The sequence below is a fragment of the Lepisma saccharinum genome, chromosome 26 (genome assembly GCF_977018435.1).
Source record: "Lepisma saccharinum chromosome 26, izLepSacc3.1, whole genome shotgun sequence".
Classification (NCBI taxonomy): domain Eukaryota; kingdom Metazoa; phylum Arthropoda; class Insecta; order Zygentoma; family Lepismatidae; genus Lepisma; species Lepisma saccharinum.
Window position 1 is genome coordinate 56,506,460 of NC_139254.1, and position 72,089 is coordinate 56,578,548.

Sequence of the window (72,089 nt, forward strand, 5' to 3'; positions counted from 1 at the left end):
TCTAACATCCCCTTTTGGAAAATCTCCTATGAGGGTTAGATACCTTTTCACGGTATTGACTGTTCTCTCAGCCAACCCGTTTCGCGAAGGTTTATATGGGCAGGAATGCTTTAGTTCAATGCCCAACCGTTGGCAGAACATCTTAAATTGTTCACTTGCAAAGGGTTGTCCATTATCTGAGACTAACTCTTTTGGAGAACCAAGTATGCAAAATTGGCTTTTTAAATGTCTAATTGCTTCCTGAGCCGTTAAATTAGAACATTGCCAAACATTCAAAAATTTCGTGTGAGCATCAACACACAACAGGAATAAATAACCTTTGAAATAGAAATGATCGACATGTACACGTTCCATAGGTTGTGATGTCGGTGTCCATGATATAAATTGTCCTTTTGCTGGAGCTCTTGCATTCATCTGACAAGCATCACATTTTGCAACAAAACTTTCAATGTCAGAAGTCATTTTAGGCCACCAAACTAAATCTCTGCAAATCTGTTTTAATCTCACTACGCCACTGTGCAGACCATGAATTTGAGTGAGAAACTTGCATCGCAGTGTCTCTGGCAATACAATTCTATTTCCCCACATCAACAATCCATCTTCTGTTGACAGTTCCAGACGTTTCTTCCATAAAGCTACTGCTTCCTCATTGATTTGTGGATCAATTCCTCTTGGCCAACCATTCTTAACGTAAATTGTTATTTTAGACAACAAACTATCGCTTTTTGTATGCTCCTTGATCTCAGATATGCGTAACGGTTGTAACTTTTGTTCTAGATCTTCATACGCTGTTAAAACCAAATCTGATTGCAATTCTTCAGGTAGTGGTAATCTTGACAAAGCGTATGCTATTGGAACCTTCTTAGAATACACTATTTCGTAATTCAGAGATGCCATGAATATTTTCCATCTCTGCCAACGTGCATTGTGTTGCATTGGCACTGGTGTATTCGAATCAAGCAATGATTTCGCAGACGTTGAATCAGTGTATATTGTAAATTTTTGACCTACCAGATATAAGTAAAAATGTTTCACAGACGAAACAATGGCTAATGCCTCTCTTTCTCCCTGACAGTAATTCTTCTGAGCAGGTGAAAGTGTAGCTGAAAAACACGCCACTGTTCGATGTTCGCCATTTATCTTGTGCCCTAATCGTCCTCCAACACCGTAGCAAGAACTATCCGTTTCTAGGATTATTTCTTTTGAAGGATCGAAAGGAATTATAGCAGGTGTCTGAACCATCTTATCTTTAACAGCCTTAAATTCCGACACACATTGATTAGACCACAACCATTTTTCGCCTTTCCTCAGAAGTCGATATAGGTGTGGTATTGTAGATGACAAGTTGTGTAGAAAACGGCTTTGAAATGCAACCATCCCTAAAAAACTTTGTAGTTGAACCTTATCCTTTGGCTCTGGACTTTCTAAAATAGCACGCACATGCTTTTCAGCTAGTGTGATTCCATTTGCCGTAAAACGTCTTCCTAAGTAAATCACTTCTTGCACTAGGAATTCAGATTTACTTAAATTGACCTTAAAATTATAATCTTTAAAGCGTTCCAGAACTTGTTTTGTTCTTAGGAAACATTCTTGTAGACTATCTCCGGAAATGATAACATCATCAATAAATGCTGCAACTCTTTCCAATCCTGTTAAAATTGAATCAATTACCTGTTGGAAAAGCTGAGACGAAACATTTGTACCAAATGGCAAACGTTGCATTCTGTACAAGTGAGAATCATAATTTAAACATAATATGTTTTGTGAGTCTGGATTCAAACTAACTTGTAAAAATGCTGAACGTAAATCAAGCCTGGTGTAGTACTTTCCTATCTTAACTTTTTGTAAAATATCAGGAAAATCTGGTAGAGGATACACCAAACCATCGGTTTGAAAATTGACCGTTTTCGAGTAATCTACACAGATACGTATAGAATTATTTGATTTCTTAACTGGCACAATAGGACTTGCCCATTCTGAATGTTCTGTAGGAGCTATAATATTCTGCTTACACATATTATCTATTTCTTCCTTTATTTGATCTCGTAATGAATATGCTATTCTGTACGCTTTCCTGAACATAGGCCTAGCATTCTTCTGTAAAGGTATTGATACCTTGAAATCTTTAATGGGTGTACTAATATCCTCATTAAACAATTCTGTAAAAGATGTCAGTAATTGTGAACGACAGTCTTCAATGTTCATTTGTTTTATATTACTTGAATTATCTACGTCGGCCTTATGTTTGTTCAGAATCATGACTTTGCTATTTTGCCCTTGCACATTTGATGTTCGTGAACATTCACCCACTTCATTAATCTTCTGTTCATGTACCTTAGGAGTATCCATTATGCCTGAACGCTGAATTTTCGAACAAGCATCTGGTAGCGAATCTTTTGATTCCAGACCTAAGCAAGCATGTGTAGAATCTTCCTTTTGAACATAATCAGTTTCAGGAAACTCATTTAGAAGTTTGCTGCGCCAATCACCAATTAATATGTTCATTCCAACTCTACCAATTAATATATTTGTATTGATATTATCGCCAACAACAAAAGGCATCATGTACATTTTTCCATGATAGTAAAGTTTTAAGCTTAATTGGCCTGACAAACACAATCTTTCACCTGATATCGAAGTATATGAATTTAATAACGGACTCAGTGTGAAGTTGCCAATAAGATTAGTTAACAAATCTTTTGAAATGAAATTAGCAAAACTACCAGAATCGACAATAGCTTCTAACGATTGGTCTTGTATTATAATATCAATGTACAAAGGTAAACGTTCATTTCTCAATGAAATCTGATCAGATGCGTGTTGCAAATTAGAAATAGATTCGTTTGCTTTCTTATTGTACATTTGTTGCGTGTTTGTAGTTAAGAAGGTATACGTACTATCTTCTTGCATAGAGAATAAGGTATGTTAAGAATTGCATTCTCCATAAACATTACCTTTGGTATCTAAATTACTGTTCCTCATTTCACAATTTCCTTTATAAATACTAGATAAATTGACTGCAGGTTCCTTCCATTGTTTATTTCTTTCGAAACATGCAGCCAAGAAATGTCCTTTCTTCTTACAGAAACTGCAAATAGCATTTAATGCAGGACAGTTTTCTTTGAATGTACAACCTAACCTTGCACAGCGCTTACATTTTATATCATTTGCTTGATTTTGCCGTGATACAAAGTTTTGGCTAAATGCAGTATGGGGTTTAGATTGTGACATGCCTTTGTATTCATTATTTGTTCCGAATCTTGATTCTCTTGTATCTTGTTGGTTCTTTGAAAAATGAGCTTTAGCAAACGAATTGTTTGTACCGAATCTACGTGAGCCTTGTATTTGTTTATTTTCACCTACCAAAAATGCATTTTGATTGACTTTATTTTTATTTGTGCGTATTATCTCATGTTGGAGTACTACATCACAAACCTTTTCGAATGTGCTTGGCATGTCTGACAGTAATCTATCTTTTAATATACTATCGAGTAGTCCGAACACGAGTTTTTCTCTGAGACGAGTGTCTAATTCATCTGTTGTAAACTCACAAGTTATTGCAGCAACTTTTAAACGATTTATGTACGATGTAGCTGTCTCACCTTGCTCTTGCTTTATTTGCATAAAAGCGAATCGTTGAATCCATTTATTTACCTGCTGTGCATATATTTTTCGCAATGTATCAAAGAGTTCCTCCAAGGTGCAATCTTGTGGATCCTTTGGACTTAATCTGTGTTCCAGCTCTTGATATGGTAAACTACCGATTACAGAAATAAGAGTAAACACTCGTTTCCTTTCTTGTATATCGTTAGCCTCAACAAAAGCCTTGAATCTTTTAATATACGAATTTATATCCTGGCTTGGGTCATAAGCCTCAAATGCAGGTATAAAACTTATGTGTTTTTCCATACTGGCTCACTTGGACTTAATTACTATAATTCTACTTACAGTAGTAATTATTTATCTTCTTTAATCCTCGTCGCCATTTTGTTATGTCCTAATATTTATGACATAAACAGAAATAATTATTTCAAGATTGGAACTTCATAATTAATATATTAAAACTTGCAACAAGGTGGATTACATGATTAAAACTTAAATCATCCATAAGACACATAAACAAGATGCATAATCGTTGCTATGCACAGACTATGTACATTGGCCATAACTGCTAGTTCACCACATACAATAATGTATTTTATAATATATATCAAGACTATCGTTGTTTACGCGTAGACGCACATCACTGTTTATCAGCTGTTAAAATGTGTACACATTTTTTTGAAATCGAGCCCGCGAATGCTTGTACGTTTTTCAGCTTAGGTGATTAGTACCTCAAAATGAATGCACCTTTCTCATATTTCATACTCTAAGCACGGCACCATGCAAAAACTACCCTGGTTCAATGCTTCCATAAAACCTAAAAGAACAATATGTTAATGACCTTAGAAATGTGTGACGTAATTTCCGTTTTTGTCTCTTCTTTTTCACCTGAGAAGCTTGAACGTCAGCCCAAAAGTGGGAAGTCGGTGTCACTTTTCCTGGGATAGTAGAAAAAAGAGGAAAAACCTCGAGGAAGAAGAAAAAGTAGCTGACACAGGCTGTGTCTGTGGGCAAGGAATGCTGCCTCAGCAAGCGTTTTCAACGTTCCAACCACGGACAGCGACGATGTTGCGAATGGCGTCTGCATCTTTGATGACTCTCCCTTGACACGATCGTTACTGGCAGGCGAAAGAATTCCCCCTCCTCTTATTTTCATTTCAAATTTCCCCATCCCAATGTCACAAAAATCGATTTTCAATTGTTTCTCGCGTTTCCATTTTAAGGTAAAACATCCATGCTATTTTACTAAACTAGTTTCGTTAAAGAATAGAGACGTTTCGCAGACACAAATGGTTAATGGAATCAAAAAGTGATTTTGGTGACCAAATATGTTCTCAAATAGACACCACACAAGTAATTGTTGACCACGGTACTTTTTAAGCTTAAGAGCTCATTCAGTGCTTGGTAAATGACATCATTAATGACATGCCCAAGGTGGGGATGATTGGGATTATAACCCCTCCTTGGCCCAGTATTTCTAAAAAGAAATTAGTAAAAAATAAGAAAATATTGCAAAATGACGACTGAGAATTAAGACAAGTGGGAGTCGGAGATTTTGGACCCAGGACATTTTGGTGCTGGGACTTTTTGGTGCCAGGAATTGTGGTGCTAAGACTTTTTGGTGCTTGGACTTTTTCGTGCCATGAATTTTTGGTTCGAGGACTTTTTGGTGGTAGGAACTTTTGGTAATAAGCACCACGCTTCTGCTGTCGTTGTCAAATAGAACTCCTGCCTTCACATGTAAGGGACACAAACCAAGAAGGAGCCGCGGTGGTGTAATCGGTAGGGCGTCTCACTACCATACGAGAGACTCACGCTCGATTAACGGTGTGAGTGATCTAAGGCCGGACTTTTTCCGACCTTTTCCTTGCATAAAGCGGCTCCGGTGTTCACCCAGACTTAATAAATAGGTACCAGGGAGATAAGTGTGGCCGGAGCGTGGTGCTGATCACATCACTTCCAAAATGGCCTAGATCGAGAATGTGTGGGGTCCTATATCCCTACATGCCCTAAATGAGTCTTCATGGCACGGTGCTGTATGCACTTAGAGCTTTGCCTTACCTTTGCCACTCACCAAGAGCATCTATGCCCAGGCCGGGATTCGAACCACAGGACCTTTGGCGTCGTAGCGAAACACTCTCCCACGGAGATCGGCAAAGGTATATGTGTTAAAGTAACAATAACGGTAATTCTAAGTTAGCTCTTTTTCTACACTATCTTACTTGAGTTACTCTTCCAAATTAAGCGAGTTAAACTCACTCATTGAAAAATAACATCCCTGTAAAAACCTGAATTATTCTATAGCTCCGAAGCAGAGCTCAGGAGATAAATGATAGCTTTTTCATGCTGTCAGAGAAATGCCTGTGATATACATCCCCCAGGATCACAAAAGCAAGTACCTCTTCACCCTGTTAACTAACACAGAAACTTCGCCGATACTTGGTTCAAGTAATTGATTAGTTGAAGCATTCTTCCCGAGAGGGCATTGTTTACACACAAACAACGCCCTCTTAAGAACTTCATTCATTAGCGGTTCTTCAGCTCATTTTCTTCCTCCGGCAGAACTGGGCGGGGCTGAGGGAGGGGGAGGGGGGCAGAGTACTGACACCATCATTAAGAACCGCCCAGCAGCACAGAGACTGAATCATTAAGGATATAAGAAGAGAATTTATTATGGCCACTAGAGGCTCTTGTTCTGACGCTCAGAGCACATAGAAGATGAGTTAAGCTTTGAAGATGGTATCTCATAAAGCGCTGTGCATACTTTTTGATTCCCGCCCCCTTCTCTCTTGTGCAGTTTGTCTTGTCGTTAAACACTGCACTTTATTCTCCGGGTGTGATGCTTTTCTGTTGCTAACGATTTGTTTTTTTCTGTTAATGCAATGATAATAAGTGGCAGATTCATTCTTGTGACTGAGTTCATGAGTAATATCTAAGAGAAATGCGTTGTCCTGGTAAGGCAGCTTACTGTAAGAACAAGTCATATGAAAGTGAGTCAAAACGATGTTTAGAAGAAATACATGTGTCAGAAATATACAGGGTGCTTCACTCGTTTTCTGCCCTTGATTTTCGCTTATAGATATCAAACAATGGGTCAAAATGTAATGAAATTTGCAACGGTGTATGAGACGCATGGTGACAATAATGCGGCGCCTTGATTAAGCGCACCACACTTCAATTTTTACGACATGAAGAGGTGTGTCGTACACAGTGTAAGGATTCTTAGTAACCCAAAACCGGGTATTCTGGGAATTCACGTCCCCACTTACATGGAACCACTTGCAGTCAACGATTCCCGGATGTGTATTGACACACTGCTGGAACCAATAACAACAATTGCTCTCTTCGCTTCGTGGGGAGGTTGCAATTGTTGCACAGCAGTAACACGATATGCCATACAGCTTTTCTTTCTCGGCAGCTCGTTGACATGTGCTCAACCGAACCCGAACTAACACGAATCACTGTCAGGTGCGTCACAACAGCAGGGCCAAGAACACAGACTTAAAGCACACGTCCGTACATTTGGCATTTAACGGCAGAATCACCCAGACGCACTCCGATGAAAATAAAGGGTTTTCCAATAAGAATGATATGATTTTGAAATGAACTGGCAACTATGCTTCAAATGTTATAACTGTCACTAGTTGTCATTTGTGCTTAGCATACTGTGACAATTCATTACGGCTAAATACACGCTTCAAGAACATTTCGTTACTATCCAAAACTTTTATGAAAATATACGTTCTATTGAACTTCGAACGGATCATAATTTTGGGCAAAAAATTATCTTCTCAGATGAAGCTCATTTCGTTTTAAGTGGATATTAACAAACAAAATTGTCCTTTTTCGTGTGAAAAGAATCCATATGAGATGCACGAGAAGCCCTTGCATCCGCAAAAGGTCACTGTGTGGTGTGGTTTATGGCATGGTGGCATCATCGGACCATTTTTTTTTCCAAAACGATGTAGAAGATGCAGTTACAGTAACTGGTGAGCGGTACCGATTGATGTCAAAAGATATTTTTTGTGTCCAAATTTAGATGAAATTGATTTGGAGAATATGTGGTTCCAACAATACGGTGCCATATGTCACACTGCTAATACCACTATCGACGTATTTCAAGAACACTTTGGTGAAAGGATAATTTCAATAAATGCAACTGTTAGTTGTAATTTTACTCCTTCAGATTGTATTTGATGGGATTATTTGAAATCTATTGTTATGCAAAGAGACCACGAACCCTTGATGCATTAAGATTGAACATCGGACCCTGCATTCGTGACACTATGTCCTAGTTATTACAGGAAGTCATCGAAAATTGGGTAATAGAATTCACTCGTGTGCACGAAGTCGAGGTGGACACATAAATGATGTGCTATTCAAAAGATAATGTAATAAACTATGCTTCAAAATAATACAAAATGTTTGGTTGTATCTAAAATAGTTTCTATTTTATTTAATTGAAAAATCATATCGTTCTTATTGGAAAACCCAATTCATCAAGTACATCTTGGCAGATATTCTCGATGACTCGCTTAATGACTAACTTACACGTCTTAAGACTGGGTGCTCTTAAACTCAGTTCATTAATGCTACGTGTTTTCCTTACTAGCCCAAGGCTTTTGGAATACAATTCTATAAAATTTATAAACTAAAAACTGTAGCACTCTTACCTCTAAAGATTACTTTCCTTAAACTGAGAAGAATGATAAATTTTTCAAGTGAAAGGAATAAATCAAACAAAAGGACAGGACAGAATCGTTTGACAAAATTTATGACCCGTTCATGTGATTCTTTAAGGAACCATTCTCATTGGCATCAAAGGAGATATATTTTGCACCCTGAATGAATAACTTTGGAACCAAATCCAATTCTCGTCTCGTTCGGTTATCGTATCTCGTTCGTAGTCTTCCAGTTCGAATTCAAATTTGCTCTTTTGAAATTCACCTCTCAATGCGATTAAAATGCAAATCGCCACCATATATACACCACCCGCCTCTCTTTCTTTCTCGCTCTCTGTATGCCTTTTAATGTAGCTTCCTATCATATTTTATGGTACATTTTAAATGTCTTTCTTCCTGATATTAACATACTGTTTCATGGAGAAAAGGTTCAGAGAGTTCCGTGGGTTCAGACGAGACAGTATTGGAAACGAATCAGGAAGATCTTTTGGTTAGTGTAATTGCCACCAGATGTCTCATCTACTGGGCACATGTAATAAAAGATTGTATTCTCGACTGTTTCCTTCCCTTTACACGATGTCCCATGTATCCTTTTGAAAGCTATGAAACGGTTTATATCCCCTACTTCCATAACGCTGCTGTAAACACTCGCTACGTCATCGACAACGTTGTGATAAATCTCAAGGCTATTCTGTCATTGCTCTCAATATTTAATGCTCTTACCAGGAGCTTGTTCGTGAGTACAATAACTTTCGATGTTTAACAACATGCTATGTTCTTCCTCTACGACCTGTTCTCGTGATTTTATGGTTACCTTACTTCAGAAAACCCTAGACATGTATGAACATTTATTGTTTTTACGGAAAATGGGTCATTTCTTGCATTTGCGGTAGACTTTGACATCCACACGCTCTGCACAAATATATAAGTACTACTTTCCGGAGAAAAGTAATGCCAAATATCATTCTTCTTGTTTTATTATTACTCATAAAAATGTCGTATGTTTCCTTTCCCTCTTTGAACGAGTGTTCTTCTAGTATTTTTATAATGAACAATAAAGAAAGATATAGGGTCTCATGTTGATATATCTCGTCACCATAGTCACCCGCTCTGTTCTATATATTAGCAGATTGGGAAACTACTATGTATCGCTTGCAGTAAAGGATTGATTCACTTAATTTCACGTGTCTGCAAATTTTGGTTAATTGCGAAGATGAGGATGAAATATGATTAGATGAAGTAAATAAAGGGACAATCACAAACATATGTGGACAGCACACAAGATAAGTCCCATAGAGGATTGTACTGGGCGTAGGTCCAGACACCAGAGCCTCGTTAGTCTTAAAAATACAGTTCCGGGTGTACTAAGTGGAAGTGAGGTTGACATTTGAGTGTACTACATGGAAGTGAGGTTGACATTTGACTGTAGCTACTACATGCAAGTGAGGTTGACATTTGAGTGTACTACATGTAAGTCAGATTGACACTTGCGTGTACTATATGGAAGTGAGGTTGACATTTGAGTGTACTACATGGAAGTAAGGTTGACATTTGAGTGTAGCTACTACATGGAACTGTGATTGACATTTGAGTGTACTACATGGAAGTGAGGTTGTCATTTGAGTGTACATGCAAGTGAGATTGACATTTAGTGTACTAGATGGAAGTGATGTTGACATTTGAGTGTACTATATGGAAGTGAGGTTGACATTTGAGTGTACTAAATGGAAGTTAGGCTGACATTTGAGTACTACATGGAAGTGAGGTTGAAATTTGAGTGTACTACATGGAAGTGAGTTTAACATTTGGGTATGTGGAAGGGTCACCCCTTACACCCCTGCAATAAAGGAGTCTTATCTTTTTATTTCGGGGTTTTGTTATATTCAAGTGATTCGAATCTATTATAATAAAAAAGGAATGAAATTGAGAAATAAAAAAAAATATTTGATTGAAGCTAATGCCTAATGTCAAGAAATGTAAAAGTAAGACAATATTTTGACCTATAATATTCATACGATTGACCTCAAAGTCTGCTTCTTTAAAAGTGCGACATGAAATGAGAGGTTCTTTAACAAATTCTCAGAAATTCCACTAACGCAGATACACATCCACCTGGGATAAGGCTTCGTTACTGCGGGATTTTAAAGTGAAGAAGCTCAAGCTTTTTATTAAAATCTCATTTCAGTTTCATTAATCAATACGATTTGCGCCAATTGGATGCCAAAACTTGGGTGGAAGGACAGTTTACTTTATCTTGGTAGACAAGGCTTAGCATTAAGAGGCCATAATGAGGGTCAAAAAGTGGATAAAATGTGCACGCAACTGCCAGCTCCTAAATTGCAGCCACTGATTAATACTCTGTGCTTGAATTGCGTTGTGATAAAATATTCTTGAAGCTTTTGACAATGAAAATAAAAGTTTAAAGGAACAAACCATTCATAATAATAATATCATAAATTGCAGTAAATGTCCTAATTGCGTCAGGTAATGTTGATTCTAAAAGATGGCGTCGTAGACATCATTCTTTGTTCATATTCTGTTGCTTTAACCTTATAACATAAATCCAAAATTACAATGGACTCGATATTTCGATAAATCACATCTCAATCCTCAATAAAAAGGCATTGCGTTTGCTAGGTCTACAGATTCACCGAAATCGTTAAATCCAAAAGCACTTTCCGTATGCTTCAAAACATCTCCAGAGTACTGTTCATTCATCTGGAACATGGCTGCCCATTCGCATACCTCCAATATCGACAGTGTTCTCAGCATTTTCCTCTCCATCGTTCGATATAGAGTTCTGGCCCTGATACAATTGCCCATGAGAGATTTTTTATAAACTTACAATTTAATACTCAAAAACTCAATATGCTGACCAAGGCAGAAATTTGTTTTCAGCCTTCTAGCAAGGTCTTCTTCAGACTCTGTACTCTGTTTATCTCAATCGCCTCTCAGGTGAAACACCAGTTGACAGGAGAAGGCCACCTGCTGGAACACCTGGAAAGGAAAGTTTCAGATAAACAACTTTCTAATTATCATGGAAACAAGGCTTAATGGTGTTAACTTTAATACTCCAGAACCTCATGGATACATTGGAGATGTGAAATTAGTATGCAAGATCATTAACGGAAACTTAAAATGTTGCATTCTACTCCACGAACTCTTCCTCAGAGTGCTTGAACATAAAACAGAGAACAAGGAAACTTTCCACACTGCAACCCCCATACTCTCAATCATACAACGTTCATTATTCTAAAATGTACCTAATTAGTTTAACAATATCTCAAACCAAATAGATATCTTCAACTCTTATTCAACTTTCATTGCCAGGAGCGCCAACTTGTCAAAATTATTGGGGGGGGCCTCTGATCACTGAAATAAATGAACTGCCTCCCTTTTTTAAAAATAAAAATTACGTCTTCGTATAGCAGTTTTTAAGCAGCTATTATATTCCTCATGCAAATGAAATGTAACATAAAAAACGTGTGTCTGCTCATTTGTTTTTTAGATAACAATTAACATTTTTATTTAAAAGTAGGCTATGCATTTACATTAAGAGGCCAACATAACAGTTTTATGCCGGCCTCGGTAGCCGATCGTGGTGGGTAGTCGGCGGTTCGAGTCCCGGCGAGGGCATGGGTGTGTTTTAATGTCCGCAACAGACTTGTAAAGAAAGGAAATGTGACGGGTGCAAAGATCCTTAGTGTTGACGTACCCATAAAAATAGTGAATATTACAATATTTAACAGTTTTATTTAATTATTTTCATAAATGCTAACACAAATCGCAGGCAAATAGTTTTACTCTTTTGTTCTTGCTACAACATTTTACTTTTTAAATTTAATTTTGCAATAATAAATAAACACATAGCACGCCGTGCATTAACAATATTGCCTTTGATCATAGCCGTTCCCGCTTTCGCAATACAGACTTTTCATAAGTTTCCTTGCATACTTTACTGCAAGCCAGTGTTAAATAAACTCAAAGACTTTAGAATTATTTTCCCCTTATTCTTTGGACTAGAGGAAGAGATTTCGAGGATAACTAAATATCGTACATATCAATATTGCCTGAAAGTCGTGTTTACGACCTCAAATTGTTCAGAATTCACTAAACAACATACTGGTATAATTGTCATATCACCTCGTTATTTTGAAACTCTTTTTAGTAAAAATGTTAACAATACTCATAACTATATACTTAGTATATAGTAATAAGTCATGAGTTTTGATGTCTCCGTTCATAGCACCCCGCCCCAAAGTTGATGGTTTAGCGGTCTCAGCCCCACAAATTTGATGGTCTAGAACATTTTAAATGTGTATTTAAAGTTAAGTTCATTTTGCACAATTCAGAGTATACTTTACAAGAGAAGCAAAATAATACATTAGATCTTCTTACGCAAAATTATTTGAGGGGGGTCTGCCTCCACATCATTAACATTTGAAATGCTCGAGCCCCCCCAAGCCCCATGGAGTCGGCGCCTTTGTTGCCAATCTATAAACAGTTGCATACATGCCTTCATGGAACGGTACCTTTTGGTTGGTATAACGCACCTTTAATTCTGACGGTACGTAGACCTCCGAGGCGGAGTGGTTAGCACACTGAACCAGGAGTCCAAAGTTTGAATCCCGACCTATGTGTTTTTGCGATTTTCCCTTTATCCGTCTCATCATATCAACACTCATCCTCGACCTTCCTGCTGGCATAGTGGTGACGTCGTCGCCTTGTAATCAAGGGGTCCCAGGCTCGATTCCCGATGGTGGCACATGGTGGTTCGGATCCCACTTTAAACTGAAGGTCCAGTCCGCATAAAGCGGTCTTAAATAAACAATTCAAACATCACTCATCCTTATCTTCGAGATTAGCCAAAAGTGGAAGAAAGGCAAACGTGAAACTGACCTGTGTTCTCATCTTGGTTCTCCTTTGTTTTGTTTAACTCCATTAGATTGATTCATTGATTTGCTTTATTTTACTTCGCTGTGCTGCTTTTGCTTAATTTGCGAAGATGTGGATGAGTGATGACATTATGAAATTGATGCATGAACACTCACACACATTCGAACCCAAGACCCCTGGTGTCGTAGCGCGATGTGCTAACAACTCGCCACGGGGGCCTACTTAAGCCCGCTTGCACACATACCGTTATTTTGCCGGGGTAGTTTTCCTCGACAGCGCCGACCCCTACAGTGTGTTTTCCACACGCACCGACACAATCGGAGTTCTCGCCAAGACCTTGGAGGGAAGGCGTGGAAGCCTGATGGCCCCTGCCCTGCGTTGCAAACCTCTTGATAAGAAGAAATTATGCTAAATGCTGATGAATTGTGGTAGGATATAAATAATAACAATGAATTATTATTATTATTGATAATTAGTAACAGTAATTTATTATTATAATTTTAAGTTATGCATCTATTTTTCTAGGTGAGTTCAACATTGAAGCCAGAGAAAGTTTGAGATGATTCGTGGACCACAAAGCGGAACATTTGTTTTATTTGTTCCATACAACTTTCTACCGATTCTTGCCATGAAATGTTCCTCTCAAGTTAAACGGGAGAGTAAAGAAAGAATGAAGACAAGAGGTTGTGGTTCGTGTACCTAGACCAGAAATAGGATCTATACGTCATTTTATTTTTAATTTTTCAAAATATCGTCCTTTGAAGTGAAGATCTCCCTCCCAGAGGAGTAAGTTTTCAAATTATGTTAGATTTTCCCATTATGCAACCACAGACTGCTAGGTGTGAACGAAACTGATATTGTGCTAAGTTTAGCTAGGGTTGGCATCGCTGCCGTACTTCAAAACAACTTCAAGCTACATTTTATGGCTTGGATCTGTGTCGTCTTTTTGATTGCCCGAAATGTAGGGGGCTGGTTCCGACTCTCGATGTGTTGAGGGGAAGTCCCACAATCGAAGATCCTTCCAGGAAATTTGTCGTGTCGTGCGCCTGTCTCGTTGAACCCCGTTGTTTCTTGGTGCACTCGATATTGAGGTAGGGGTCGCAGTAGATGTTATCGGTGTGTGTGCAAACGCGCTAACTCCATTTAGTCCACTGCTTTAGTATTGTTTCTTACCGGTTTGAATTGACTTCTGTTGCACTGGAAATTTCCTAAATAATATAAATTAATTAATGTACAGTAGACCATCGATTATCCGGTTAACCGAAAGCGTTCCAGTCGGTAAATTCAAATGTAGTTCCACTAGCGACCGCTCTGTGCCAACCGGCGTTAGTGACCAACCTCGCGTCGTCAGGGGCGTCTGAGCCTTCGCATGTGACAGATCGTGCTGTAGTTGTTATACTGTTCGCAATGGCGACTAAAGACGAAGAGCCTAGCGACGACCGTGTGGAAAGGACCATCCAGTGAAGAATGTCTTGAGACGGCTATGAAGTGGATAGAACAACAAGATGAATGTGATGCTGTCCAATTGCTGTCTTTAAAAATGCAGGCTCGACCAGTGACTCGAACCCGGGTCTCTGGCAATCCGTGCCATTGCTCTACCACTGAGCTACCGAGCAGGCCTGGCTTCCCATGCATTTTCGCTGGCGCTGTTTTACCTGTGTTAAATCGTTAAATTTTTCGCTGAAAATCTACATAGTGCATCTCCTGTGTGTGCCTAATTTAATGGTGTGATACAATGTATATACAGTTTTGTGTTTAATATCACTGTTTCTTTGCTATATATTGCTCCTATGACACTGGTACAACAATCTTCGTAAATGATCGATTATCCGAAAAATCAGTTATCCGAACACCCCCAGTCTCGAATTGTTTCGGATAATCGATGCTGTACTGTACATTCTTAACATCCACAAAAAGTGTCAAGCCCACCTGAGTGGCGGATTGGTTAGCGCAGCCCGCTACTACGCCAGGGGTCCCGCTTTCGAATCTCGGTCTGGCTATGGCTGATCTTTGCGAGAATCCTCTCATCAATCATAGTTATCTTTGCGATTAGCCAAAGTGGCAGAAAAACTAAGTAAAATATATGAAATCAACGAATTAACAGAAGTTCCACGTAGGATTCACTTCGACCCTTGGTCAGTGCATCCATCGTTAACTCAGCAAACTTGTCAACCTTGATGCAACTCACCTGGTCGTTACCATGACAGTATTCTCTTCAACAAATAATCTTCAGTTTGTGCAAATTAATTGATACCAAGGAGACATCATGTGACGCTCGTAGGACGTTTTGTCTCTTTGAAACATAAAGGGTTGGTTCTTTGATGTCTGATTTTCCACCTTCTCTTTCTGCTTGCTCATTTTTAATTATTAACGCACACGCGCGCCTGAACGTTTTATTTCGTTGCCTGAATTTTTAATCCTTCTGAGCCTGCTGGAAGCTAAAGCCTTGAGGAACAAGCGTAAGGGTTTGAAGGAGTTGGATAGGGAAAATTAAAGGAGATGGTGCATAGTTTTAGTTGTGTGTCAGAATCTTGGAGAACCAATATTAAATTTTGGACATTAGATTGTTTCGTGTTACTTGGAATTTATCATAAGAATATAATTTCCAAGACATGTTGTTGAAATTTCACCAACAGAGTGCGTTATTGACATAGGATACAAAGCATTGCTGTAATTACTTAGTTTTAAAGCAACTCATGCCACATTTCGTTATGCACAGCAGTGACACACCCTTGAGTATTTTAACGGGGGATGATGGTGAGTTCCCCTTCATGAAGTTCACATTTGTCACTGGAAACTATATACAGGGTTGGCCTAAAAGAAATAGACAGTTTAAACTCTTTATAAATTTACATTTTTTTGTTACATCAGAAAACATTTAGTATTGTTGTACAGAGAAAGTTTTCAAGTTTACAGAAATGAATAAAAATCTGCAAGGGAGATGAACGGGTTCTTTGAAACAGGTTAACTGTTTGTGTGGAGTTCTGGTGATTCTGACCTACGAAATTCGAAATGCTATATAGGTGTTTATCCTACGTCAGAAATTGTTGCATTGGGGATTCGAGCAGCCATGATTGAGCCCAATTCTCATAATCATACGGAATTCAAGCGGCCGGGCGGGATATACTATCGCTAGACATTCTTGATTTGAAACAAAGGTGCAGTTTGTGCAGATGTTACTAACGCTACGTGGTGGATATTTTCATAAAATCCGCAGATAAAATTGGCCGGAAACATGGCGGCTGTGCGCATCCTGACTTCACATGAAGCCCACCTATTGAAGATATGGATGGAAAAACACGTTGTTTGATTGAGTTCGGATATTTGTCCTCGCTTTTCTTCCGCTTCGGGCTACTTGGGACAATGAGGATGAGTGATGATGACATGAAATTGATGAAGGAACAGACGAAGAACACCAATGCTCAGGCCGGGATTCCAACCCAGGATTTCTGGCATCTTTGCATGGTGCACTAACCATTCCGTTACGGAAGTCAGCTTTGATTCCTATCCACGAAACAAGACAAGGGGGCAATCAAATGTCGTCACGTCTTGTCTAGGTGTTGCTATATCTGGGCTCTTGGGATGCCCTTGCTAGAACGTTTCTGGCAAATCACTTCCTTTCCAAATAAAATTAATCATATTTTTCCATACAGCAACCGTGATAAGAGAGTCGATTCACAATCCTTGTTTCTGGAACGTCCTGAGAGTCCAGAGATGACACTGCAGGTGTTCGATCCTGGAAGAGCCAGGAGAGTGGCACTTCTGGAGTTCCCTCAGGCGTTTCCCCCGCAGGAAGAAACAATGCTAAGTAGCCTCGGAGACCAGCCACCTCGATACGGTCCTTAATGGAAACGTCAACGGTGAGATATGATGTTTGATCCGTGCCCCATTTGCAAGGAGTCTTCTTGTGATAAACTGGCTCAATTAGTTCGTCCTCCCTCCGTGCCTTAATCAGAGTAGTGCTTTCCGAAGCGGGAAAAGAGCGAAAGAAAGACGTTAAGGCTCGCTGCGGAGGAAGCACATTTAACAGCTGACGAGCATCTAATGTTGAGAGATGCTACTTTGTTGACGTAAGTGATTTTTTCCCACTTCACTCTCCTGGTTTCTTAATCTTTGTTCGTACATGTATAAAGGTCGTGCCGTGGACGTTACAAGTTCCAGCCTTCAAATTAACCTTTTTCGGTTTTGTGGATGGAGCATTACTGTTGTGAAGAGCTTCCTAGTGTGCCTTATGTTATATCTTGACCTTGGATTTTTAGGTTCTAAAAAGTGTGCTTTAGGTTCCTAAAAAAGGTTTGACAAACCTTAAAATAGATTCTAAAATCCTAAAATAGGTCCTAAAATCCTTAATTTAGGCTCTAAAAATCCTGAAGTACGTTGAGAAAAACTTAAAATAGTTCAAAATTCCTGAAAAATGCTGATTAGGTACAGTCACGGGCAATTAAAATGGGACACCTATATCCTGAAATACGCACTATCTTGCATAATGTTATGTGTGTTGCCTAACCCTACGGCGATAATAGAACTTACCATTGTGGAAATCTCCTATTAAAATCCACTTCTCGCCGTATAGTTAGGCAACAACTCCACAATTTTGTCTGTGAGGATCATCTTATGTGCTCAAAATAGTCTTCAACAAAAACATAGTCAGAGGTGCAATGCAAACGTCAATGCTGAAATGTTAGTTTTCAAGGCGTGAATGCCACAAAGAACCGAATTGACGCGAAAGTGAGTAAGACCATACAGATCAGACTACTTTGGATTGTACAGGTAACAGTGGCACCAGACATTTTTCTTGGAAAGATCACTATGGACTTGGAGGAAGGGAAATCGACAGGGAGTACATTTCAAACACGTTCGTCATTGAATTGTTTAGTGACCAAACAAAGCAATGTGTGATAATAAAAATCCTGTAAAACATTAAATATATATATATATATATATATATATACATATATATATATATAAAACTGAAACAAGGCTTGATTTAGACCCATAAACCTAAAATAGGTTCCAACAAGCAAAATAGTGTTCTTAGTCACTATAAAACTTCATCAGTTGTTGTGTTTTTTAACAAACGCTGACATAACTTATTATTTCTTATATACCTGTAAAGAAAACAATAGACTAAAAACCTAAAATCCGACGTCTACTTATGACGCAAATTTTGCAAATGATGGCCAGCTACTAACCTGTATGTTTTCATCTTAATGATGGCCTTTATATTATGGCTCATTCCACTGTGCCAATTAAGTTCTTGCTTCTCGGGGATGCCCACACAGTGGCGTGTATGTGATTTCAATCCGGGAGCTAGGTTTTTTTTTTGGCATGCACACTATAATACGTTACTAGTTAAAGAACAAAACTATTACCTTGCAATTCTAAGTAGCTTAGGAAATTGATTGTAACCGTAGGTCATTAAAAACTCATGTAAACATTTACACAGTCCGTCCGGTGGGAAAGGCAACTAATGAGAAATGAAAGACAAGACGTTGTGGAATGGTAGCTTACAATAACGTTTATTCAAAATAGACACCTTTTGAGTCAATACATGCACTGAAGCGGTTGTAGAACTTTGTGAAGCAGTCTTGGTACTCCTGTTTCGGAATTGCCTCCAAAATCGCGGTCGAAGCCTTTTGGATGTCTGGAATGGTGTCGAAGCGCCTTCCTTTCAACGTCAATTTCAGATTTGGAAATAGGCAGACGTCGTATGGAGCTAAATCTGGAGAATATGGGGGGTGACTGAGCTCCACTATGCATTTTTTTGGCCAAAAACTGGCGTAACAACCTGCTCTTGTGCACGGGTGCATTGTCGTGCAACAGAGACCATGAGCCCTGTTCCCGATATTCAGGCCGGACTCTACGAATACTGGCCAAAAGACAATGTAAAACACCCACGTAATACCCAGCGTTCACAGTGTGACCCTCTGGGGTGAATGCCTCGTTGATGATGTTTTTGGAATGAAAAAAAACCGTGAGCAGGGTTTTGATTCGGCTCTTCTGCATGCGCACTTCCTTCTGTTTTGGAGAGCCTGGACCATCACGAAATCTTTCATACCCCTTAAACACGTTATTACGGCTCAATGCCTCAATACTGTAAACAGTTTGAATCATTTGAAACGTCTCTGTTGCACTTTTACCCAACTTGAAACAGAATTTAATGTTGGCACATTGCTCCGTTTCCGACCGACGTTCAGCAGGTAGTAGAATAGTGTCCGGGTCCGAAGCCCTCATTTGGGGCTCGAATCATCATTTGGGGCATACATGAGTAAACACTGTGAGTACAAATAGTACCAGTGTTATGCCCCCAACTCCAACTGGGCAACTGGGGGAAATAATTGTACAACAATTTGTACCTAATTGTACAATACTTGTACCTAATTGTACAACTTAGGCTGTGTCCCGATTGGCAAGCGCTCCGTACCGTTCTCTCCTGTTGTTCTCGAGTGCCGTCGAAGTCACGTGCAAGTCGTCCCAATCTACATGTCCCCTTGTAGTATGGTTGTCATTTTTCTCGCCAGGTGTCAGCCCGAACTTCACCCACAGCGCTCTGGGGCGCAGGCGCACAGTGCGAAAGCAGAAGGTAGACGCCAAACAAACGTCACAATGATTTTCACCTATTTACTAGTTATATTAAAAATGTAACGTGCTACTTCATTATTTACAATTTTTCTACATTCAGTATTATCGATAAACTGTTAAAGTATCACTGAGTTTTACATCGTCTAATCAGTAAATGTTGTCTGTACAAAGTGAAAGTAAGAATATGGCTGCCAAGCGCAGGGTCACGGCGAGTTCAAGCGTGCATCTGTCGCGCCTCTCTGCTCTCCCCTCCAACTCCACGTTTGCCGCGAATTCGGACAACAATGAAAGCACATGTTTTTACGTTCTCGTAATACTAACCTTGCTCCACTGATTTTAAATTGCTTCCATTCGCTTTTTTTTTTTTCTGTGTTATTTCCGTATGCACGCAACATTCGCTTTCAATTCAACCTGTGAGCTGTATAATGAAACACAGGAGTGTTAGTATAGCACTGAGTTTACAATTTATTAAATTAAACAATAATTTATGTAAGAATATACTTGTACTTACCGAACACAAAATAATAAAAGCACATGTGAATGTTTGCGTGTGTTCATGTTATATGACGACTGAGTAAAAAAATAATGTTGACTCCCCGAAAGTTTCTAGTTCGACATCAGATGCATGCAAATTTTATGTTTTGCTCTCCAAAATCTTGATCATACAGCAGAGGAGAAAAGGGGAGAGAGTAGAGTAGTGTCCCCGGTTCACAGCCCGAAAATGGCGCTCGGTGGCGCTCGCAGTGTTACCAACTCCTCACTTGAAAAAATCACCAAGGTTTTTGTTTTTGGGTCTAACCTAACCTCAAGCAAGGAGCTGGCAACACTGCTTGAGGCTTTTCTCGCAGTGTGGCCAACTCCTCACTTGAAAAAATCACCAAGGTTTGTTTTTGGGTCTAACCTAACCTCAAGCAAGGAGCTGGCAATACTGCTTGAGGCTTGTTTTAATGGATTTTTCTCGTAAGGCGAGCCTTATTTTCTTGCAGTGTTACCAACTCCTCACTTGAAAAAAATCACCAAGGTTTTTATTTTGGTCTAACCTAACCTAAAGCAAGGAGCTGGCAATTCTGCTTGAGGCCTTACAGTGCATAAAGCAATTTGCCAACCTACTGGTATTTTTGCCATAGTTTTTTACAAAAAAAAAAAAAGAGAGAGGGAAGAGTTAAACAACCGACAGTATTGCCAACACCTACCTACAGTTTTTTTACTTGGCAAGGGTTTAGCCAATTTAGCAAGGAGTGCCGGCAACAAATATATACTGCCGTAAAAGAGAAAGAGATGGATGGATGGCAACACAGTATGTGTGTGCGTGTGTGTGTATAATATGTAGTATTATTAACTAGAGTGTGTTGGCAACCCACCTGCAACTAAAAAAGATGGAGATACCTATTGCTGTAAGATAAAGAGAGAGACTAAGCTGGCAACAGTGGTGAGCGAATACGTATTATTTCCAAGTCCCGGGCAACACTGGCAACATCAATTGCGGTTCAGTGTTGCCAACTCACCTCAAGAATATTTCACCATATGATATTTTACAGGCGAAGCTAACCTACGAATGGGAGTTGGCAATACTGACTAGTGGAGGTAGCCGGGGCTGCGTCCGAATCAGCAACAGATGTCACCTAGAGCGCTGTTCCATCCGGGACTCAGCCAATCTCTGTTGTCCGAATTTGCGGTAGACGTGGAGTTGGAGGGAAGAGCAGAGAGGCGCGACAGATGCATGCTAGAACTCGCTGTGACGCTGCGCTTGGCAGCCATATTCTAATTTTTATTTTGTACAGACAATATTTACTGATTAGAGGATGTAAAACTCAGTTATATTTTAATATTTTATCGATAATACTGAATGCAGAAAAATTGTAAATGATGAAATAGCGTGTTATATTTTTAATATGAGTAGTAAATAGGTGGAAATTATTGTCATGTTTGTTTGCGCCCCAGAGCGCGGTGGGTGAAGTTTGGGCTGACACCTGGCGGGAAAAGTGACAGTCGTACTACAAGGGGACATGCAGATTCGGACGACTTGGACGTGACTTCGATGGTATGCGAGAGCAACGGGAGAGAACGGGATGGAGTGCTTGCCAATCCGGACACGGCTTTTTCTCTCGGGAACGATGTGCCACACACACATGCGCGCGCCTATTTATCTATCATGGGTAGATCATGTTCTGCGCATTTATTTGTTGCGCTGACACAGCGTGATGAGTAAATGTATTTTCTTATTTTTGAAGTATGAATGCACCTTATCGTAATCTTCCAAGTCCCGGGGGTACCAATGTTTGTATATCGCGATTTTTGTAAACCTCTCTCGGGAACAATGTGCCACACACACACACACACACACACACACACACACCAACATTGCTGTAAGATGAGGAGGGAGAGAGACCTATAGCTGGCAACAGTGGTGAGCGAATATGTATTATTTCCAAGTCCCGGGCGCCAATGTATATCTGGATTTTTGTAAACCTCTCTTGCGAGAACGATGTGCCACACATGTGTGCGCGTGCTTCTTATTATTTTTGTATTGTGATGCAAACAAACAAATAATAATTGTTTTTTTTAGGATTTCTGGCCTCTATAACCTCGCCAGGGTGCGTGGGTGCTCAACACCAGTTCTAACGGTCATAGCTATCAAAAGCCTAATGCCTCTGTAGAGTTTTGTGAGTTATTATTTTTTTTAATTTGCGCATCGAACTAACTTATATTGGATTTTGATCGTAGTGTGCAGTGTTAATTTGATCAGAGGTGCCTTATCGGCTGGATTGTTGTTATTCTGCAGCGCCGTCGAGGTGAAATCCAAATTGTACATGTGCTTGTCGAAATGCTTTTGTATGCGTGGAAGAGTGTGCTTGGACCAGTAGGGAAATTTATTTTTCGCACCGAGGTCTGTCGCGAAAGTCTTCGTGCTTGAATTATGCGAGAGAGTTGTTGTCGAAGATTCGTCCAATAGGAGTTGGCAACACTGACTAGTTGCTTCACAATTTTTTTGTTTTTTTAAATATATGATATTTTACAGGTGAGGCTAACCTACAAGTTACAAGTTGACGGCGTAATCTTCTATAAGATGATAAGTATGCAATAAGATGAAGAAGATGCTAACTGGCAATAGCGGTGTTAATGTTTCCAGTTTTCTACCCCCTCTCACCGGGCTTCCTCCCTCTTATGGCGCAGTGGTATTTAAGGATTCGATACTTGTACAAGTGGTTTTTGAAACTGTAGGTCCACCCCTGATTAGTCTTACTTACAGGGGATTCTTGTAAACACTACGGGAGCGAAAAAACATGCATACTTCTGTTTTTCCACATGTATGTATGTATGTAATGCGATTTGTGTGGGGGACAAAATTTTGAATTTACGGCTTAATTAATCTGCATGAATGCTTAATGTTTGATTTTTTTATTTCTAGTTTGATATGAGATACACACAATTTTTATTTTTTGAAGTACAGTTAATATTACCTAGTTTGGGTTAAGCTGTAACATACAACTAGCGAACGACACGACCACCTGACACATAGACAGAGAGAGTGTGAGTAAATTCAAAGTGTGATCTATTGTGATCTAAACTAACCTCACTCACCCACCCACATATAGTCTTACAGGTAACTCAAAAAGCAGAAAGTAGTATATAGCATGACAGGTCGATCTATCGTAAACTAAACTAACCTCACTCGCCCACCCACATATAGCCTTACAGGTGACTCAAAGGCAGAAAGGCAGCTATATCACTTGTAAGGGCCAACACACAAGATTTATTGCAAACTAAATTAACCTACGACATAAGCCATGGACACATCTTCCAGATAGGGTATAAGCAACTCACCTCTTGCAATTGTATAACGAAGAAAATTAACCTACAGCTGGCAACACTGTTTGAGTTGCTTTCGACGAGCCAAACTCAAATAGGCTCTACAGCTAGAAGCTTGAAACATATACCCTCGCAGAGTATGCCAACTTACCTCATGTAAAAATATTACCTAGTACGGTTAAGCTGTGACATACAACTAACGATCAACACGACCACCTGACACACATACGGAGAGAGTGAGACAGCTTATACGCAATATATTCCTACACATGTACTGGGTTTAAAAGGTAACTTGCAACAACTATTTCTCTCACTCCCTATCAAAATCTCCTAACCACATGTTTTTGACACTTGTCGCCAGAACATGGTGGTTTTAGACTGTAAATTCAACCCGATTATTCTATTTGTGCATGATGCCTGCATTTGGAATATTTTATTCTTGGCATACGGTATTTTGCGTGCTCCAGTAACCTTGCGCTCGATTCACGGAAGCTATGACATGTATTTCCTGTTTCGCGAACATGCGAGAATTTTTCACAATAGATAATATATTGCAAGAGCGAGTTGTTTGTGTATATAAATCTAGTTTTGGAAATAGACATGAATATAATGTCAAAAATTATTGCATAACTTAAAAATATTGATATTTATTGCACTAGCAAAGGTAAATGTGGAATGCCCCGACCCCTCAGCTGTTAGGTTAAACACCATAAAAATTTTATTACTGATAGCAAGCATTCTCATATCGACAAAACAGATCTAGTAATGAGCTGTTTTGCAAGTCTCCCGAGTGAAGGAATATGATGCCACTATAAACTGTAAACAAGATATGCAGTCCCTCGCATGAGATGTACGAGGCTTATGAACCTCGACCTATAGAGTTGTACAATGGATGTTTTTTTTTTTTTTTAAGCATAGCGGTGTGTTTTCGCTTATTTCAATGTCATCGAGCGAGCATGTAAAAAAGGGGAGAGAAAAAAAAGGAGGAGGGGTTATAACGGATAATTCATATTTCGATTTCAATATTTTTGCTAGTCACGATTCACCTGCTATCTAGAAGGACACTGGACGATGGCTAAAAGCGAGTGAAGGAGAGAAATGTTATTTTTTTTTGATTGTGTGTGATGAAATAGTTTTAGATAATAATAGTGGGCTAATAGAATTGTAGAAAACGGCTGTATCGTGATGCGAGGCTGAAAGCAATTTCGAAAGCAGTCTCGGGCATCTTCGCGTTCAGCCAACAAGGAAAATGCACATGGAGGGTGCAACGGTATTGTCCATGGATGGTTTTTCTGAATAAACATACATATCAGTTTTTGCAGTCTCCAGATGGGACCGGAGCTTTTGTTTTGGTTGGACAAGGGGGTTCAGATAAATGCATGGACATCAAAATAAAAGAAAAAAATTTACTCTACTGCTCACATGTATTGAGTCTTCCAATAACACACCTCGCGGGGCGTACCTACATGTATGCAAAATATAGTTAATGTCTTATTTCTCGAACCTATGGTTTGTAGATTTGCTTTTGTTGGCAACAGAAACAGAAAAAAATGGCACCATGTTATTGAATACTGATATGGGTGTATTGTAATCATAACAATTTTTCTAGTTAAAAATCTATGTCGAAAAGCAATGTTGGGTGACTTGTCTGTGTTGGGTCTTATTAACAACTTCACAGCTGTACCTGCACAACTCATCGACTACAAGGCAACAATGTTAGGAAATGTGTGCATGGCTCCGAGAATACAATTTAAAATCACTAATGTGGCATGAACCCCCTCCACTTGTGTGTATTTGAATATGCGAAAATTAGATATTTTGAATAATCGAGGAGAACAATCACAAAAACAGGTTGCACCTGTATGACGTGTTCAAACTTCAGACGATTTTTGTTAATCTACAAAAGCCAAGTGCGAACGGAGATTACTACGAAAATTGGGAAAAGAAAAGAAGCGAGGCTATTTTGGCTAATGGCAACGATGAGGATGAATAATGGTTGTTTTGATAAAATTGACGAAGTCAATATGCCTAGCCTAAAATAAAATTCAACAATTAATGTTAAACATTTGCCACTCTGAAATGGCGACGGCTATCATCATAATATCACTTGTTTCTAACCTGTTCATATTGGCCCTCTCTCTACCCCTCCATAAATTCGATTCGAAAGGCACAATTATTCCAGTTCTTGAATAAGACTCGCATATGCCCTCAGAAAAAAACAAGAGAAGAAATAAATAAATCAAGTCATGTATATTCTTCATCCCCGAATTTTCTTCCACAACATCGCACGAAGCCTCGAGTTTCGGATATTGTTGTTGTGCGACAGGATAGGATAGATGAACCGTATGTTTACCGAGGACCAGACGTAATCAAATATTTTTTTGAAAAGATAGTTGAAGAGGTTGAGACTATTGGCAGCCTCTTACGCGAATCGAAACCAAATGCTCCTATTATCCAGCGATGAACTTCAATCTCACAATAACATTGAAACGTGTCCGGTGTGCGATCAAAGGTTTTACCGACGAGAACCGGAAAGTAATTTCATCATAATTATTTCACCGTAAACTACATCGGTGGAATCTGTAACATAATGTATTTATGTATGTGTTTGACAATCATATATCACTCACTAGAACAATTTTCACATTGTTTTCACTATGTGAGATGATATTTTATTTATATTTACGATAAAATAGAGGTTTGGGTGTAATAACAGTTTTTATTAATTAATTTAGAGATGTATTTTTTATTTGTTGAGTTAATGATTAGGTTAATTTGTTATTTCTTGCGAAAAAAAAGAGGGAACCACAGCTGAAAGAAAATACACAACTTGTATTATTGAGGTCAAGAGTTTGTTTTAATATTATTTTTTTGCACACATAGGCTAATCTCGACTCGGGATACGTTTAAAATGGAATTTGAAATATTGATTATGCGACCTGACTGGAACTCGGAATAGGACACACTGATTACAAGGCGTCGATATATTACCACTTGGTAAGAAATTGTAGTGTTTCAATTCACACACACATACTCACAATTTAAAACAACTAAACTGATCGCAGGCCCAACTGGTGGCTGGCATACACAACTATCCATCCACCAGTCGTCTTCTGGGGCGTGTGTCTCGATGAGTGTCAACAACCTCTATTGTGAAGTAAAATCTGTAGGGGTAACATCACTCTCCAATTACAATGTTGGCAAATTTTCCAACTTCATCGCGAACGACGACAAAGGTATCGGCTACCTGATCAAAATTATCAACACGCTGCCTCCGAGATTCTGGAACGTTGCCGAAGGAAAGGGACTCGTGAACGACATCATCAACAAGTTATTTTTCGAGATGCATTTACCTGGCTACCAATACTGCGAACCGGGTACCAAACTCGAGAAAAGATTGGAGAGAGGAGACAAGGGTGTGAATCTGTTGGACGCGGCATGCAAAGATCACGATATTGCTTACAACACGCACACGAATTTGGATGCACGTCACGAAGCAGACAAGAAATTGGAGCATGTCGCTTTCAGGAGGGTCATGAGCAGAGATGCTTTTTTGCGAGAAAAAGTTGCAGCATTGGGCACCACCATCGCCATGAACACGAAACAAAAATTTGGATGGGGAATCCTACCTAGAGTTATCTTTAATTGGCAACGAGGTGATCTTGGTCAGCACGACGAACCCTCAGCTGTTATAGAAGATATCTGAAACCAGCTTACACCAGTCACTCATAGCTCCCCCAATTTTCTCACGATGGTGGGTTGCTACCGGCCCTATACGTAGGCCGAATAAATTCCGACCAGAGCCGGATTCGAACCTATGCCGTCTCGCAGCGAACAATCTCAAGACGAGTGAACGCCGTAACTCGCTCAGCTACGGAGGAGGACTCTCTCTCTCTCTCTACTTTTTCTCTAATTTTCATCATTATTGTTAAAATTAATCCAAGAGCAAATATATATTTTGTGTTGACATGTGAAATATGCAATAAAAAAATGCATGATTAATAGTTAAGGTCAAAATCTGAATAAACAGTGAGGGTGATACACGCAAGCTTCCAGGCATGTGATTTGCACAGAATTAAATATAAAATGAGAGATGGAAGGTTTTTGTTACTATTAGAATTTAAGGACGGAAAATATGTACAGCGAATGAATACTACGTTTGACTAATCGTGAAGATGAGTATCACAGTACGTTTTTGTTCGTTCTTATATAAACGTTGAAACGTTTAAGAACGTATAAGAACGTTTACCGAAACGTTGAAACGCGTTCACTCGTCTTGAGATTGTTCGCTGCGAGACGGCATAGGTTCGAATCCGGCTCTGGTCGGAATTTATTCGGCCTACGTATAGGGCCGGTAGCAACCCACCATCGTGAGAAAATTGGGGGAGCTATGAGTGACTGGTGTAAGCTGGTTTCAGATATCTTCTATAACAGCTGAGGGTTCGTCGTGCTGACCAAGATCACCTCGTTGCCAATTAAAGATAACTCTAGGTAGGATTCCCCATCCAAATTTTTGTTTCGTGTTCATGGCGATGGTGGTGCCCAATGCTGCAACTTTTTCTCGCAAAAAAGCATCTCTGCTCATGACCCTCCTGAAAGCGACATGCTCCAATTTCTTGTCTGCTTCGTGACGTGCATCCAAATTCGTGTGCGTGTTGTAAGCAATATCGTGATCTTTGCATGCCGCGTCCAACGGATTCACACCCTTGTCTCCTCTCTCCAATCTTTTCTCGAGTTTGGTACCCGGTCCGCAGTATTGGTAGCCAGGTAAATGCATCTCGAAAAATAACTTGTTGATGATGTCGTTCACGAGTCCCTTTCCTTCGGCAACGTTCCAGAATCTCGGAGGCAGCGTGTTGATAATTTTGATCAGGTAGCCGATACCTTTGTCGTCGTTCGCGATGAAGTTGGAAAATTTGCCAACATTGTAATTGGAGAGTGATGTTACCCCTACAGATTTTACTTCACAATAGAGGTTGTTGACACTCATCGAGACACACGCCCCAGAAGACGACTGGTGGATGGATAGTTGTGTATGCCAGCCACCAGTTGGGCCTGCGATCAGTTTAGTTGTTTTAAATTGTGAGTATGTGTGTGTGAATTGAAACACTACAATTTCTTACCAAGTGGTAATATATCGACGCCTTGTAATCAGTGTGTCCTATTCCGAGTTCCAGTCAGGTCGCATAATCAATATTTCAAATTCCATTTTAAACGTATCCCGAGTCGTGATTAGCCTATGTGTGCAAAAAATAATATTAAAACAAACTCTTGACCTCAATAATACAAGTTGTGTATTTTCTTTCAGCTGTGGTTCCCTCTTTTTTTTCGCAAGAAATAACAAATTAACCTAATCATTAACTCAACAAATAAAAAATACATCTCTAAATTAATTAATAAAAACTGTTATTACACCCAAACCTCTATTTTATCGTAAATATAAATAAAATATCATCTCACATAGTGAAAACAATGTGAAAATTGTTCTAGTGAGTGATATATGATTGTCAAACACATACATAAATACATTATGTTACAGATTCCACCGATGTAGTTTACGGTGAAATAATTATGATGAAATTACTTTCCGGTTCTCGTCGGTAAAACCTTTGATCGCACACCGGACACGTTTCAATGTTATTGTGAGATTGAAGTTCATCGCTGGATAATAGGAGCATTTGGTTTCGATTCGCGTAAGAGGCTGCCAATAGTCTCAACCTCTTCAACTATCTTTTCAAAAAAATATTTGATTACGTCTGGTCCTCGGTAAACATACGGTTCATCTATCCTATCCTGTCGCACAACAACAATATCCGAAACTCGAGGCTTCGTGCGATGTTGTGGAAGAAAATTCGGGGATGAAGAATATACATGACTTGATTTATTTATTTCTTCTCTTGTTTTTTTCTGAGGGCATATGCGAGTCTTATTCAAGAACTGGAATAATTGTGCCTTTCGAATCGAATTTATGGAGGGGTAGAGAGAGGGCCAATATGAACAGGTTAGAAACAAGTGATATTATGATGATAGCCGTCGCCATTTCAGAGTGGCAAATGTTTAACATTAATTGTTGAATTTTATTTTAGGCTAGGCATATTGACTTCGTCAATTTTATCAAAACAACCATTATTCATCCTCATCGTTGCCATTAGCCAAAATAGCCTCGCTTCTTTTCTTTTCCCAATTTTCGTAGTAATCTCCGTTCGCACTTGGCTTTTGTAGATTAACAAAAATCGTCTGAAGTTTGAACACGTCATACAGGTGCAACCTGTTTTTGTGATTGTTCTCCTCGATTATTCAAAATATCTAATTTTCGCATATTCAAATACACACAAGTGGAGGGGGTTCATGCCACATTAGTGATTTTAAATTGTATTCTCGGAGCCATGCACACATTTCCTAACATTGTTGCCTTGTAGTCGATGAGTTGTGCAGGTACAGCTGTGAAGTTGTTAATAAGACCCAACACAGACAAGTCACCCAACATTGCTTTTCGACATAGATTTTTAACTAGAAAAATTGTTATGATTACAATACACCCATATCAGTATTCAATAACATGGTGCCATTTTTTCTGTTTCTGTTGCCAACAAAAGCAAATCTACAAACCATAGGTTCGAGAAATAAGACATTAACTATATTTTGCATACATGTAGGTACGCCCCGCGAGGTGTGTTATTGGAAGACTCAATACATGTGAGCAGTAGAGTAAATTTTTTTCTTTTATTTTGATGTCCATGCATTTATCTGAACCCCCTTGTCCAACCAAAACAAAAGCTCCGGTCCCATCTGGAGACTGCAAAAACTGATATGTATGTTTATTCAGAAAAACCATCCATGGACAATACCGTTGCACCCTCCATGTGCATTTTCCTTGTTGGCTGAACGCGAAGATGCCCGAGACTGCTTTCGAAATTGCTTTCAGCCTCGCATCACGATACAGCCGTTTTCTACAATTCTATTAGCCCACTATTATTATCTAAAACTATTTCATCACACACAATCAAAAAAAAATAACATTTCTCTCCTTCACTCGCTTTTAGCCATCGTCCAGTGTCCTTCTAGATAGCAGGTGAATCGTGACTAGCAAAAATATTGAAATCGAAATATGAATTATCCGTTATAACCCCTCCTCCTTTTTTTCTCTCCCCTTCTTTACATGCCCGCTCGATGACATTGAAATAAGCGAAAACACACCGCTATGCTTAAAAAAAAAAAACATCCATTGTACAACTCTATAGGTCGAGGTTCATAAGCCTCGTACATCTCATGCGAGGGACTGCATATCTTGTTTACAGTTTATAGTGGCATCATATTCCTTCACTCGGGGGACTTGCAAGACAGCTCATTACTAGATCTGTTTTGTCGATATGAGAATGCTTGCTATCAGTAATAAAATTTTTATGGTGTTTAACCTAACAGCTGAGGGGCCGGGGCATTCCACATTTACCTTTGCTAGTGCAATAAATATCAATATTTTTAAGTTATGCAATAATTTTTGACATTATATTCATGTCTATTTCCAAAACTAGATTTATATACACAAACAACTCGCTCTTGCAATATATTATCTATTGTGAAAAATTCTCGCATGTTCGCGAAACAGGAAATACACGTCATAGCTTCCGTGAATCGAGCGCAAGGTTACTGGAGCACGCAAAATACCGTATGCCAAGAATAAAATATTCCAAATGCAGGCATCATGCACAAATAGAATAATCGGGTTGAATTTACAGTCTAAAACCACCATGTTCTGGCGACAAGTGTCAAAAACATGTGGTTAGGAGATTTTGATAGGGAGTGAGAGAAATAGTTGTTGCAAGTTACCTTTTAAACCCAGTACATGTGTAGGAATATATTGCGTATAAGCTGTCTCACTCTCTCCGTATGTGTGTCAGGTGGTCGTGTTGATCGTTAGTTGTATGTCACAGCTTAACCGTACTAGGTAATATTTTTACATGAGGTAAGTTGGCATACTCTGCGAGGGTATATGTTTCAAGCTTCTAGCTGTAGAGCCTATTTGAGTTTGGCTCGTCGAAAGCAACTCAAACAGTGTTGCCAGCTGTAGGTTAATTTTCTTCGTTATACAATTGCAAGAGGTGAGTTGCTTATACCCTATCTGGAAGATGTGTCCATGGCTTATGTCGTAGGTTAATTTAGTTTGCAATAAATCTTGTGTGTTGGCCCTTACAAGTGATATAGCTGCCTTTCTGCCTTTGAGTCACCTGTAAGGCTATATGTGGGTGGGCGAGTGAGGTTAGTTTAGTTTACGATAGATCGACCTGTCATGCTATATACTACTTTCTGCTTTTTGAGTTACCTGTAAGACTATATGTGGGTGGGTGAGTGAGGTTAGTTTAGTTCACAATAGATCACACTTTGAATTTACTCACACTCTCTCTGTCTATGTGTCAGGTGGTCGTGTCGATCGCTAGTTGTATGTTACAGCTTAACCCAAACTAGGTAATATTAACTGTACTTCAAAAAATAAAAATTGTGTGTATCTCATATCAAACTAGAAATAAAAAAAATCAAACATTAAGCATTCATGCAGATTAATTAAGCCGTAAATTCAAAATTTTGACCCCCACACAAATCGCATTACATACATACATACATGTGGAAAAACAGAAGTATGCATGTTTTTTCGCTCCCGTAGTGTTTACAAGAGTCCCCTGTAAGTAAGACTAATCAGGGGTGGACCTACAGTTTCAAAAACCACTTGTACAAGTATCGAATCCTTAAATACCACTGCGCCATAAGAGGGAGGAAGCCCAGTGAGAGGGGGTAGAAAACTGGAAACATTAACACCGCTATTGCCAGTTAGCATCTTCTTCATCTTATTGCATACTTATCATCTTATAGAAGATTACGCCGTCAACTTGTAACTTGTAGGTTAGCCTCACCTGTAAAATATCATATATTTAAAAAACAAAAAAATTGTGAAGCAACTAGTCAGTGTTGCCAACTCCTATTGGACGAATCTTCGACAACAACTCTCTCGCATAATTCAAGCACGAAGACTTTCGCGACAGACCTCGGTGCGAAAAATAAATTTCCCTACTGGTCCAAGCACACTCTTCCACGCATACAAAAGCATTTCGACAAGCACATGTACAATTTGGATTTCACCTCGACGGCGCTGCAGAATAACAACAATCCAGCCGATAAGGCACCTCTGATCAAATTAACACTGCACACTACGATCAAAATCCAATATAAGTTAGTTCGATGCGCAAATTAAAAAAAATAATAACTCACAAAACTCTACAGAGGCATTAGGCTTTTGATAGCTATGACCGTTAGAACTGGTGTTGAGCACCCACGCACCCTGGCGAGGTTATAGAGGCCAGAAATCCTAAAAAAAACAATTATTATTTGTTTGTTTGCATCACAATACAAAAATAATAAGAAGCACGCGCACACATGTGTGGCACATCGTTCCCGCAAGAGAGGTTTACAAAAATCCCGATATACATTGGCGCCCGGGACTTGGAAATAATACATATTCGCTCACCACTGTTGCCAGCTATAGGTCTCTCTCCCTCCTCATCTTACAGCAATGTTGGTGTGTGTGTGTGTGTGTGTGTGTGTGTGTGGCACATTGTTCCCGAGAGAGGTTTACAAAAATCGCGATATACAAACATTGGTACCCCCGGGACTTGGAAGATTACGATAAGGTGCATTCATACTTCAAAAATAAGAAAATACATTTACTCATCACGCTGTGTCAGCGCAACAAATAAATGCGCAGAACATGATCTACCCATGATAGATAAATAGGCGCGCGCATGTGTGTGTGGCACATCGTTCCCGAGAGAAAAAGCCGTGTCCGGATTGGCAAGCACTCCATCCCGTTCTCTCCCGTTGCTCTCGCATACCATCGAAGTCACGTCCAAGTCGTCCGAATCTGCATGTCCCCTTGTAGTACGACTGTCACTTTTCCCGCCAGGTGTCAGCCCAAACTTCACCCACCGCGCTCTGGGGCGCAAACAAACATGACAATAATTTCCACCTATTTACTACTCATATTAAAAATATAACACGCTATTTCATCATTTACAATTTTTCTGCATTCAGTATTATCGATAAAATATTAAAATATAACTGAGTTTTACATCCTCTAATCAGTAAATATTGTCTGTACAAAATAAAAATTAGAATATGGCTGCCAAGCGCAGCGTCACAGCGAGTTCTAGCATGCATCTGTCGCGCCTCTCTGCTCTTCCCTCCAACTCCACGTCTACCGCAAATTCGGACAACAGAGATTGGCTGAGTCCCGGATGGAACAGCGCTCTAGGTGACATCTGTTGCTGATTCGGACGCAGCCCCGGCTACCTCCACTAGTCAGTATTGCCAACTCCCATTCGTAGGTTAGCTTCGCCTGTAAAATATCATATGGTGAAATATTCTTGAGGTGAGTTGGCAACACTGAACCGCAATTGATGTTGCCAGTGTTGCCCGGGACTTGGAAATAATACGTATTCGCTCACCACTGTTGCCAGCTTAGTCTCTCTCTTTATCTTACAGCAATAGGTATCTCTATCTTTTTTAGTTGCAGGTGGGTAGCCAACACACTCTAGTTAATAATACTACATATTATACACACACACGCACACACATACTGTGTTGCCATCCATCCATCTCTTTCTCTTTTACGGCAGTATATATTTGTTGCCGGCACTCCTTGCTAAATTGGCTAAACCCTTGCCAAGTAAAAAAACTGTAGGTAGGTGTTGGCAATACTGTCGGTTGTTTAACTCTTCCCTCTCTCTTTTTTTTTTTTTTTTGTAAAAAACTATGGCAAAAATACCAGTAGGTTGGCAAATTGCTTTATGCACTGTAAGGCCTCAAGCAGAATTGCCAGCTCCTTGCTTTAGGTTAGGTTAGACCAAAATAAAAACCTTGGTGATTTTTTTCAAGTGAGGAGTTGGTAACACTGCAAGAAAATAAGGCTCGCCTTACGAGAAAAATCCATTAAAACAAGCCTCAAGCAGTATTGCCAGCTCCTTGCTTGAGGTTAGGTTAGACCCAAAAACAAACCTTGGTGATTTTTTCAAGTGAGGAGTTGGCCACACTGCGAGAAAAGCCTCAAGCAGTGTTGCCAGCTCCTTGCTTGAGGTTAGGTTAGACCCAAAAACAAAAACCTTGGTGATTTTTTCAAGTGAGGAGTTGGTAACACTGCGAGCGCCACCGAGCGCCATTTTCGGGCTGTGAACCGGGGACACTACTCTACTCTCTCCCCTTTTCTCCTCTGCTGTATGATCAAGATTTTGGAGAGCAAAACATAAAATTTGCATGCATCTGATGTCGAACTAGAAACTTTCGGGGAGTCAACATTATTTTTTTACTCAGTCGTCATATAACATGAACACACGCAAACATTCACATGTGCTTTTATTATTTTGTGTTCGGTAAGTACAAGTATATTCTTACATAAATTATTGTTTAATTTAATAAATTGTAAACTCAGTGCTATACTAACACTCCTGTGTTTCATTATACAGCTCACAGGTTGAATTGAAAGCGAATGTTGCGTGCATACGGAAATAACACAGAAAAAAAAAAAAGCGAATGGAAGCAATTTAAAATCAGTGGAGCAAGGTTAGTATTACGAGAACGTAAAAACATGTGCTTTCATTGTTGTCCGAATTCGCGGCAAACGTGGAGTTGGAGGGGAGAGCAGAGAGGCGCGACAGATGCACGCTTGAACTCGCCGTGACCCTGCGCTTGGCAGCCATATTCTTACTTTCACTTTGTACAGACAACATTTACTGATTAGACGATGTAAAACTCAGTGATACTTTAACAGTTTATCGATAATACTGAATGTAGAAAAATTGTAAATAATGAAGTAGCACGTTACATTTTTAATATAACTAGTAAATAGGTGAAAATCATTGTGACGTTTGTTTGGCGTCTACCTTCTGCTTTCGCACTGTGCGCCTGCGCCCCAGAGCGCTGTGGGTGAAGTTCGGGCTGACACCTGGCGAGAAAAATGACAACCATACTACAAGGGGACATGTAGATTGGGACGACTTGCACGTGACTTCGACGGCACTCGAGAACAACAGGAGAGAACGGTACGGAGCGCTTGCCAATCGGGACACAGCCTAAGTTGTACAATTAGGTACAAGTATTGTACAATTAGGTACAAATTGTTGTACAATTATTTCCCCCAGTTGCCCAGTTGGAGTTGGGGGCATAACACTGGTACTATTTGTACTCACAGTGTTTACTCATGTATTTTGTTTAATATTTTATTTCAAATTCACTGTCAGAAACTAGTGTTGCCAGTTCCTGGATGTAGGTTTACCTACTCTGTTGGTTGTCACTGTCAAGCTTCCAGTATTCGTACAGCATAAAAAGCCATAACCCCCCTCTCAAAATATATTCATTGTATACGCCAAGATGCTCAATAGCCTAGCAACACATCATGAAAAAACATGCCAAGAGGACCCAGTGGGTTTATAAGTCAGTGCTGCCACTATTTGTAGGTTAGCTTAGCCTGTAAAAGATCATATAGTGGAATTTTTGTGAAGTGGGTTGCCAAATATAACAAGGGGACAATGGGTCCCCCTCATAAAAAGCTACAGTAAAAGCCCACAGGTCGCCAACACTAGGCCCCCAACAGTGTTGCCAGACATAGGTACATGAGCCCCTCAGGCCCTTTAATAAAAGTTTACAGTGAACCCAGTTGACAACACTGTCAATCTACGGCAGTGTTGCCAGATGTAAACAGGGTAGACCCCCCTCATAGGCTACAGTGGGCCCAGTGTTGCCAACTCTGCCCTCAAAATATACATAAAAGGCTACGAAATAGTTAGTGAAATTTTCGTGGGGTGAGTTGGCAACACTGAGCCCCAAATGATGATTCGAGCCCCAAATGAGGGCTTCGGACCCGGACACTATTCTTCTGCAGGTACTGTCGTCAGTCACAAGATACGTATGCGTCCACAGTCGACGCTAGTGCTTTGCAAATTGGCCGGAAGGAACTCGAAATGTGTCTCTACGTAGTACATATACTTCTCCATAGATTGCACTGGTGGTTCCGTGGCAGAAAACAAAAATCAGTCACCTTTCCTACTGGACAGACTGTGTAGACGTAATTTACAAACAGTATATTTACATTCCAAGAAAACCCAAATTCATACGCAAAGAGCTTTCGGACTAGTAACGTAGCGTTCCACTCTGTAGAACGCGGGAATCGAACCATGGAATGTAACTCACTCCCCCCCCCCCCAAATTGTAGTACTTTATGGTAGAGATTGCCCTGAAAGGGCCAGGTGTGAATACCTAACTTAGCATTAAGTAATACATGTAAAACTCATGGTTTAGATTTAAACACTTCTGACTGAGCAATGAGAATGGCAGATTAGGGTGAGGGAGTATCTTACCCCGTTCGGTAACGAATAACTCTATAGATCCAGTTCTTGCTCCTCCAGAAGATTTCCAACAAAAGACCCCTTGCTACTCTCCTCACATTGTTTTGTTCCTCTCGCCGATCTTCACTTACATCCTCAATGGTAAACGTCCTTGTAAAACTCTTTATTCAACAACATTCTAGGAGCAAGTCCTGGCAAGTTCTTTATTCATTATCGGACGGTGAATGTTATATCACACCGAAAACGAAGAAATTTCTAGTGCCGAGTCAAAACTTTATGCCCACCTAACGTACCTAAAAGTTTCTTGTGAATATTTTAATGAACATAAAGTAGCAGTATTCTATGTAAACGTACATAGAAAACAGCCTGCTACAGCTTGGTAAGGTTGGTCAGTTTCAATGATCTCCTTCTTTACTTCATACTTTTCGACAGGGAAATGTTTGACGACTGGATCATTAATGAACACGAATGATTTTTCAATTATGTTTTTTACATAGTTAAAAATGGTATACTATTTGCTTTCAACTCAATTTTCTTTGAAGGGCATAAAGACATCCCTGGCGGGACGAAAATAATTTCATATTGCTGGGGATAAATTATTTTGTGGGGGAGATATTTCCGACATCATCCCCCCCCCCCCCCGTTAATTCGCACCCTGGCTCATTCAAAGACAAATCATCCAGGATTCTCCCTGTTTTATTAGGTGTTCTTACGACTGGTGCATCTTTTGATGCTGATTCCAAAAATGTCAATTACGCGTATATTGAGATTGAGCAAAGGGTTTACAGGCCATGCGCTTTTCGAATGAGTTGGTGGTTTTATGTCCACTTTATGCACGGTAAGGCTAATCGGGACTGGGACTATAGTTTAAAGTGGGATCCAAACCACTATGTACCTCCACCGGATATCGAATCTGGGACCCCTTGATTGCAAGGCCATGCGCTTTTCAAAATCTCCATGTACGCTTAATGAATGACATGCATTAGGTTATAAATGTTTGTATCTTCCCTCAGGTTTGGCGTAGAACATTCAACTTTTTATTGTTTTGTTCAGAATGGTGCAAGCTTTCATTTAAATAATGTTTTAGATGAGCGTATCAATAAATATATTCTTGTGTAGAGTTTGATGTTTTAGAAATAACAAATGACTAAAATTTTCATCGCTTCAATTTTCCCCCTGAACCCAATATGGCCAACCTAAGGTTTGCTATTGTCTCTACCGGTGTATAAAGTCAGGAAGGTATAACTAATCGCACGATTCAAAGAGGGAACATTTCTGGACGTTTTCTGAAAATTGGAGTCAGTTCCAAATGACAACAAGGGTGCAGTGAAGATTTTGTTAAAAAAGTAACGTTACACATCACAGTCTGAAAGGTCCTTCATAATTCTTAGTGTCTCCTACACACTCTAAGTGAACCTAAAAGTAACAAATGTCACATTTGCACATGTCCTTCACGATATATTCCCATGTAAGCCATATTGAGTCTACCTTACATGTTATTTTCTCTTTCGTTATAAACAGTACTTTATAGTGAAGTCTAAATTAAGTACATTATTCTAAAGTACAAATTTTGAGCTAACATAATATGGACTACAGATATAAACCTATAATTTGGAAGATGTATTAAGTAATAATTTGACTATGCAATATTAGATCACGTAAAACACAATTACGAGGTCCAGGTATTTCGCTTCTTGGTCCTCAAAATACTGTACTATACGCGTAGATACAGTCATTCGGACAGTCTAAATGACACACTAACGTCATCTGTTGAATTAACATTGTAACAACTTGGAAACAGCAAATAGGCCATATTGGATTCAGATACCTTATATGTATACCTTATATGTATACCTTATAGGTTTCTTGGAGTGTGTGATTATGACTGATGAAATAAATATGATGAGGCGTTAAGAAACAGGGTGATAAAAAGGTATTGGCAAGTAATATTCAAAATTAGTCTTATCAAAAATGTTTGCGTACCTTTCACAGTATTGATTGTTTGATTTAGTTTATTTTCCTTCGCATTTTGTGCCTCTTGGCTAATTTGCGAAGATGGTGATGAGTGATGAAATGATGAAATTGATGAATGGACATTCACAAACAACCAAGCCCGAGCGGGACTCGAACCCGGGACTCATAGCATTGCAGCGCGATGAGCTAACCACTCGGCCACACGGTCCGGCTAGCACAGTATTAACAAAGCCTAAAGTACAACATGTTTTAAAATATAATATTAAAGTTAAAGTAATGACTAGGTAAGTAAGTTTCAAATTTCTTCAATTTTTAAGAACATGTAACATTCCCAAGTTAAGCAAATTAATAATGGAAAAATTAAATTTTGTGCAATTTCTTGCAATAAATTGATTTTAGGACAAATTTTGTATTGTTATTTAATTTTACTTTATTTTTATGAGACTTTATTTTTTTAAAAAATATATTTTCGAAATATTCAGCACACTGGCATTTTAAATAGCAAGATCGTGTCTACAGTTATTTTAGTATAAACTGATATGTATTTAGTTAGAAGAGCTAGATAACAATATGAATATACAAGTGTTCTAACGCTTGCTTCTCTGACGTACAAGTTAGAAAAATGCATTTCCTTTTTTATCAGTGATAAGGGTTTTCTATTCAGTGTATCCTTCCGCTTTCTTGGAAGTGTTCAGAACCATTACTGCAGAAAAAAGTTGATCTTCCGCTCTGCACATCTAGGCTATAAGCCTAAATTGCACCAAGAAATCTTGAAATAACACTTTAGTACCCTATCTTTGTGGTACATCAAATAAGCTATTGAGGCCACCATAGACGTTCTGGAAAGCACCGCTCACAACCCTCTTTTTTCTGAGTTGTTTTATCTCGGTTTATGCTTCCATTAAGATGTTTTCCACTCATTTATGGCTTTGTGGGTTCAAGTTCTCGTTTTCTCGTCATTTGCAAACTTCTCAAAGTTACAAATTTCTCTGCTATTATGTGTCTCCTCGTCGGTTCTAACATTCACGGAACATTCATTCCTGGTATAATGATTTCTTTCGCACTTAGGAGCATGCTAAAATTTCTGCTTCAACAATCTCAAAGTTTCTTTCAAACATTATACCCAAAATGATCTATTTTATGAAGCTTCATTAGACTTCTATTGATATATCATTATAAATGAATTGTTCTTTCCATCACAAGAAGAAAATAAACATTTTGTTTTATTTTAGGGCAAGACGAACACAATTGCTTTATCCTTGGCGTTTCGGAATTCTACAATAATGGTTCAGTCTTGTGTTCTTATACTTATATTTCGTTGCCCTGCAATTGTTGTGTTTGCTGTTTCGCTATTCTTCCATAATTAGATCTGCTGTTTTTGTATCATACAATATATATACCTGATGCATTTGTATACTACAATACAAGCCTAGTGTTCCTTTACTACATAATATATATGTCTGTTGTTTCTCTACCTTGTATTGCACGTACATGGTGCATCTGTACCTTATAATGCATATGCCTGGCGTTTCTGTACCTTTCAATCATGAAGTATGGTGTTCCTGTAACCTACAATAAATATACCTGTCTCTAAAGATTCTTATGTCCAGTTATTCTGTACTCTATAATATTTGTTCACCATTTTGCCACTTTTATTTCTATTAGTACGTAATTAAAACCAATCAACAATGTTTTTAGAAAAATAAAATTTATTGTTGTTTTTGTTCTTTTACTGTTGTGATTCTGGGTTAGATCATTTGAAGCGGGCGAATCGAATCCCAGCTTGGGCATCGATTATTTGCGAATGCTTCTTCATCAATTGCATCACATCGTCACGATTAGCCAGAAGTGGCAAGAAAGCGTAGTAACGTAACACATGTCGGAAACACTAGAAAAGTTGTGCAAGTTCTTCTACTTGTTCAAAATTAAAATTTCCAATATTTTTAAAAAAACTTCTATAGTTCTTAAGTTAAACGTAGTCCATTCGCAAATTGTTTGAGAGTATTTATCGACGCTAGTGAAGTTTTCACTTTGTTGTTTTGCAAGGGCAGAGGAAATTAGGAATAAATCCATAAAGTTTCACTGATTCCTTACAACGCAAACGTTGCATTAAACATTATGCATTATCAGGTAATATTCTTCATCTTTTTATTTTAGCCCCTTAAACATGGCATGAAGGCATGTTATCACAGAAAGGTTTAAATACGTGTTTTCCCGCGCTTTTTTGGCATTAATACTCAGTCCTTTTTTATAGCAGTGCAAACAAGAATAATTAATCTACACCGTGGACCATATTCTGAAACCTTACGACCACAAAATTACCCTAGAAAGAATTTCTAATTAAACCAGAAAGCTATCTTTACTACTTATCAAGCATAAACCGGCAGAAATTGGCGGGAAATCTGAAAACATGGCGCGCTGAAAGCTTTTACACGCCTGGTACCTAACTCCTGGAAAAAGCACTCGAGAAGACAATGAAGAAAAATATATGCGCTTCCCTGTAACTCACTATACAAAGAAAAACTTGACAAGTCTATTTCTTTCTTTTGGTCTAGCATGTTAACTTCAGGTGACTGGACGTAATTTAGAAGTCTAATCTCCCTCTGGTGAGAAAGAAGACAACGAATAGAAGAACTCGGAAATAAAGTACTGGAAATGGATCTTTCTTGGAGATTAACCGAAAAGGAACTAATTAAAGTTTTTTCACTCGCCATTTTCTTCTTTCCTCCAATTCCACGTTCCCAAAAGCAACAATGAAGTGAAGAACTTGGATCTGATTATATTTTCAGTGCTGGCGAAAGCTTGACGTCACCAGAAAGAGAGTATGTTGTTAAAAAGCTCCTAACGACAATGAGAAAGATAGATGTCGTATTTTGTTGGAAGAAAAAGGGACTGCATTCTTTATCTCTTTTTATACTTAGTCTTACCATTTTAAAGAATCTTTTAAGTTGTTATTTCTCTACGTTCATCTTTGTTAACGATCATTGAAAGTTCATCACGTGTGTAGGATACATTTTCGGTTTTCCACATTCTCAGAGATCTTAGTTTTACATATTTACATATGGGAAGATCCAGCAAACCCTGAGTCGTTAAATTTGAATACCAATTTTTTTTAAGATTTTAGGAATATAGTTTGGATTGTAAATTGCAGACACGTAATATTGGTTTCTTACAGTCGAAATTTATCGTGCCAACATAATTTCTGTTTCCATAAACCTATGCTGGAATGATGATACTCGCATACACTTCGTTACCTCTTCATCAACACCTTTTCATCGATAATAACCAACAATATATTGTACAGTCACGGATGTTTCTGAGTTGTAACGATCCCATTGAAAGTAAAAAGGTTTGTTACAACCAATAAATGTCCAAGAATATACCGTTGCGTCATATATGTTATTTTCTTCGGAAATATTCTTTACCAATGTGATAATATTAATATTATATTACCTTAGACAACACATGGACAATTCATAAATTCAAAAATATAACTAGACTTCAATGTTTGGAAATCATTTACATACTTTTTTTTACATGATTTCTATGATAATGTATAACATAATACAAATGTCATTCCTTTCACTTCTTCCTGTGATGTCCATGGACGACAGTAGGATTTCGTCCAGGGAGGGGCAAAGAGGTTATTTTCTCCAGGAGGGGGGGTGAAAACGAGACATATTTCCTCCCATATTGGTGTCCCATAAAAAATCACCAACTGAGTTTCAAGTTATAATGTTCTTGCAAGATCCTTCCAATAATGAATATATATTACTGTAAATGAAACGAAATTATATATCTGTGTGATATGCAATTTTATGGTGAAATTAATTTTCCATCGGAGATCTGCCCCCTTTCCCCCCTTCCGGACGTCCATGTTGGTAATGTGACCACGGTAAGTTAGTCGTAGCGTGCTATGGAATAATCTGCGGTCAAGTTGTGCACAATATTTGGCGTCTACTTGAATGTTATTGAGAACATAGGCCAGGAAAACGTGAGTTGCAAATTTCATTCCATAGCCCTACTTCGATTGACAGCTTAATTTCCTTTCGGCCGATTGGTCCAAAACACTTCCACCATTCTTCACATTTATATATACAGGGTGTCCGAATTGAAACGCTCAAATGGTAACTGTCTGTAACTCCACATCAATGAATATACATAGTCGTAAAGTTTCTGTGAGGAAAGTAGTAATTAGTACATTTCTGCATGTGCATTTCCCCACGAGTCAACGGAGAATGTCCAGTGTATCCAACCAAAGTGGCAACTGGAACAGCTATCTGAAAGGATTACAGATTATATTCGCGATTAAAATTAACATCTGAGCGCTAGTGTCACTTCCAATATGGCCTCTCTATGTAGGATAAATCTTTGTTTACATTCAGTAGTAGTACGTAAGGTCAGCGTGTTGTCATGGCTGGGATGGAAGAAACGTTTAATTTACGCGATGATTTTAAATATTGCGAATGCGATGTGAATCCCAAAAACTAAAACGAAGGTGAAGCTGTGCTGAGAGCGAAGCATTTAATTATGATAGGCAAAAATAACACGGAAAACCCAGACGAAACTAATGTATACCCACTGGTTCTTGAAAGCAGTGCTGTTTCATCTGCACCTCGGTTGTAACTGGGGCTCTCAGAAATGATTTGAAAATAAACCAATTCTCCTGTATTGCAAAGCTTAGGCAGGAGAAAAATTTAAACTTGCAGTTGCATTTTTTCCCCAAAGAGGTAGGCTGGTTTAATAACAACAGAGGATAATAATAATAACAACAATTTAATTGAGGCTATCTTCAGTCTTCACTGAAAATTGACTTACTGAATGAAACAGCAAGATTTGCATGTCAATATTTCCTTTTTCTGACTTACCTTTATGATTACAGACATTAATTAATTCTCAAACTATTTTCATCTTCGAACTTAATCGACTTGCACCTGTTCCAAATTACATACATAATACATTATTTTCGAAAAAAATGTTATATTCATAAAAAAAATAAATTAAAACTTACTTTCATGGTAATAAAATCATCTTTCCGTAAATAAAGTGAACATGCTGGGGCATTCTTCGTAATTTCCTTGCCGCATTTCAGTTATGCCAATCTTGTCAATCAGTTCTGTTTTCCCTGATTTATTTACAAATTTCATTTTGTTGATTCCACGCGGTGGAAAACACAGGTGAGAGCTTTTCACTTGTCCTGACCCACTTAACGATTTAGAGCAGAAAACTGAACAGTAGACGTTACTTTTTCACATGTCCCCCTGGCTTTGAACGGCTTCAACACAGCAAAGTGTCCTACATGTAGTCGTTCCTGAAAATCTCACCAGATGGCATATCGGATAATTTTAATCGCGAATTGGGACAGTCACACCACACATAGCTACAGGCAAGCTAGCGGGAAATCGAGTATCTGTTACACAGACTACGTGCGACTCGTGGGGCGTATGTAGAAATGTACCAAATGTACTAAAATGTACTAAATGTAATAAATGGACTATAATGTACTAACTGTACTAATTTTTACTAAATATACTAATTACTACTAAATGTACCAAATGCACTAAAATATACTAAATATACTGATTACTACTAAATGTAATAAATGTACTAAAATGTACTAATTTTTACTAAATATGATATTTACAACTAAATGTCGTATCAATCCATAGGATTGTATGTTTATTTTATTAAGTCTCTCTGAACGCTTCATGTTGACCAGGGCATTCACTTGTTTTTCTCAGCTGTCTCAAGCCTCTTAGGCATGTTTACAATGCATTGTGTTGTGCCATGCAAACCTCCTGAGTATTCAGGAAGCAGGTAATACTTCTGGGTTTGGTGTCAGCGGTTTGCATGGTAGCAATTATAATAAACACGATTCGGCGATTCGGCATCGAGGAAGAGCTCGATGGCCAGGGAATATAGAGGTGAGACAAGCTGGGAAGTGACTGGACTTTGGGAATTGAGTTGGTAGAGAGAGGAGGTCAGCAAGACAGGAGGTCGATAGTGGAAGCACGCTTTGGTCAACAAGTTAGAAGCTTACAGAGGACTTCGCTATTTTCATTCAGCTCAGAGACTTCAGTTAGACAGGTAATTATCCTACACCCAGCCATGATACAGGTTCAACGGTTCACAAAATCCAACGAGTTGCCATTGTCTTTTCAGTAGTTTAATTCCTTTTGTGTAATTTGTACCTTTCGCATGCCAAGCAATAACTCGTCATGTCAATGACGAGTGGTCTCATCAAGAGGATGAATGATGAGTAGTTTACATCACCCCATCAGTTAACTGGTTCAGATCCCTTCATTCTATAGAATGACACGTGGATGGAGGTGCTTAGGGCTTTCATCCATTTTTTCGGAAATGCGATGAGAAAAGAGGTTTCAACAACCAGTTTAAATTTAAACCCCACCCAAAATTTTGACACGTAGTGGAGTGCTAGTTTGTTACCCACCCCAAAATTTTGCTCATTTGTTTAGTTTTTTTTTGGTATAACCTTGCCAAAATTAATTTTGAAAATACATAGGGCTTAAAGCTTTTGCATTTATGGGGGGAGAAGAATTTACTTGTGCCATGATAGATGTCGAGCTTTCACCTTGCTGATGAACTCGACGAAACCTTAGATCAATTATTAGATATAGCACGAGGGACTACAAGTTTTCATTTAGATGTCAGCGGCCCAGCTGCAAGTTCCACCCCCAAGTTTAAACGTAGCCCAATCTTAACTAGACGCCTTCAGCGAGAATTATTGGAAAAACAGAAATGTGAACCACAATTAGAGCAACAAGATCAGGATTTTAGAGATTTAGACCAAACACAATTCGCAACAATGGCTCAGTCGCAGTTTGTTCCCCCAACTATTTTAGAGGGTATCCCATTTCAGGGGATAGCCGGGGAGGACGTTTCAAAATTTTTAGATAAAGTGGATAGCCTTGCCATATTAAATGGATGGAATAATGCCCGTAAACAGGAATTATTTCCAGCCCTTCTGGCCGGGCCAGCATTACGATGGTACCAGACCTGGAAAGATGGTACAGAAAATCAGGAAGTTACTTACGAGGAGATACAGAAGAAATTTAAAGACGAATTTACAGGGTCCTTGGATCAACTCCAGATCGAGGAGCAAATTCGATATAGATTACACAAAGAAACTGAGCCAGTTACGACTTATGTTCGGGACAAACAATTACTTCTACTCAAGGCAGACCCCAAAATGAGTATCCAACAACAGATCAAACAGATCATATTAGGCTTACAGGTGGATTATATGAAAGATATCCACCATAAGGAGTATGAGTCCGTGCATGGGTTGCTTGAAGATTTAAAATCCTTTGAGAAACTCCAATTTTTGATGAGACAGCGCAAGCTGAAGGAATTGAGGTACGAAGATCAAAGAGAGAGTTTATTCTCTCCTTTGCATAATCCATCAGCACTTTCGCAACAGCAGCAGATTTTACTGCAGAGTAACAATCTGGCTACTGCTGAGTCAGCGCAAGCGCGACCCACTTCAGACATTGAGGCAAAATTCAAAGCATTGCAAAAGGAGGTTGAGCAACTAAAATTATTTAACAATCCTCACAATACCAAAGCTCAAGTCCAGGCTCAGGAAACTGGTCTGGAAGCGAGATTAGCCAGTCTCACTTTGAGATTGGATAGCATGGAGGATCAAAAGCAGAACCCTGGCACCGACTCATCTACTCCAAAACAATTTAGAGAACCTTATTATAAGGATAATTATCAGTCAAGTAATAACTATAGAGGCTCCTATCGGGGTAATAATAATAGACGACAATTCAATAGGGGGTACAGGAATGGACGTAATAATAATGGCAACAACACAGATCGCAATAGGCGATACGGCAATACCCAACAATGGCGAGGACGTGGAAACTTCCGCGGACAGAACTCGCGGGGTTCCTCGTCTTCAGCAGGGCAAGACCAGGAAAACAGGGAAGAGCAACGGGGGAGACCACGCTGCTCAATCTGTAATTACCCTAATCATACAGCAGCCACTTGTTTTCAGAACACGGAGGCTTTAAACGAACAATGACTGCCCATAGAAGAGACGTATGCGCAGATTTCGTTGGCAAACAGATATCAGTCTCTACTTTCCCCTATGAGGAACTAATTTATATTAACGCAGTGTTAGGGGGACAACGTCAGAGGTTTCTCGTGGATTCCGGAAGCCAAGTATCCGTCACCAGTGATCGAGGCATTCCTTCAACCGCCAAACGATTTAAAATTCATACGGCCATAAGGGGAGTAGCAAAAGAACAAATTGAAATTAAAGAGATTGTCCTATTAACTTTTGCAATAAACGGCCGTAATTTTACCCATCCCTTTCGGATGATTCCAAATTTTGAACATGGGACAATCCTAGGAAATGATTTTTTAAGAGCTCATAAAGCAAATTTGGATTTTGATCAAAATCGACTCACATTGAGGAGATTTGGTACTCCTCCGCGAAACCAGTTAAGGATGGAACACCGAAAGACCTTTGACGTTTCCATAAAAGTTGCTAGTCTGATCAGGGATTTGTATGTGCCGGAATTTGTAACTTCCAGACAAATTAGAATCAAACCTAGATCTCATTTGTGTATTCCTGTCAAATTGACAAATTCTAGTAATCAAAACTTAACTTATTTGGAACCAGATTTACAGTTTCAAATGGACACAGGCTTAATGGTGCCTCGAGCCATTGTAAATCCGGAGTCATTTTTAATTTGGATTACGAATCCAAATTCTTACAAAATTAAAATTAGGAAAGGGGCACGCTTAGGTACCGCAGAGGCATGGCAAAATCCAGTACCAGCTTCACGTCATATTGCAGATGACGAAGGACCTAACGTCATGGTGACCAAGGAGACTGGCACCGTGACAAAACCAGTGCACGACATTACTAAATTTGACATAAATCCAGCATTAGAACCCGATCAGAAATTGCAACTTAGACAATTATTAGAGAAATATGTAGATGTATTTTCTTGGTCTGAGCAAGACATTGGTTGCGCCACTAATTATACGCATCGTATAAAGTTAAAGGACGATTCGGAATTTCACGTCCCAGCCTACCCTATACCAGTTCACCTGCGTAAGGAAATTAACCAGCAAATTGACAACTTGCTAGAAGCAGGGGTCATCAGTCCTACAACACCACCGTACAATTCACCAGTTTTTCTTGTCAAGAAGAAATCAGGAGCTTATCGCATGGTGCAGGATTTCCGATTACTTAATGCTAGGTCTGTTTTCGATGCAGTTTCTATAGGAAACATTTCAGAGATATTGCACAATATGGCCGGTAAGAGCTACTACTGTAGTGCTGACTTGAAACAAGGATTTTTTCAAATACCATTAGAAGAACAATCGAAAAAGTACACTGCCTTTACTATACCAGCCAGGGGACAATTTGCGATGAACTTTACACCTATGGGACATGTGACTTCTCCCGCGGCAATGACCCGATGTGTTCAGCTCGCTACAGCGGGGATGAACGACAATAATTTTGCCTTTTATATCGATGACATGTTTGTTTTTGCCAATACATTTAAGGATATGTTGGTCAATTTAGAGAAAATGTTTCAATGTTTACGATCTGCCGGATTGAAATTGGCTGTACCTAAATGTTCATTTGGATACTATGAGACAATTGCCTTGGGCCACAATGTGGGCAAATATGGCTATCGTATAAGTGATAGAATACTGTCATCCATTAAGAATTATAAGGTTCCCACCACCACGAAGAAGGTTAAAATGTTTTTAGGTCTTTGCAGCTACGTGAGGAAATATGTCAAGAATTTTTCTGATATTGCATCACCATTACAGGGTTTAATTCGTAAGGGCAAGAAATTTACATGGGGTCCTGAACAACAATCGGCATTTGAGAAATTAAAGGAAGCTCTAATTACTGCACCTGTTTTGTTACCGTACGATCCAGCGAAGCACACCAAAGTTTTCACCGATGCTTCATCTCATGCGGTCAGTGGCGTATTAATGCAGCCCAATGCAGAAGGAGAGTACTTGCCATGTGCGTACTGCAGTAGAACGTTGACCGACACTGAAAAAAGATTGAGTGTTATTGAGCAAGAATTAACAGCAATTTTATATGCTTTCAAATCATTTAGATTTTATCTTGTTGGCCGCCATTTTGATTTATATACGGACAACAAAGCAATTACGTACATTAGGACATCTCGTAATTTGAGCTCAAAGCTTCTTCGATGGAGCAACCTTTTGGAGGATTTTTCATTCACTCCTATCCATGTTAAAACTACGGAGAACATCGCCGATCCCCTCAGCAGAGAATGTGGAGAAAACGTAGAGGATGGCAACACTGAAGAGGACATTCCCGAACCCAGGACACTTACTTTATTTGATGCAACCACAGATGTCGCGGAACATCAGAGACAGGATTCATTTTTTGGCCCAATTATTAAAGTTTTGGAGGACCCAGACAGGGACGATGGAACATTACCTCTATACATCCAGAGGCAGGTCTATCATCATGTGTTGGAAGATGGATTATTATATCGACAACAGAAATTAGGAGCTACTACCAAGAAATTATTATGCATTCCCATGACGTTACGTGATTCTGTCATTGAGACACTCCATGCTTCACCCATAGGAGGTTCTCACCTTGGATTTACCAAGTGTTACAATGTGGCCTTACCAAGAATTTATTTTCCAAATATGAAGTTATTTATACAGAGGAAAATTAGGGAATGTATAACATGCCAGCAGAATAAACGCCGTCCAGGTCTACCAGCAGGAGAATTGTGCACTTTTCCCGCACAAAAGCCATTTCAGCGGATTTGCCTGGACTTTTCAGGTCCATATCCTCCTTCATCCAATCTTCGTCATCGATACATAATTGCTGCCACAGATTTTGGGACGCGCTATTTAATAGCCAAACCAGTTGCAGATTGTACGGCCAGTACAGCAGCAGAATTTGTGTATGAAGAGATTGTGTTACGCTACGGAGCCCCACAGGATATTTACACGGATCGCGGATCAGCATTTAAATCTAAGCTTTTCCAGGAACTTGGCACCAAATTGGGAATCACCATTAAGTTTTCACCAGTCGGTCTTCATAACTCTATAGGTCTTTCGGAACGCAACCACGGCGTACTGCAGAGTATAATGAAGTGTTATGTCAACTCAAAACACACTGATTGGGTCCAATATTTACAGCCAAGTGTATTTAGTTACAATACTACTAGGAATCAGAATTTGCGGTATAGCCCATTCTTTTTAGTACATGGATTCCAACCTACTTTGCCCTGGGAGCTTGCATTACACACACCAAGCTGTGAAAATGTGGAAAATGATGTACGGTTCCGAGTATTGGAGAAAGCAAGAACCAATGCTACGGATAACTTAGCAAAACGACATGTTGAAGTGAAGAAATATTATGATCAGAAGAGGAAACAGATTAAGTTTCAACCAGGCGATCAAGTATTAATTTTTGACAGCACCCAGAAAATTGGAACCGCACGGTGCTTTTCAGGTATCTATAAAGGCCCAGCCACAGTTATTCGAGAAGAGAATCCGAATACATACCTGGTGGAATTCCAAAACAAGCGCGGAAAGACAGTAGTGGACTCTATTGCCGTCCAGAGACTCAAAAAATATTATGCGCCAGATGATGGTGAAGGCGAAGAGAATTTGGCAGGTGAAGATGAAGATCATCAAGAGGACAACGCGGACTCACGCACGGATAATGGTCACTAAAATTGAAAATTCATATAAGTAACAGGTTTAACATTTTAATTTCACTTGCATGACATACTAATAATAATAATTTATCATAGAATAGCACTAATAATATTAAAGATTAAAAGCAGACTTATTATTTAATAATGTGCATTAGGCACAAAAGTTTTTTGCAGTATGTAATAATACTAGCTCAGCGAATACATCACTAGAATTTTATAGTTACTCTTCAGAAGAAGGTATATGTTTATATTAGCAAAGTTTATTTTAAGCGCCAATTATGAGAATATTTATATTATATGAATATGTAGACGTCGACGTCAAGATTTTATTGCGCTCCTATAACAAGTATTGTCCTTCGGATATTGGATTGCTACCGATAATCCTGGAAATCCATTCTGCCATCGCAGAATGATAATGATTAAACCACAACGGTTTTAGTTTAAAGCTTTGCCACAATAATATGCTAAGCATATTTTAGAATGAGTAGAGAGAATTAAAGATTCTTCAAGTTTTAGTGATGTTAGTATTTTAATGCATTTAAAGATCGCATAAATAATAATTATTATTTTTCAGGTAGTCAGGAGTAAATCAGACTCAATTTTTTCCTTTACCTTGTACCTCAGTACGGTTCAATTGATGTTAAGTATTTAAGAATAGAAATAACACCTGAAAGTAGATAAATAAGTTTGCAGTAAAATTTAAAATAAGATAAGTTAAACAGTGCTAATAAATTTAGAGAATAAATAAATTATATTAAATAAATAAATCACGCAGATAATTTGAGCCTAGAGTCAGAAATAATTAAAAGTTGAGTTAAAATATCTACTACTTAGACTAGGCAGGCTTAAAGTACGTATTAGCTTTGAAGAACTGTTTGTTTTGATTGCCTAAGCAACATGAAAATCATTGCGATTTTAGTTATTTTAAACGGATTTCTTCCATACGTAAAAGCTTATAATTTTATATATCTGTTGAACAAGTCCTTTGACTATCCTTATAATATAATTACAATTTTATTATTAACAACATTTATTATTAGTATTTTTATAATTTTCATAATCTGTTATTTTCAATGTCAGCGCAAGAAATCTATTACTTATGACCATGAGTGTACCAACGAGTTACAGTTAAGCAAATTTAATAATGATTCACCGCCCATTGACCAGATTTACGACGATATTGCACCGATTGTTGAAGTGGTACCATTAAAAACGAGTCACCCGCCAATTCCCCCTCCACTCCCTCAGTCCATTATTATTCAACCTAGGGTACAAAAAGAAGTTCAAGACGTATCCAGAAATAGTTTAGTCACTAAAGACGACAGTATAGATGTGCCGAAGAATATTTTATCCGTTAAAGATAGAGTTCAAAAATTTGCCGTAAGCAAGGGTCCTAATTTTGTTCAAAACAGTTGCAAAGTGGAAAGTGAATTGCCTATTTCATCCTGTGTTCAGCCAGTTGTAAAAATTAAAGAGTCATTTGCTAATCAGTCACCCGTAAAAATCGAGAAAGTTTCAAGTGTTACTTTAATAGCAGAAAGTAAGCCAAATTTTCAGGTTCCCGAACCTGTTGTATCGTTTACAGACCATATTTTCTACGACTTCATGTTCGACTAGAATTTTATATTAATTACGATTCAAATTTTAAGTATAATTCATTTTTTACGTTTTATTGTACCTTATGCAAGGTTTTATTAGTCATTTAGTTTGCTAACAGCTTCCCAACTGTTGTTATTTTACCAGTCCGGAAGTGTTCTAGTAACACGCTGTCGCAAGTGCAACGAAGTTTTTTTCTCTTTCCATCCAATTTATTACGTCATTTCAAAGTCCTTGACTTTATTTCAAACTCCCGCAGCGCTTACTAGACTTTGTTCGTAGTAATTTAAAGTTTTGTAAACAGTTACGCGTCATTCAATGTATCAGCGAATCATGGCGTTGCATTTTTCTTCCTCCGTTCCTTTGCTCGCTGCTCGAAGCAGCGACCTTTTCCCCTCCACCTCTCCGACGGCACCCGAACGTACCCGAAGTCGCCGATCACGGCAGCGAACTTGCAAGAGCTCTCGTTGTCGCCATAGAGAAATTTTCAGTTACGTCCAGCGACCACAAATGCAACCTTGCACAATTTAGAATGTCTAGTATCAGCGAATTCCTTTTCTGCACTCAAGCTCTCTTCCGAGTACTTTGAACACGCTGGAAGCTCGGAAAACACTTACCATAAGCGTTGCATATTTTTTTTTGAGTTAGTGGCGTTCGTTCAGTAAAATTTTAGGGAATTAGTTTAGTTACGCATATAGCCATCAGAATTTGATTTTTACGATAGAAGTTCATGTAAACAATGTTAGGGATATTTTGTTCTATATAGATAAATTTTTCCGTAAAACGTCACATTTATGTACTTCAGACTAATCACGACCAATAATTTTACAAAAGGAACTTAGGAAATTTTTTTGCGTTTTTCTCGCAAAATTTTCCCGTTTTTCATAGAGATATTTATAGTAAGTAAATTTTTTGGGAAATCGACGTATTTTTTTTTCATTAGAATCAGGATAGAGATAAACGAAATTTTGATAAAATCAGGGAAATTTCTACAAAAGGGCAATTTTAGCACTTTATGCACTTAGAGTAATCAAGATTATTAGCAACATGCCAGGCTAAGCCTTGGGGATTAGCACAGGCATGTGCAGCAAAAGTCGCCATGGCATCGTTAGCCTTTCCAAATTTAAACAATGTGGTTTACCACAAATGTTATAATTTGAGAATTATTATTATTATTCATATTTATTATTAGGAAAATTAGCTTATTTACCCAATTTGCACCTTATTCGACAATGCAGCAATAAATTCATTACTTCTTACTGATTAACTTCATGTTAATGTTAGTACAGTAGGTAATAACTAGTAATTTCTATTTATATTTTAATATATTGCATAACTATTCTCTATCTATTTTGTTTAAACATACCTAAGGGATTGACACACCATTCTTATACGGGTCAAGTATACTTTTCCGCGGCGGGTCTGTTTACACGACCAAGTGATTTGAGGTATACGGCGGACTCAAGAAGTTTTGAGTGGTTAAATTTCTTTTGTTTAAAGAAAATTTGAAATTGAGAAAGTTTTATTATTTTTATTGTGTTTCAAATTTGAATTTCACTTTTTTTAATTCCCTGATGTTATATTTTGTTACCACCTGGAGTTTCAACGAAACTCAGAAGTAGCATTTACTGAATTTTTTGTTTTATATTGCATATTAATGAACCACGGCAAATTGCACCGGCCTATTGTTTATTAGGAGGCCATTAGAGGCTTGTCAAAGGAACATCTTAGGATACTAATAGCTTGCTTTGCACAACTCAAATTTTATATATTTATTTTAAGGGTTCACACCATAATAATTTTTTTATAATTTTCAACAGAATTTAGAACATGCTTGCAACACTTATTTTTGGTTAAGAATTTTACATTTTGTAGTTTTGAAGTGAAGTCTATTACTGACAATAAATTATTAGAGCAGCGCAGTAATAATTAATAGGTTAAGGCAACACATTAATCATGGACATTAATATTTTAATTACGGTTGGATATTTTATTTAAATTTTCCTTATTTATTTTCAAAGAGTTATGGCAATTATTTTATTTATTTATTTTAATCATATTTTAGTTTGATGAGACAATTTAATTTGATTTTAAGAAAAGGCAGTGGAAATTAGTTGGTTTTGTGTACATGCATACTTGAATTATATATACCCATCCTATTGCAATTTCCTTTCTTTGTCATAATTTTTCTTTTTAACCTAACCTGTCTCTACGGAGCGTCATGGACAAGCAATACCTACACCATCCATGGGCATTTTCATGACGGACATCCGCAGGCAGTCTATTACCAGGCAGAAAGACTGATTAATATTCTACGAGGGAGACATGCAGATATTTTAAGTACTATTTCAAGAAGAGACTCGTCACCACCAATTTGAGGGAGACATGCAGACATTTCTACTTATTACTACACGGAGACTACCTTACAGGAAGGATGTAGTCAACCATACATTTCCCAGTATAGCGGACTGCACATTATCAACAACACCTAGTGATGGAGCTAGATACAATTTCCCTCCACACTGCAGTTCAAACAACAACTTTTCCCCATCTCCCAAGTTCTACGGGTAATTTACTACATTTTTACATTGCCCCAATGCAGTCAAGACGACAAGCAATCCAGAAAGAAGAGGAAGCAGAGAAAACATACATTCTACAAACAGCAGTTCTGGTCACAAACAATAATTACAGAATTGTGCTACCGTGTTTCTACACATACACATGCGAGCTCCTATCATGTGTATCTATTTGGTTATTTAACATGCATTATGGGAAACAATACTTTTCCATAGCCCTTATATACATTTTCAGTTTTGTGCCATGCATGAGAACCAGTTTCATATGCATTCAAGTTTACATTATACTACAAGGAAGCGACAAGCACCAGTGGCGTCAAGTGACCAGTGTTAGCATCAATTAGTGCATAATTTTTTTTACGATGAAATTTTGCACTTTGAATAATAAACGGACATGCAAGCAATACAAATAACATAATTATAGCACTTTCGAACATTTTAGAAAGCATGCTTTAGTGCCAATATTTTATGCATATGTTTGTCGCATGCAGGTATTATTGTTATTTTTTTTTTTTCCTCTTTCTTCTCACCAACATGGAATATTCAAAGCGACACATTTGTTCGCAGAACATTGTTTTTGATATTTATAACTCAAGCACATAGTTGTGTTACTTGCAAGATTAATAATTTTTGTGTGCAGTCATACAAAGGTAATCACCAAGCCAGATATATGTATACAGTGTACAGTTTAATGTAGAAAAGAAAATTGAACGCTATAATTAAGTTTTACCAGCGACAGTTTTCAGTGTAACTCACTATATGCATTTGAATATTGTATAATAATACATTGGAATGTGCAACACAGCCATGCAAGTTTATATATTTGGCGATGTTAGGAGTGCAGTGCTACGTAGTTCGTAAAACATACGCACTTTTGATATGATCAGGTTTTTACACGGACAAAACAGTGAGATGTGACAATGTTTTACATGCTTACTTACGTGTACTTACTTGTGCACCTTTTTAAGGTATTTTTTGTTTTGAAGAGTTTATATCGAGCGGCAATATAAACAAACATTGTGAATTCCGTTCTATCTTGCAAAGACGCTCCGCTCCAGCCGTTGGCTTCGCGGAACACACAGAGTCGTTACCGCGTGGCGAGGCATCACAGACTCTTGACTAGGAGCAAATGGATGAGCAATTATACATAATAAACAGTACGTACGCACAAATGTGGTACATTAAGAGTTTTTTCGCTTAACGACACGAACTTTTGTGATTTCTAGTCCTATAATAGTATATATTATTGTTTTTTACATCGTATAAACATACGAATTTGTTAGTATTAAGGGTATTATTCATTATAAAGTTTAGGGAATAAAAATTTTTTCCTTCAGGCTACGGCAAACAAGGGAAAGTTATGTTATGGTGTATTTTTTTTTGTATATTTGGGTTTTTTTAAGAAAATATATGGAATTGGCGAACCTGAGTCATGTCAAGCTTTGCGATTTGACTTTTAAATTTTCAAAGGAGAAAATTTTCCTACGCGAGGCGAACGTATCAATCCATAGGATTGTATGTTTATTTTATTAAGTCTCTCTGAACGCTTCATGTTGACCAGGGCATTCACTTGTTTTTCTCAGCTGTCTCAAGCCTCTTAGGCATGTTTACAATGCATTGTGTTGTGCCATGCAAACCTCCTGAGTATTCAGGAAGCAGGTAATACTTCTGGGTTTGGTGTCAGCGGTTTGCATGGTAGCAATTATAATAAACACGATTCGGCGATTCGGCATCGAGGAAGAGCTCGATGGCCAGGGAATATAGAGGTGAGACAAGCTGGGAAGTGACTGGACTTTGGGAATTGAGTTGGTAGAGAGAGGAGGTCAGCAAGACAGGAGGTCGATAGTGGAAGCACGCTTTGGTCAACAAGTTAGAAGCTTACAGAGGACTTCGCTATTTTCATTCAGCTCAGAGACTTCAGTTAGACAGGTAATTATCCTACACCCAGCCATGATACAGGTTCAACGGTTCACAAAATCCAACGAGTTGCCATTGTCTTTTCAGTAGTTTAATTCCTTTTGTGTAATTTGTACCTTTCGCATGCCAAGCAATAACTCGTCATGTCAATGACGAGTGGTCTCATCAAGAGGATGAATGATGAGTAGTTTACATCACCCCATCAGTTAACTGGTTCAGATCCCTTCATTCTATAGAATGACACGATGTACTAATTATTACTGAATATGCTAATTACTAGTACATGTACTAACTATTACTAAATATACTAATTACTACTATATGTAATAAATGTACTAAAATATACTAAATATACGAATTACTATTAAATGTAATAAATGTACTAATATATATTAAATGTACTCATTACTACTTTGCTCATAGAAACTTTATGACTGTATGTTCATTGATGTATAATTCATTTGGATGCATCAAATACATGTGGAGTGACAGACAGTTTCCTTTAGGGCGTTTCAATTCGGACACCCTGTATATCTTGATTCGTCTCTTCTTCCGTTCTACATATCAGTAATAGTAGCCACTACTCCAATCCACCTTAAACCTATCTGTACCCTTCTTGCGATATTAGCAAGAGAGAGGTGTCTCCTATGTACTGAAGCATTGTGAGGCTCCGTTGCAGCAGCACGACCGTTACAAGCAGGCAAGAGTTCTACTCGACACTCTTCACCAGCAAGCTCACCGCATCAGGGAAAGAAGACAAAAGAGTACAGGACCCTTGTGAAGTTGCGCTGCTCCTTGCTCTGTACCACTAGCAACAGTTTAAATGTGTTATTAGATTCTCCTTAGTTTGTACCGGATTGTACCGCTTTCCTTTCATTTAAAGTACTGTTTTGTACCGTATTTACATTGAAATCTTCCGCTTTTGGGAAAATATAATTTTATTAACAATAATTTCAGAGATGTATGATGACTGATTGAGCATGCATCTGTTAACTTAAGGTACTGCGAAGTCAAGAGTACTAAGCCGGCCCCGTGGCGGAGTGGTTAGCACATTGCGCTACGACGCCAGGGATCCCGGGTTCGAATTCTAGCCTGGGCAAGGATGTTTGTGAGTGTCCATTCATCAATTTCATCATGTCATCACTCATCAGCATCTTCGCAAATTAGCCAAGAAGTGGCACAAAAGAGAAGTAAAATTAAGCAAATCAATCAATCTATCAAGAGTACTATGCTCTGTCCCAGGTATGTCTGAAGCCAGAGAACGAAAACAAGTCTCTCCCTAATTAGTGACACGAGACGGCTCCACCAATTAATGCGTGAGAGGGAACGGGATTGCGTGTAGTGGTGATAGCGACAGCAATTACCAGCCTTCGTAGGAGTATGTACTGCTTCGCTCTGACCAGTCGATCCCCCTCCCCCTTCTCTGTCGCTATGCGCGGCCTTGCTTCACAAATTCCGGGGATAGAGTATACTTTCTTTCCTGTCTACGATAAGAGTCCGCCATTGTCCTATCATCTAATTCATGTGTTCAGTATTCATATTCATTTTCGCTATGTTACTCTCAGTTCTTGTTTTGGGTCCACTTTATGGACAAATACGCCAATCGGGACTGGAAATAGAGTGTGATACAAATCAATAAGGGCCTCCACCGAGTATCGAAGCCGGGACCCCTTGATTACAAGGTGACGACGTTACCACCATTTAATCGGGGAGATCCCATCGTATCAATCTACAAAATCATTGAAAATGTTTAAGTACAAAGAACTCCGAATCCAAGACATTTAGCCATCACCTTTCCAGACAGGAAAGAGCTAGAAACATCTGAGGAATGCCTTGTCAGACATTGCCCAGCTTCCTTGATCGCCATCGTTGTAAACATAGGCGTAGCTACGGGGTGTGCCGGGTGAGCCTAGGCACACCCTAATGGGTTGCTTCATCAAAGAGAATTAAAGACAGATATTTCAATAAGAGAGAAAATAAGCGGCAGTTTGGAAGAAGTTGAAAATGTCATTACTTCGTATCAATCCCTAAGATTATATGTTTATTTTATTAAGTCTCTCTGAACGCTTCACGTTGATAAGGGCATTCACTTGTTTTTCTCAGTTGTCTCAAGTCTCTGAGGCATGTTTATAATGCATTGTGTTATGCCATGCAAACCTCCTGAGCATTCAGGAAACAGGTAATACTTCTGGTTATAGAGTCAGCGGTTTGCATGGTGGCAATTAATAACACGATTCGGCATAGAGGAAGAGCTCGATGGCCTAGTGATATAGAGGTGAGACAAGCTGAAAGGGGACTGACTTTTGGGATTGAGTTGAGAGAGAAGAGGTGGTTAGCAGAGCAGTAGGTCAGAAGTGGAACGACGCTTTGGTCGACGAATTGGAGAAGCTAACAGAAAACTTTGCTTATTCTATTCAGCTTAATACTTCAGATAGACAGGTAATTATCCTAACACCCAGCCATGATTCAGGTTCAACGGTTCACAAAACCCAAGGAGTAACCATTGTCTTTTCTGTAGTCTAGTTCCTTAGTGTGATTTTGTACCTTTTGCATTGCCAAGCATTAACTCGTCATGCCAATGACGAGTGCTCTCATGAGAGGATGAATGATGAGTAATATACATCACCCATTGATTAATTGGTTAACATTCTAGGTAAGATCCCACGAACTTTAATGTTCGTTACGACTTGGTGCAAACGTGTGCATTATCGCTGATGAAACTGGTATCTATAGATTTTCGATTTTTTTGATGTCATTGGAGAAAGAATATATTTACTGCATTCTACTTTGTACTACAGCGCTTTTCTTCTATACCTGTCGGGGTGTAAGGGGTACCTTCCATGTAGGCGCCCAAAAGTCAACCTCACTTCCACGTAGTGCACCCTGGACTAAAGACTAACGAGGCTCTGGCGACTGGCACTATGGCCAGTATAATTTTGTGTGTGTTGTCCTGTTTTTTGTCCTTGTGTGTGCTGAGTGCCCGTTTACAGCCTCAGCTTTTAATAGAAGTCAGAACATTTTAAGAGTTTTATTTATGCAACGTTAGAGTTGTTATTTGTAATGGTAAGGGGCTGGTCCCCGTATAATGTGACGGGAGCAAAATAGCCTAAGTGCTGACGCTCCCAAAATTTTAAATTCAAATTCTAGTCAAATTCTATACCTGTCACAAGCTGCACATGTGAGAGAGCTTTCTTCAAGCTTACCCAAGTTAAAACTAAATTAAGAGCAACTCAGAAGCAGGATAGATTGGAAGCCCTGCTCTTGCTATTCGTGGAACAGGAAAAGCTTAGTCTATTGATGTAAATTAAGTTATTGATGAGTTTAAGAACATTGCATCTTTTGACAGACGTCTCTCGTTATAGATGACGCGTATTGTTTGTAACATATATGAACATTTTGTGTGTGTGTAATTTCTATGTAATTTAATTTTTTTCTACTACATATATTCAGAAATGTTCAACACTGTAATTTAGTGAATTTATATTCCTTTACAAACAACAGTGCAGTTAAAGAGCCACGTGATTGTGTTGCAAAATATGCTATTAAAAAGGTACAAGACCTCATTTTTTTCTTTGTGCACACCCAAATATAAAGTTCTAGCTACGCCTATGGTTGTAAACAGGTGTAAACGATCGCAATGAAGGAAGAGACTACAGGTTACTGATTCGGCATTATTTAGTAATTTGGATCGTTATAAATGTCTGGGAAGAGAGAGGTCATTGGTCAGTTTTAGAGCGAACTTTGAGAGGGGCAGAAAGAGGATTGAGAGGGGCAGGAATGTTGGAGCGAGTCGCAAGACATACTATTTACTTTGTACAGTCTCGACCGTAACAACTCTTCGCTGAACTTCATATTCAGACTGGTCCAGTCTGTAGGGGTGTAAAACTCAAGTGTTGTGTATTGCCATTCATATGCGAGTATGCATTATGAGGATGAATGATGAATGAGCTACACCGACTAGTTTTGATCCCACATACCGTAGGGTATGTTACGCCATATCATGATAGCAGTTAACCTGGAAAGATAGCGACATAAAATAGCCAAAATTGTAATGGATCAGTAAAATGATTGCATAAAATGTACTTTTGCTTGCATGTGTCAAGACTTAGTGAATAATGATATAGGTCAGGGGAGTAATTAGCGCCGACGGCGTTTATTTTGCGGGCATATAAGGATTAATCGCGACACAGGATCTGCATTTCAAAGCGGGATCCCAACCACTGAAATGATCCTCTTTCGAGACCACGTGATTACAAGGCGACTGGATTGACTCCTCGGGCCTTCCCCATAGCGGAATGGCTAACGCTGTCGCTTTGTAATAACTCGCTTCGGGGTTCTCTTCCGGGCACATTTCAATGCCCTGGACTCCGAGAGAAAAATTTTTCTGTCATTTTCATTAACGAGCCACAATTTGAGCTTGCCATACAGAGAAATCACGTTTTCATTTTTGTTCTAAATTTTGTCAATTTATTTCCTTTTCGTTACGAATAGTAATCTCTCTTCTTAGGATTGATTGATTGAGTGGTGTTTTAACCCTACCCGGGATCCCTTGATTACAAGGCGACGACGCTACCACTGCGCCATCGGGGAAGCTATCTCTCTTAATAGGGTTTATACTAACTCTGCATTAAAAAAATAAACACTTGCTGATATTGAGTAAATTTCTTCAATGCTGTAGTAATGTTCTACAGGGTGTTTGAGTGTGAAATCCAAATTTGAAATATTTGCTCTCATATAAAAGTTTACGCGATATATTGGACTGTTCTAATGCCGTGTATGTATTCTAGATTCTGATGTTCTCGTGTCTACTCATCAGCTTTCTGCGACATGTATACCATACAGTAGAGTCCAAAAATATTGAGGTTCACTTGTTTTCGTATTTTAGCCGAATGAGTTCATGGAGCTCAATAGGTTCTTCGCTAAAAACCTGTGGACCGTAAGGTCGTCACACTGGACATGAACATATTATTTATTACGGCCCCATCTTAAGTAAAGATCCAAGAAACCGAACCACAAACCATTCAGAATCTCCGGGCGAATATACTGACTGAAATAAAGAGCTTCGGCACAGGTATGATGAGGTCTATATCATAAAACAAGGTATCTTGAAAACTTGAAGAGGACACTTTCAGTACTTCATGGGAAATTATCCTTCCTCTAATTTAAAATGGTGTTGTTCTTCTGCTATGAGGTCAAGCTTTCAGTAGCTACAAACTTGTAATTTTGCACTGAAACGCCCTGTATGATACGGCTATCATAACAGAAACCGAACCACAAACCATTCAGAATCTCCGGGCGAATATACTGACTGAAGTAAAGAGCTTCGGCACAGGTATGATGAGGTCTATATCATAAAACAAGGTATCTTGAAAACTTGAAGAGGACACTTTCAGTACTTCATGGGAAATTATCCTTCCTCTAATTTATAATGGTGTTGTTCTTCTGCTATGAGGTCAAGCTTTCAGTAGCTAAAAACATGTAATTTTGCACTGAAACGCCCTGTATGATACGGCTATAATAACAGAAACCGAACCACAAACCATTCAGAATCTCCGGGCGAATATACTGACTGAAATAAAGAGTTTCGGCACAGGTATGATGAGGTCTATATCATAAAACAAGGTATCTTGAAAACTTGAAGAGGACACTTTCAGTACTTCATGGGAAATTATCCTTCCTCTATTTATAATGGTGTTGTTCTTCTGCTATGAGGTCAAGCTTTCAGTAGCTAAAAACATGTAATTTTGCACTGAAACGCCCTGTATGATACGGCTATAATAACAGAAACCGAACCACAAACCATTCAGAATCTCCGGGCGAATATACTGACTGAAATAAAGAGCTTCGGCACAGGTATGATGAGGTCTATATCATAAAACAAGGTATCTTGAAAACTTGAAGAGGACACTTTCAGTACTTCATGGGAAATTATCCTTCCTCTATTTATAATGGTGTTGTTCTTCTGCTATGAGGTCAAGCTTTCAGTAGCTAAAAACGTGTAATTTTGCACTGAAACGCCCTGTATGATACGGCTATCATAACAGAAACCGAACCACAAACCATTCAGAATCTCCGGGCGAATATACTGACTGAAATAAAGAGTTTCGGCACAGGTATGATGAGGTCTATATCATAAAACAAGGTATCTTGAAAACTTGAAAAGGACACTTTCAGTACTTCATGGGAAATTATCCTTCCTCTAATTTATAATGGCGTTGTTCTTCTGCTATCAGGTCAAGCTTTCAGTAGCTAAAAACGTGTAATTTTGCACTGAAACGCCCTGTATGATACGGCTATAATAACAGAAACCGAACCACAAACCATTCAGAATCTCCGGGCGAATATACTGACTGAAATAAAGAGCTTCGGCACAGGTATGATGAGGTCTATATCATAAAACAAGGTATCTTGAAAACTTGAAGAGGACACTTTCAGTACTTCATGGGAAATTATCCTTCCTCTAATTTATAATGGTGTTGTTCTTCTGCTATGAGGTCAAGCTTTCAGTAGCTAAAAACGTGTAATTTTGCACTGAAACGCCCTGTATGATACGGCTATCATAACAGAAACCGAACCACAAACCATTCAGAATCTCCGGGCGAATATACTGACTGAAATAAAGAGTTTCGGCACAGGTATGATGAGGTCTATATCATAAAACAAGGTATCTTGAAAACTTGAAGAGGACACTTTCAGTACTTCATGGGAAATTATCCTTCCTCTATTTATAATGGTGTTGTTCTTCTGCTATGAGGTCAAGCTTTCAGTAGCTAAAAACGTGTAATTTTGCACTGAAACGCCCTGTATGATACGGCTATAATAACAGAAACCGAACCACAAACCATTCAGAATCTCCGGGCGAATATACTGACTGAAATAAAGAGCTTCGGCACAGGTATGATGAGGTCTATATCATAAAACAAGGTATCTTGAAAACTTGAAGAGGACACTTTCAGTACTTCATGGGAAATTATCCTTCCTCTAATTTATAATGGTGTTGTTCTTCTGCTATGAGGTCAAGCTTTCAGTAGCTAAAAACGTGTAATTTTGCACTGAAACGCCCTGTATGATACGGCTATCATAACAGAAACCGAACCACAAACCATTCAGAATCTCCGGGCGAATATACTGACTGAAATAAAGAGCTTCGGCACAGGTATGATGAGGTCTATATCATAAAACAAGGTATCTTGAAAACTTGAAGAGGACACTTTCAGTACTTCATGGGAAATTATCCTTCATCTAATTTATAATGGTGTTGTTCTTCTGCTATGAGGTCAAGCTTTCAGTAGCTAAAAACGTGTAATTTTGCACTGAAACGCCCTGTATGATACGGCTATCATAACAGAAACCGAACCACAAACCATTCAGAATCTCCGGGCGAATATACTGACTGAAATAAAGAGTTTCGGCACAGGTATGATGAGGTCTATATCATAAAACAAGGTATCTTGAAAACTTGAAGAGGACACTTTCAGTACTTCATGGGAAATTATCCTTCCTCTAATTTATAATGGCGTTGTTCTTCTGCTATCAGGTCAAGCTTTCAGTAGCTAAAAACGTGTAATTTTGCACTGAAACGCCCTGTATGGTACGGCTTTCATAACAATGGTTTCGAAAGTACTGAGTCATGAATTATTTGAGTAGAATATATTGCCAACATCTAAAAATTTCTACATTTCACACGGACAAAATTTATCCAGATAACAAAGGTTCTTCTGGTGTATGCCAGAACTGTATGATTGTCAGTTAAACAGTCTTTGCATTCCACTCTAAACTGTAGGTCCAGTTATCATTAACATGTCTATGCGTAGGTGGCTTAAAACCGATTAACGCCTATTCTCACATGTGATGTCGCTACTGAGGGTTTCGCGTTCAAGTACCAGATTGGTTAAGATTATTCTCATGTGAGCGTCCCTTCACAAAGAATATGGCGTTGTGGTTACTCTGTGACCTTGCAATCAAGAGGTCCTGCTGCTATCTATAGCCTGTAAAGGTCCTCGGATACCATTTTAAACTGTTGGTTCAGAAACGAGTAACCTACATGAGCATATAATAGCATCAATACATTGTTTGCATTAATATTGTATTTAATTAAATATATTACGCCTTAATTGTAACCAAATTATAACAAAAACTAACAAACTCTTTAGCCTTCTTAAATACGAAGGATTATCGCTGCAGCAACACAAGCCTTCCATCTGTCCCTATCCTGGGCAAGATCAATCCTATCTTCTCCATCCTTACCGATTTCCTTTAGGTCCATCTCAATGTTATCCCTTCATATTCGACTTCTCCTTTCTACTGGTCTCTTACCATCAGGTTTCCCAATAATAATCCTGTAAACTCTTCTCTCCTCTCCCAATATATATATATATATATTTCGGCTGTGAAGGACAAGAAGTGAATGATGATCCGAACCGGTAGGATCTAAATGTAAGTGAAATTGTAGGTTACCACTTACATCTCTCTGGTATGGATTGTGTCGCTACAGGGCAAAGTTCACCGCGATCCTCTTGGGAGTTGTAAAGAAAAGACAGGCACACACACTGATAACTTTAACTTATTATAAGGTATATTCACATAACACTTGATTACACTTCCCATGCTCTCCTGTCTAGGAAAAACTGTTTACACGAAGTTGCAACTGGTGTTACAACAACGCGCCACTAATGAAACGTAGACACGTTAGGCTTACGGTATCCATAATTGTCCGCGACGGTTTCTGGCTGCGTCCCGAGTGGCTTCTCTACGCACACTGGCTGGAAGTAACTACCGCGCTAAGATGGCGGCAACTAGACACCGCGCTCAGAATGAATTAGCCAATGGGAGTGCAGGTTACTTAAGGATTTGATATACACAAATAAACAATTGAAGCTATATGCAATATACAATATATAAAGAAAGAATAAACGTGGTTACATTTATAGATAAATCTCCAACATATTATGACAATAAATAATAATAATAATAATAGTAAAAATATAACTAGCATTGCCATGTTACCTACGAAACCAACGAATTGTTCGCAGATATCTCTAAATATTAATTTCAAAAGGAGATGCTTGCACTCCGAGGTGAAGGGTCTTGAGATGTTGACGCACCACTCAAGGTAAATGGCAGTGCGTGTGGATTAGTTAAATCACTCGCATTTCTCCCCCCTTGGCCTGTACTTAAAATATTCAAGTCCTGCACACGCTTTTAGTGTGTCTTGATCCTTGAACGTCGGATATGGAAATAGCGGCTTGGGGGTGGAGTGTCTTGTTTGGAAGAAGGGCGTGATACAAAACAGGAGAAGTAAAAAAACACGGACTTGGCAGGGATTTTCCAAGAACTTTCCCCAAGCTTCATGAAAGTCGAAGTCGAGTTCCCGTAGGAAGTCCAGGATTGTCGCTAGAGGTCGCCGTGTTCGCATTCCGTTCCTAAATCTAAAGAAGGGGAGCGGAATATGGAAGCAAATCTGTGTAAAGAACTTCAACATGCTTTTAAAAATGTTCTCCTTACTTGTTATTCTGTCATATTGCTTCTCCTTCCTCTTTTTGGTGTTTTAAGTCCACTTTATGCACAGTAAGGCTAATCGAGACTGGACCTACAGTTTAAAGTGGGATCCGAACCACTTGTGCCTCCACCGGGTATCGAACCCGGGACCCCTTGATTACAAGGCGGCGACGCTACCACTTTTTTTTTTTTTCACTTTTTTATTTACATTTCTTTTTACATTAAATTTTCCAAAACTACAATTCTTGTTACATTAAATTATCCAACTACAATTTGCAAATAATTTGCATACATATGTTTTTTCTTCCATACACCACAAGAGTTTGCATAAGCATTACAAAATACTCGAAAGTTTCCTGAAACCGGATTTTCTATATTTTCATACATTACAAAGGTGGCTAGAAGCCACTGTAAAGATTGTTGTTTGGTAGCCGGAAAAAAATTGAACTCCGGCTTTAAGATATAGTCTACCTTAACACTAGTGGGTGACAAACGACAAATTCTACTTATACATTGTTGTAAAAATAACCATGCCTCTTTCATTTTTCCACACATAGTCAGGCGATGTTCGATTGTATCAGTTTGATTACACGTGGTACATAACGCATCTATACTAAATCCTAATCGAGCTCTTTTTTCTTTACAATCTATTAACTCATTCATCGCTCTAAACCAACTTGATCTTTGTTGTTTTGTGAGGTGGCGTGCATGTATATTTTTCCAAATTATGTTCCATTTATAAGTTGGATATTTCCCCATAATATGTGAAGCAGGAAATTCCTTGTCCATATTTTGTTTATAGATTTGACGTACAGTTTGTTTTGGTGGATCTTCATTTCTCATCAAAGCGTATATTAAATCAATTATCACAGGAGAGTAATGACTGAAGAAAGGTGGCACCTTTGGTTTGTTTACCGGAGACACCAGTGGAATTTCAGTGAACAATTGTCGTAAGAAATCAGCATTTGGTTCATTTACGCTAAACACCCGCGCTACAAACCGCTGATAGAACAAGGTTCTCGCTTTCACTTGGAAATCGATCAATTCAAGGCCACCCTGTACATAGGAACGTGTAAGACTAGATTGTCTAACTCTAAAAACGTTATTTTTCCACACAAATTTACCAATCAGGCCCTTGATTGTGGCCGTATATTGAGGTGTTAATGGTAGTATCTGACAAGTATACCATAATCTTGACAGGCCATATATATTTAAGAAAGTAATTCGCGAAATTAAACATAAGTCAAGATGATTATACATGTGTAAATAATACCTTAAATTTGTACATAATTTCTGGTAACTTAAGTTTATACTGTCTTTAATGGTAGAGCCAAACATTATTCCCAATATCTTTAGCGAGTTTTGCATTGGGAACACTGTTGTAGCTGAAATAGGCCACTGTAATCCTAAAGCCATGCAACGTGTTTTCAAGTTGTTGACCTTGGCACCGGATACTCTCTCGTAATCGATAAGACAGGTTTTTAAGGCCAAAGCATCTGCAGTGTGTTTACAAACAACCGTTACGTCATCCACAAAGGCGCTGACCTTCATTTGGAATCCATTTACAGAAAATCCTTGCACTTGTTCATTTACATGACATAGAAAGGGGGCCAAAGATAACGCAAATAGCGCCAGAGACAAGGGATTACCTTGAGGTAAGCCATTACTTACTAAAAAGGGTTTAGAGAGAAATTCATTTACCTTTGTTTTGATGTGTATACCTTCCATTAAATTCCGAATTTGAGTAATTAGGACCGGTTGTATACCCATATAATTTAACACCTGCCATAAATACTGGTGGTTTACACGATCAAAAGCCTGAGAAAAGTCAACAGACACTAATAAAGCATCTGTCTTAGTATTTTCACACAGTGAAATACAATCTCTTATGTTGGATAGCAGATGATATACTTTTTTATTACCTAGTACGCCATATTGAAAGGGCTCAACTAATGTTTCTATATTGTTTTTTAACCTATTTAAAATACATCTGGTTAATATTTTATAGTCCGTATTAAACATTGTTATTGGTCTATAATCAACTGTCTTCCGTGGATTCTCTTTTTTTGCTATGAAAATTGCAACCCCCGTTTTACATAAGGTACTCAGTTGCCCTGTCGTAAGGACTGCATTTACCCATTCTGTTACCGTAGGTCCTATAAGGGTCCAAAATTGATAATAAAAGGTACCAGAAATTCCATCTAGGCCTGGGGAGGATTTCGATTTTGCCGCACACACTGCGTGATAAACTTCGTCTATCGTAAATTCTGTTCCATTTTGTGTCTCATTTTCAAACTCAGCATGAGGACAATATTGTTGGATATATTCTGTGGTATCAGACAGGGAATTACTTGCAACATTATATATTTCACAAAGGTTCTCCCTTAATAAATTACGTACAGTTTCTTCGTTTTGACACCATTCTCCTTCATTATTTTGGAGTTTTGTAATTAAATTTTTTGATTTTCTTTTATGTATTTGAACTACATGATTTAAAGATACATTTTCATCGGGGTCAATATTTATTAATTTACTTCTTGCCTTTATGCTATTTACCTTTTTGGCATATAACTGAAGTAATTGGGCCTTGACCTTTTTTATACGACTTTGTGTCGATCCATCTATTTGTGCCTTATTATGAAGTTCTCGTAACACACAAAAATGAAAATTTACTAAATTTTTCCAATTTCTCGTCTTTTCTATACAATACGTACGACAAAGTCTTTGGAGGGATGGTTTAAAAACTTGATCCCACCATCGTATAATATCGGTATTTCTCAGCGTTCGTCTTTGCCAACCTTCCCATGCCGTTTGAAAGGCTTGAATAAATTGATCCTCCTTTAATATTATGGTATTCATAATCCAATATCCCCTTCCCACATGTATATATTCAAATGGGGATCTCATTTTCATTACTACTGCATCATGATCGCTAAAAACTACAGGAATTACCTCAATGTCTGAGACCAAATGTTGTAAACTATTATGAACATACATACGGTCTAAACGCGATGCCCCGATTTTCGATTTATACGTAAAGCCTAATTTTCCTGGTTGTAATTTTTTCCATACATCAACGAGATTTAGACCAGTTACTAAAGAGTTAAGTTCTGGGGAATAATTGAAGGTGGAAGTTTGATCTTCTTTATGTAACGTACAATTCCAATCTCCAGTAACACAAAGTTTATCTGTGTGACCATCTAAACAAGGGGATAATTCCTGTGTTATAAAATTTCTACGTCTATTTCTATTTTGAGTACCAGAAGGAACATACACATTACAAATACTTAAGTTACCCAATTTACCAATTATAATCCTCCCACCGGGGTGAAACTGAACATTTAACATATTTAAACCATGACGTACCAAAATAGATGTTCCCGTATAATTTTGAACACAATTATTATATTCTTCATAGTATTGATGACACTTCAAGGAAGGAATCCCCACCTCTTGAATACAAGCAACATCTACATTATTATTAATTAAAAATTCACGTAAAGCCACAAGTTTAGTGTCACTACTTAACTTATTTACATTTATGGTTGCTAACCGGAGAACCGGATTGGCCATTTTACTTTGCAAGAGGAAATAAAGGGGACATATTAATATAAATAATAACATTGTGCAAACATTTTTGGTCATTATACACGCAAATTTTTTAACCCGCCCTTTTGCAATGTCATGGTTTATCAACCATTGGCTCGTCATTTGTATCGGATTTCGGGTCATTTGTTTTCAAACTTTTCGTCGTAGGATAATCAAATGAAGTATTTTTTTGTTTATTTTTACGTTTCTGTATTGTTTTACTTACAGTTCCAGCCGATAATTTCTGTGAGGAGGATCGTAGTTCTCTCTTTCGCACACCTCTATTTGGCAGTAAGGAATCCTTTTCAACATCCGTTGATTCGTCATCCTCTTCTTGTTCCATTGTATTTGTGTGGTCCTTTTTTCGGTCGTCCACCTCATGGGTTGGTGTGACGTCGATTTTTGGTTTCACTTGTTGTTCCGGGAAGGAGTCTGGTTGCTTCCTTGTAAGGGTGGACACGTTTCCTTCAACTGGAACGGTCGGCATCAATGGGGCAAGGGGTGTCTCTTGGTCGCTATGGTTGTCATTCACTTTTTGGTCACAGGTCTGCTGGGGAATTCCATTTTCCGTTCCGTCATCTTTGTCTTCCATGGATAACTGAACTACCGCTCCACTATAAGATCTAATGGGGCGAGTTGGAACACGTAATACCGTTGTTTTCCGGTGAGGACAGTCCTGTTTTTTGTGAAGGTCACTAGCACAAATTTCACACGTGGGTGTCTGTCCAGTATATATTATGTGCGCCATAAATTTATCGACCTGAATAAAGGACGGTATGGGTTTTTTCAATGACATTTTCACTACTCGCACTCCGTTTTGTACTTGATATCTAAACTTCGTGCTCCATGTTTCACGTGTGATGTTATCTAATACACCGAAGTCACTTAATTTGGCACTTATATGTCTATCATCCAATTCAAGCGGGATATTGAACACTCGAATATATTTCACTTCTCGGCCAGCATCACTGAGTTTCACTTTTGTCATCTGTCCATTTTCATAATGGAAGTTTACCTCACCAGAATATTTTTCTAGGATTTTATCCATTGTTGCTCGTCTTACTAATTTTACATATACACCGCGAACAGTTGTCGGTATCTGTATGGCGTATATTTCATCTAATGTCAATTTAAAGGTTCCGTATATAAATTCATGTATTTCACTAGCACTCGGTTTAGTTGTTCCATTATCAAAGCTTACCTGAATGGTATTTTCACGCTGCATGATGATCGTATGTTGTCGTTTCAAGTCTATTCACAAATTCAGTGGGAAAAAATCCCAATTTGATCGCGAAACAGTTCACCACGGTACTCGGTTAACTCGTTTGCTAACAGCAGCTCGCAACACGTCTGTACTCTCCCGTGCCGTGGCACTGACTAGGAGCCACTGCGCCATCGGGGAGGCTACTTCCCCTTTTGTTCACTGTCTGTGTTTGTAGCCATTTCCTGTTAATGAAGATGCATTGTTGCATGTCTCTTAGCGCAGGGTTAACGCTGATTCGTGAAACGTTAAATAGAGACTCTTTCCACTAACATGAGATTATATTTCCATTCTATTTCATAACTAGCTGATTAACAGGCGTTGCCAGGGTATTTATTTGTCCCAGTCTTGTATTATAAAATGTAACTAATTTTAAATGTGATCGCGAATGTCACCAATTAGCTTAGCGACTCCGAAAACTATGGATTCGACACTAATCTAGGTTATTTGTGGAATTTTTTTCACCCCCTATGCTGATAGGTGAGTGTCACGAGAACTACGGATTCAATTCGTAACACAGCCTGAATGTTAGGCAACCCGAGAAACACTATCGTTGTGCGGATTGCATGGAGTCACGGATGTCTGTGCGGAATTTAATATCGGTGGTTCTGGATTATTTGTACATGCCACCCCTTCCTACCCACACCCCTAGGGGTGACAGGGGTGTCTTACCCCAACAGTATTTCTTTCCAGCTTGCAAGTGATACGCGTACCAAGTTTGGTTGAAATTGCTCCAGGCGTTCGAAAGTTATGCAGAACAAACAAATATACACACCCATACACACATATGCATCCATTTATATATATATATATATATATATATATATATATATATATATATATATATAAGATTTAATTTGTACAGAAAAAGATATTCGTGATAGAATACTGATGATGATGATATACATGTAATTGGCATAACACAGGCATATTGCAATACAGAAGGTATTTTTAAAATTAAAAAAAGAGATGTATCTGATTGATTGATTGGTTTTGGCGTTTTAAGTCCA